Source organism: Miscanthus floridulus, chromosome 8 (assembly GCF_019320115.1).
Source record: "Miscanthus floridulus cultivar M001 chromosome 8, ASM1932011v1, whole genome shotgun sequence".
Lineage (NCBI taxonomy): Eukaryota > Viridiplantae > Streptophyta > Magnoliopsida > Poales > Poaceae > Miscanthus > Miscanthus floridulus.
This window is the reverse complement of record NC_089587.1, coordinates 118,098,100-118,153,273: the sequence shown is the minus strand read 5'-3', so window position 1 is coordinate 118,153,273 and position 55,174 is coordinate 118,098,100. Positions and strand designations below refer to the sequence as shown.

The window sequence follows — 55,174 nt, the reverse complement described above, 5'->3', positions numbered from 1 at the left end:
CTAGCTGTATCGTATTTTGTACGGCTTTCTTACAACATAAAATGACTTATAAGAGAACAAAGGGAGTATTATCTTAGAATACGAACAAACTAAAGAGAGCAAATATAAGTAATTTTGATTAGCTACGGACCGGTTTATCCAAAAATTTCTAACCTAAAATACCCTCCAACCTTCATCTAAATTACTCACCTATGCTAGTATGAACAATAATAGTAACTCCCTAATCTTGAGCTAAGCTTCAACACCTATGGCTTAAATTTGCATCTAAATTAGTCATCCCTAGCATTGTTAACAAGATCCAAAAGTAACTACACCACATTCACTACTACAAAATCGAATTTCCTTGGCGGCCAAAAACCGCCGAGGAAATAGTCATTGGCGGTCAACCGTCAAGCATGAATCACTAAGGTTAGATGGCAAGAAAAATAGAATTTCCTTGGCGGCTAGCCCTCAAGGAAGTTTTCCTTGGCTGCCAACCTCTAAGAAAAATATGGACATACACTAGATTGCCAAGACGACAAGAAAATGAGTCGGCAGTCAAGGAAATTCATTTTCTTGGGGGTGACTAACCTCCAAGGAAATATGTTAACCAACAAGAAAGTATGTCAAAAAAAGGTTCAAAAATCTCAAAACTCTGTGGCTAAATCTCAAAACTCTAACTGAGCAGCGAACTCGCAACATCAACCTTCGCATGGTTACGTCCTTACCATTGCACCTCGAAATCATCTGTGATTGAATAGCTAATGCATTGCTTTTGTATTTAGTCTGGTGAATTTTGTAATGCATATTTCACGCAATAAATGAATTCAAATGAAAAAAATTTGAACAGGATTTTTAGATCTTTTCGAGTACTACACCTTTTATTTAGGTCATTTCTCCATCCGAGATCATTTGAAAAATTCATAAAAATATTAATTTTTTAAAAAATGTTTTCCTTGATGGTTTGCAACAACACTCATGGAAATGGTCTTTTCCTTGGCGGTTCACAACAGCACTCAAGAAAAGTTGCATATTTTCTTGGAGGCCGAGTGGAACCGCCAAGGATACACATTTCCTTGCTTTACTACAACCCCCAAGGAAATGATAAATTCCTTGGCGGTTGGATTTTGGCAGTGAAGGAAATCCTGGACCCCCAAGGAATTTCCATTTTGTGTAGTGATTGTTTGTATAACCTAACGTCTACATTATTCACACCTATATTATTTTTAAAGATAATCTAGAATACTTCCTTCTAAAAACTATCCACTTATGCATGTAATTGTTGATATAGGAAAACCTATCTTGATGTATCCAGGGACGATCATATATAACTATTCCATTGTCAAACACACAACTCAAAGTAAAATTTCAATTAAACAAGCCAAACAGAAATTGAGGCGCGATGCAAAGAGAAAAGTATACTGAGCACTTGTTAACTGAAGTTCCTATGTGTGACATATCTATTGGTTAATCAGTGCGCAAAATATGCAATGACAGTTTCGTATTTCACACGTCTTTTTATAAAAAGTTATAATATATTGCAAGCGTATGGCGTATGTTTAAAGGAATAGAAGGAGTACTGATCGAGTTAGAATATGAGCAAACTAGGGTAGTATCACATGCATAAAAACAATTTTGATATTCTATGGGGCCTAACTTCATCCAAGAATTTGTAACGCTTGTGTTAAAATTAAGAGTGCATGCAATGGGCTAGTTATTATTTTATTACAAAATAATATAAGCGTGGATAAACCCATGATCGAACCCTGACCCTGCAGTTCTTGGCAACATGTCACGGTTCCTGCGCCCCAGCCGTGTTCTGCTCCTGCTTTGGACCGTCGGAGCAGCCCTCTGCTTCGTCAACAATCGTCAGTCATCGTCCATCCTCCAGAAACATTGCGGTCCTGCGCCCACTGGCCACGACACGCCGGGGGACATCCCAGACTAAGCTCATGGTCATCTCGTTGTGATGAGGACCGGAGTGCACGACGACGGCGTTGCTGACGATGTCCGGGAGCTTCCCACAGAGCTCGTAGGCGATGAAGTCATCCGGGAGCTTCGCGGCGACGCCCAGGGCCTCGGCATGTGCGATCTGCTCCAGGAGTTTGTCCTTGGAGCCTTGCTCGAACACGAACGCGTCGAACCTGTCCCGCCAGACGCGGGGCGTGTCCAAGTGGTAGGTGCGCGCCAGCGCACGCCACAGCTCTGCGGCCGTGGCGAAGCGCAGGTGGCACTATCGGATTCAGGCACTCGGCAAAGACCGATATACATTCAGCAAAGCCTTTGCCGAGTATTACACTTGGTAAAGGACGCTCGGTAAACAGTTTATCGGTAAAAATCTCTTTGCCGAGTGCACTTTATCGGGTGCCAATCCGACACTCGGCAAAGAAAAGTGGCCGTGACGGCGAGCGCCACCATGACGGCGGCTTTGCCAAGTGTCAAGGTCAAACACTCGGCAAAGGTGCCCGCTTTGCCGAGCGTCGTTGACTTAGACACTCGGCAAACATACCATCTTTGCCGAGTGCCTGGCCCGTGGCACTCGGCAAATCTGTGATGTTTGTCGAGTGCAATGGCCATTGCACTCGGCAAAGCATGTTCCCAGGTAGGTAGTCACTTTACCGAGTGTCATGACCATTGCACTCGGCAAAGTGACTGAAAACAGTCTTTTTTATTTGTTTTTTTACATCCCATCCAAACAAACATAAGATATATATATAACAAACATTACCAACATCACATATATATCATCAACATCACATATATATCACCAACACCACATATATATCACAAACGTCACATATATATCACAAACGTCACATGTCTCACAATATATCACAAATAAGTTCACAAGCAATCCAAGTGCTCCATCATCGTCAGCCTAATTGCAAATAGAAGTCCCATTAACAACCACAAGTATCATCACTGATTTGGTGAATGATTCGCTGAAGCATGATGATCGTTCGATGCCGCTGATTGATTCTGCACAAAGAAGAAGAGATTGCATGTGTGAGACAAGATAAATATATAGCATACATAAATAAAACTTTCGTACTCCACTAGATTTGACCGTAAGCATGAACATACAAACTAAAACATTTATACTCACACGAGTAGATAGTGAGGAGTTGGAGGTGGAGGTGGAGCAAATAGTGAAGGTGGTGGAACTACACCCATAGCGGCGCCAAGACTTTGCATGTACTGAAGAATCTCCGCCATGCTCCGCTGCTCGGCCTCCACCCTCTCTATCTTCACCTGCATCTATCCTCCTCTCTTGTTCCAGCTGGACCTATAATATATTCACCCCAATGTTACAATAATGCAAAGGAAATGTATGAAAAAAATCAATGAACGACGAATAAACTAGGAATAACCTCGAGTGCCTCCACCCGGTGGTGTGAAGTGTCCTGCCGAGGTTGTATGGCCGGGCTCTTGCTCGTGCTGCTTGCTCGAATCTGGAAGAGACTGAGAGTAGCGGCCGAGTCGATTGCGCCGTCATCAATCTAGTACCGCCCATGCTTCTTGCCTCCTCCCACTCTCATGACGGCTTCTCCATCAAGGCCCTCGGTGCTCGGATCGTACTGTGGCCCATGGACCTCCCTTGCCATCGATGTGTACTCACTGAGGCGGTTGTGGACGGTCGCATTGTTGTACGCCTCGGGCCTGTCCTCCGGGTTGTAGTCGATGTCGGACGTCGCCTTGCCCTTATGGGCCATAGCAAATGCCTTGAAGATGAAGCAAGGCTGGCCACCATGTGACGCCGACTGCGAGAAAAACAGCAAGATGATTAGAAATCATATAGAATTGAGCCTTAGAATAAATAAATGAATTTACGTACCCATGTTTCTGCGTATCCGCTAAGGCTGCGGCTGCCTTGATGGTGTGCTACACCTAGCATCATCAAACGCCGCTCCCGGCACAAGTTGTGCGTCTCCTCCCACTCATGTGAGCACTACTTGTCCACCATCTGTTCCCAGCACTGGGGATGCATGACGCACCAATAAGGAATCATCTACAGGCCATCAAGTACATAACATATCAGAAGATGAAATTAAGCCTACTTAATCTTAAAAGGAATCAGTATTAATGTTATGTATTTACCTATAGGTACTGGTCCCGGGTCAGCGTCATGCTCCTTGCGTCCCTTTTGGTGACCTTCGTTCCAAGGACGGTCCCATGGTAAGTTATGACGGCCTAGATGCGCGCCTCGAAATGCATGTCCACGATGATTTTTATAGCATTTGGTAGCCACCGCATCTGTAACAGAACCGACCAAACCATAAGAACGTAAGTACAAAAACAATCACCGAAGCGATCAAATTCCTGTACTTAAGCTCCCATAATCCTGGTAGTCCGGAAATCACAAAGGATTTCAACCAACTCTCGACATACAAACCAAGATCGTAGTGATTCAACACAGCACATCATTCATTACAACATTTCACAAGTAGCATTCGAATTACATCCATCAGAGTTCAAATAACATATTACAAACCAAGTTTGAGTGTGCGGAAGCAACATAGTTTAGTACAAAACATCATAGTTTTCAAATACATTGCCAAGTCTGAGTCATGTCCCACAAAAGCATTATCAGGTACGAGAGCTAGTAGAGACCGCGCCCAATGGTCTAGTCTTCATCCCCAGCTGGGAGAAGGCAGTACTTGCAGCAACCAAAGTAGAACTGGTCATCTGCAACAGGTGGGAGATAAACCCTGAGTACGAGAAGGTACTCAGCTAGACTTACCCGTTAAAACCAGAAATAAAAGACACCAAGGGTCATGCAAGGCTTTTCAGGTGGGATAGCTTGACACAGTTGCATAAAAGAGCTTATGATTATAGTAACCAATTTAAACTTAGTATCAAGCTTATCATCATTTACCTGTCCACTAGATTAGCACTTGTACTAGAGCACTCACTTATTAGGAGCAAACAATATTAACCATAGCAGGTATAATAAGGCTGTCATTATCATATCATCATTTCCGAACCATTATGTTATTTAGTGTATCTACTTTGGAGATAAGCCCGTCAAGTTCTCACTAACCGGGAGAGACGGCGACTCGAATCGAATTACAACTCAGCTGAGGGGGTATTCCTAACTCTCACCCTAGCATACTTAGCAAGGGTAGCCGTGGGTCACCTTTGGGACAACTCAGGAACTAAATTCATGGGTTTGATCAGCGCCAGCGCTCTCAGGGATTACCCTTCTGCCAGGACGATCAGGACTTTTAAATCACATGCTCTTGGACTCACGCCTACGGCTCCCTTCCGAGGCATACTTTATACTTATCGACTCCCGGCCTGAGTTGAGCTACTCAGCTTTGTGATCGGTCTTCAGACACGACCAACTAAGAGAGAGGCATGCGTTCAACATGAACAGGAAAGGCTCCAAGATTCAGTCCTTAATCGACACAGATGGAGTCACTGCAAACCGGCAAGCCTCCGTCCGGTCTTCATTTCAAATTAAGACTGGTTCTTTTCCACGATAACAAATATAGCCAACCGTGCCATATGTATCTTCCTATATCTCGCAGGTGATAGAAAATCACCTGACTTCTACCGTGTTAAAGCAGGGCTAAGCACTACACGAGCCTGAGCTACATAGGATTCAGGGTAACAATATCTGGACAAGGATTGGGTAACCAATGCAGCAAGTGTTTGCATCCAACACCTAAACTTAATGCAACAATATATATATATATATATGTAACAATAATACTGTAACTGCATTTTAGGAATTAGGAGGCTTAATATGCTTCGGGGCTTGCCTTTCACAAAGTTGCACGGACGGTGATCCGGGCACTCAACGGCGACCTCGTCTGGCACTTCTCCTGAAGGCTGCACCTCCTGAACCTCTGGTGTCGGCTGCTGCTGCTCGCTCGGTTCCTCAAATTCCAGCAGTGTTACTCCCTCCGGTACACCTATTGCATGCCGATGCATAAGATAAATATCATGGATGCATAAGGAATGACATGATGCTCATGATGAATGAATCACAGTAAATGTTTAACGAAAATATCACTGGACACCCGTTTACCGAGTAAAATGGCTCTATTCAAATCACTTTAAGCATGTATCTAACTTAACTTAAAGAACAAGATCAACTTACCTAACTTGCATAACCTAAGATAAAGATACTCATCTTCAGTTAAAGGCCTAACACCTTAGAACATTACCACAAACTTAGAAATAGTAAAGGCATACATAAATTAACATTTAAAGTTTCATATGCACATAAGTAGTCTCTTAATTCAATCACAACCAGAGTTCTACAATTCCAAATGACTTGCATGAGGACATTCTGGAAAGCTTATGAAATTCTCTACAAATCAATTGTAAACATCACAGCATGATTCTTACATTAACCAAATTGAATTCCAGTAAATCTAGAATCTGTCCAGAAATGACAGGGTTACTAACTTAATTATTTAATGATGATGCAAAAGCAAAATTGTACCAAACCAAGTTTACCAACTTGTTGCACATACCAGAGGAACACTAGAAAGTATAGTGCCAACTTCTAAATAAATTATTTAATATCCTTTTTAAATTTATTTAGTTAATTAGGTGATTAAAGCAATATATAGTCAAACTGTTCATAAAAATCTACAAAAATTACAGTTGCTATCTCATGCTTCACATAGACTACCATAAAAATTTCAAAGCCATTGAGCAAGCAAAACTTGTTGTACCCAAAATAACAGGTGGCATGTCTATTTTTAGCATAATTAGGAAACCCTATTGAAAAGTATCAAGCAACAGATTTCTTATTTTTTCTAGTATCATTCTAGCATAAGAATAGCACCCACCAATTTTTACCCTAACTGGATCTATAGAAAAATTATGAAAATTCACTCAAGATCTACTCATGCAAACAAGATAATTTTCTATCTCCTACATACAGTGTCCAAAATTTATGAAAATTTAACTACAAGCTATTCAGGATATGAGAAGTACACCATAAAAATTTCATGCCATTTTGAGCTACCTAGAAAAAGATATAATTACCCCTATTTCTTGCATGATTAAAAGAGATAAACAGAAACTCCTATTTTCATAACAGAACATGGCATGGATTATATTTTTAATAGAAACTATACATTATCATGAACTTAACAAAATTAGAACCACATCATTTGGATCTACCATCTAAGAGCTACATATTTTTGAATATGTACACAAATCTGTGAAATAATAAAAGAAAACAAAATAAGAAAACCAATTCAACTACTGGTGGGCCGGCCCAAAGAAACGGCGGCCCACGAAGCAGGCGTAGGCGCGACCTAGAAACGGCGCAGCCCAGCCAGGCTCCCGCTTGCGTGTGTCAGCGACTGACATGCGGGTCCCATGCGACAGAGAGACAGGCAGGGGAGGAGAACAGGGCGGCGGCGAAGCTCATTACCGGTGACTCTTCTGGCGAACCCGACGGTGCTACGACGTTCACCACATCAGTGCGCATCTAGCAGTGCCCTCAATCGAAGCTATTGTCGCAGCTAGAGGGGGTGGCGACGGCCACGGCAGCGCGTGGCCATGGCATGGCCGGCTTCGGCGAGACGACGGTGTCGCAGACCTAAAGGATGACCCTACGAGCATCAGTGGTAATCACTGGACCTAGCGCAAGGAAGAGAAGAGGATGGGAGGGTCACGGTGGCGGTTGTTCGCGTGGAGCAACAACACCGGCGAGGTCAACCATGGCGGCGGTGGATGGAAACTACAATTTCGCCCTTACCAAGGCCAAATTGGCACGACAGTGAGGTGGAGGTGGTAGAGAAGATCACGGCGAGGCTACTGACGGACTGGGCAACTCGTTTTCATGGTGGCAAGCACGCACGACGACGGTGACGCTCGGTCGAAAACGGAGGAGTTGCTATGGCTTGGCGCGGCACACGGTGGAGGCGAGAGAGAGGCAATGGAGCGACGAGTGCGTTCGGGCAGGCGCTGGCCTTCTTCTGGAGCTCGGACGCGCGACGTGGAGACCTCGACAGCACATGCATGCCACGTGGTGATCATCTCCTGAGCCGGTCGGCCATGGTGACACTGACCGTTTTCTAAAAATGGCGATTCAGTGTTCGATGACTATGACTGACAGCGAGTATTCATCGTGTCAACACGGCTAAACCAATGATCCTTTGCAAAAACTGTGTACATGAAAAATATAGGTCAACCATCCATCTACAACTTCTTTTCAAGGACCATGATCTAATTCGCCATGGATCAGCAGTTACATCAAGCCAAAGTGGGCTTGATCCAACTGAAAATGTAGTTATGACTTAGAATATTTTCTAAGTGTGAAATCAGCATGGAATTCTGATTTGTGGGCCATGTTTGAGGCTGTTCCACACATTTTCATGAGTTGATCATAAAACAACTTTTGTTCCTTGATAAATTAGCTACAACTTTGGTAAGGAGTGCACAACCATGCAAAGTCTCTAAGTTGGTCTTTTGAATTAGTCAAACTGTGGCACTCTAGGGTCAATTCCAGTCAAACCTCCACTTGAGGGCATTTTTGTCATTTTGATCTACATGAACAATGTCCAACAATTACCCTAAGTGTAGTTAAGGTGTATTAGACCATGATCAACCACCTTACACAATTGTTATACCATTTCAAATGATCACATGTGATGAAACAACAAAACAAGCAATTCACCCAATTGTTGCAATGTAATGTTTCACCTGTTTCATAACTTTGTTGTTACTTTACACTTGTCACATTACTACCATGTTGTCATGTTTTAAGGTATGAGAAACTCATGTTGCATTCATATGTTGCACTACTACCATTCATAAGCAATCAAGTACGAAACAAACAGAATATGTGAATGTTGCATATGTATGTTTCAGTGACAATGGCATGATGACATAGATGATGCATATGTTTATGAAATGACATGCAATTTAGTGGAAACCAAACACCTAGGGTGTTATAGCATCCGCCCTGGCCTCATGTCTGTCCTAGCATCTAAAGAAATCCTGCATACAAACACGATGTATCCATTCATTATTTCAAGAATGTCCGATGAATGCGATGTATTGAGCAATGTAGTGCGAGGAGGACTTACCCACAGCTCTTGCTTCACCCACTCCACCTTGTTGTTGAATACCCTGCGGGCCCAATCTATAGCATCGGGGTGACGACATAGTGGTCAAACGAGTAGGCCGGCTCTGTCACTCAGGCGTACTCAACCAGGCCAAGGAAGTGCTCCTTGCATAGAAGACCGAGGATGCCATTGACTTGGTGTGTGTGAGTACCTCCACTCGCCATAATCGTCCAGTTCCTGCCCAAGTGATTAAGAAAAATTATTAGTTTCTATTTTGATTTTCAACATATCATATAAAGTAGTGATAACATCTAAAGTTACTTACTTTTCCCCCTCAGGTCGAATCAACGGGCGTCTCTCATGAGGTATCAGTCGCTGAGGGAGGCTCGTGGGACCTCGCAAGTAGACGCTCGATGAACTAGTGGAAGTGGAACCCCCCACTGTCGCCTCCTCCTCCTCGTCCTCCTACGTGTCCTCCTACGCCTCCTCGGTGTCCTCTTGGGGCACCTGCTCCTCCTCCTCCTCACGCGATGGGGCGGCAGGCGACGGCTCCCTCCTATGGCTGCTCCTCCTACTCTCCCCCGGTGCAGCGATGCTTGTCCTTCAGTACAAGGATGTTAGCTTCCTCATCCCACCACCCACCATCTTTGTTCAATCACCTACAATGAAAAAGAGTAAACCAATAAGCATAGATAAACAAGAAGTACTTAGAAAGAGATGCAAAATAAACAAAACATAATTACAAAATAAAATAGTATTACATGTATTAGAAATAATCTTCATGATCAGGATTAGCTGGATCATAAGTCTCATCATCGCTATCAATCATGTTGAAATAATCAACACTATCCGAATGAGCAATGCTGCCATTCTCATTGTCTAAATGTAATCACTCAAGCATTTGTAAGTCCTTCACATTTTGCACCTTATCTCTAGCATCCTCTTCAATAACCATTTCATTGTCTACTTCCATTCTGATCGCTTTGGTTAAGTCTATCTCAAACCTCCCTTCTAGTCCCTCTTCTTGAAAGAACTCTCCGTCATATATGTTTGGGTCTAAGTTGTAATCTTCATCATTTGGGATAGGTACTTTACCATGTGGCGATACCCTGTGCACAATATCCTAACCCTTAAGATGCCTTTTGGTTTGACATACATATGGGAGATAATAAACTTGCATGGCTTATTGGGCCACAATATAGACATCGTCTCCTAGTAAGATGGAATCTTGTCGAATTTTGACTAGCCCAAGATTAGAATATGTCCGTCTTGTTGCTTCAGGATCAAACCAATGACATTTGAATATGACAGGATTAAAAGGTTTGGAACACAGGTGCCATTCTTTCCAAGTCAGCAATCATGGTCCGAGATAACTCCTTGGCACAAAGCTGGCGAAAGAAATAGCTCAACACTGCTAGCACTAGCCAGACATGCTTAGGGACATAGCCTCAAACCATCGCTGGAAGAAGCCGCTCAATCCATATGTGGTAGTCATGACTCTTCATCCCTAAGACTCACATAGTAGATAAGTTCACTCCCCTCCTCAAATTAGTGCCACACCAAATGCCCGTTCCAAGAAAGCATCAGTCTTATCGATCCATTCATTGGTGACATGACCCTGACTTGCGCGGCCCGTGTACATCCATTCACGGTCCTCCATCCTCTAACATATATAGCGACAAGTAATATAAACATCAATTGCATCTACATGACGTTCCTACTATCTAATAGGTGAGGATAGGTCCTAATCCCACGTGAGGATCCGTAGATGATGTTAGTTTTCATGCTCTACTCCTATCCGAGACAGAATTTCAATAGCACCTCCCCGCTGTTCTCTAAATACATGTCCTGCTAGGGAGAGTGTGTATCCGGAGAACAAAAGGGAGATAATGCCAAAACTCTGTCTCGGATTAGAGCAGACCATGGAAACTAACCCCACCTATGCAACCACGGGCTATCCAAAAAACGTAGATAATTCAAAACCGATATAGTTTTAGATATGGAAATATCTGCATATTTTCAACCGTATCTCTTTCGAACGGGAGACACCTAACTGGGTTACATGATCTACGACCATGATATGGAAAGAGGGATTATACCTTGGGTGGCGGTGGAGTTAGGCTAGCGGGGCCATGGCGGGTCGGTGCAGTAGCGAGGAGATACGGTGCAGGCAGACCCGCAACGGCGAGGAAAGCGATCGTTGCTTCGGTGGCCTCCTTCTCTTCCTCCTTCCTCCTCTCCTCCTCTCCTCCTCATCCTCCGGTGGCGCGGCACGGGGGGCAGCACTGGCATGGGCGCGGGGGGCAGCGCTGGCGCGGGCACGGGCACGCGGCGGCGGAGCTAGCGCGTGCGTGTGTGCGGTGTGTGTGGGCCGGCCCAGCCGGCTTGGTTAAATTCCCCCTTTGCTAAGTGCCCCCGATCTGGCACTTGGCAAAGGTTTTTTTTCATTTTTTAAATTCTTTGTCGAGTGCCCCCGATCTGGCACTCGGCAAAGGTTTTTTAATTTTTTAATTCTTTGTCGAGTGCCACCTGGCCTGATACTCGACAAAGTATTTTTAAAATTTTTAAAATTCTTTGCCGTAAAAAAATCTTTGCCGAGTGCCAGACATCCTCACAGTCGGCAAAGAGGCTCCTTTGCCGAGTGTCATTTTTTGACACTCGACAAACCATATTTTGTTTTTTACTTTTGACCTCCAAACTTTTTCTGCAGTCCTCATATAATACCTGGTACTCCATGTTTCAATGTGGCATATTTCTCGGACTTTTTCTATATTTCTTTAATTTATTTCATTTAATTGAATTTTCTTGGATAATTCAAATTATAACTACTAGTCATTCGAATAATGAAAAAATGAATGGAAAAATGATATTCATGTTATTTAGTATAATGTGAGGCCGTATCCAGGAACATACCACTAATTTCGAACATTTTGTTCACGAAACATGACCACGAACTTGCGGTCGAGTTGTTTTTAAATTCTATAAAAAGCAAACGAAGTCCGAAAATCATGAAACTTGTCAAGATGTCAAGATATCATATGTGGAGACTGTGATAAAAAATTGAGGAGGTTTCGCGCAAGTTTGTCATGTACGATGCTTACCACCTCGTCGCCCTCTTCACAAAATCATGAAACTTCTCCGGAGATTCTTCGGTTTGCAAGCATCGTACGTGACAACTTGCGCGAAACATTCATAATTTTTTATCATAGCCTCCACGTATGATATCATACCTTCTTGATAAGTTTCATGATTTTTTGGCTTCATTTGCTTTTTATAGAATTTAAAAACAACTCGACCGTAAGTTCGTGGTCATGTTTCGTGAACAAGATATTCGAAATTGGTGGTCTGTTCCTAGATACGGCCTCACATTATACTAAGAGTGAAATACACTGACAAACCTTTAAGTTGTCGACCTGTGCCAATCTGGTCCACGAACTTGCAAACGCGAAAAATAGACCCCTGAACTTGTCAAGTTGTTCACCGCAGGTCCATTTCCCATCCGCCACGGCCTCCAGATGATGTGGCAGTGCCAGCGTGGTAGACGAAGCACGTGAGCTGCATGTTTCAAGGGGCCTGCCACGCTCGCTGCACTGGTCATCGACATCGAAGTGCGCCATGAGTAGCCACACCACGGTGAGCAGCTCACCGCCCTGGCTGAGCTACCGGGCATGGGCGCCCCCGCCACACTTGCCCGCGGCATAGCAGAGCATCTCCACCCACACGCTGGCGATGAGCCGCCAGCGCTTGGCCTCCGTGGTGCCCTCTAGCTCCAACAGCTGCCTCGTGAGCTTGCACGCCTAGAACAACACCGACTTGCTCCAGTCCCCCTTCATGTCCCTAGAGCCTGTCTATGCACCCCACCTCATCGCCGGCCTCGTCGGCTCGCCAGAAGAAGCTCTTGGCCTCTGCGCAGGTGTCCCCGAACTGGATCTACCCAATGCTCGCCATCATCATGAACGGGCGCATCACTAGGAGGAACAACATGTAGCTAGATATCTCCCTGCTCAACACCGGTAGAGCATCCTGGTGGCGTTCCGGACCACCGCTGATGTTCTCAAGGTTAGCGTAGAAGCAGAGGTCGGTGGCGATGTGCCAGAGGAGGATGCTCTCATCGAACTCGCAGTCAACGCTCCACCCCAGCTGCTGGTACAGGCCCTTACGCTGGAGCACCCACTGGCCGTGGTGCTCGCTGAGTTTTCGGTAGCTCTTAGGGTCCATGGTGCTGCTGGCCTTGCTCTTGAGCTGCTCGAAGACGAGGCGCTTCAGCTGCTCCGACACAGCGATCTTCTTCGTGTACCTCCAGCTGTCCCACATGGTCTTCACGTGGATGTTCCACCTCCACTCTAGCCACTCCATGAGTGCCTTGTACCAACGACGCTCATCCCTGAGGCAGTAGCTGATGAGGTTGTACTATGACATCTGGTCCGACCACCTTGGCCTCGTCTCCGGCTAGAAGAACTCGATGAGGCAGAACACCACCTTCACCGCTCGCTAGCCCGTAGGTCGGCGTACATCTAGGGGGAGATGACCATCAGGAGGATGGCATAGGACTCCAAGAAGACGGCATCACCTAGGAGCATGTAGGATATGTCGACGTCGACGCTCACGTAGCCATAGCCTCACGTCTCGCCGGTGGCACGATGGGCACCGCTAGGGTGAAGACGTGTAGGCCCCGACCCAGCCAACCATGGATCACGGGGGCCTTGGAGTGGAGGGACTTGTACATGAGCACCAGCTTGATCTCCACGACATTGAACACCTGCTCCATCTCCAGCTTCTGGAAGAAGGCGAGGCTGTTGATGCGGTGGAAGGTGTGGAAGAGCCGGTGTGCGCTGTACACCAGGTCGCCGTATGCCACCCGCTTCACCTCGACGCGGGCATCGTCGTCGGGAGGCCTCTCCAGCACAATGACGATCTTGGCCACCAGCCCAGCGTCCCTCCTCGACTGGCACTCCTCCACGAACTTGGCATAGTTGGGGCCCAGGTCTGGCAGCGTCAGCATGGAGCTACGTAGGCTGCCCATGCTCGCCGCCTGCTGGCTCCATGTGCTTGGCTCCAGCAAGCACACGTGGCAGCAAGCACGCGAGTGCATGGAGCCAGTGCCCAGTGGGCGAGCGCCATGCCATGGAGGAGCGCACAAGGTGCTGGCGTGGGAACAGTCTTCATCACCCATGGCAAGAAGAGGGCACACGACGCCAAATCCTCGGTAAACATGACAAGATTGATTTTTGTTGTTTACCTTTCTGCGGCGGCGCACATTACGGCGCAGCCCATCTCGGCCTCGGCGACATCTGGCTGCGCATTCTTGCGGCGCTTGTCGACTCATTGGCAACGGCGATACCAGACTACCAGTGACTACGACCACGGCCGGTGGACTCATCCTCATGGCTACCGCCTCGCGCACGGCCTCGCGCCCACACCGGCAGCTAGGTGCCAGTGGCCTCGCACCACGACTGACTTTCCTCCAGGTGGCCAGTGGCCCCGCACGGTCTCGTGCCCATGCCCGGCGGCCTGGCACCCATGGCTAGCTCGCTTGCCCGTACGGTCCCTGTGCCCATGCCACGCCGCACAACCTCTTAGGCTTGTGGCTAGACTACAGCGCCTGTGGCTGGAGGCCCCGCACGGACCCTTTGCGCCCGCGGCCGGCCTGTGTAACACCTCGGTGTTAAGCATGCATTAACATTTTGCAAATCATGAGCATAATCAATATTATGCATCCATAAGCATGACATGAAATATAGAATTGAAACATACTAATGAAACAGGTATGTTGCATAGTTTTGTTTTAATAGATTGGATGCTATGTTTGTTTTGCCATGTGTGTACCTTGGTTGATCACTTAGACCACTTAGAAGTAATTAGGATGCAATTTGGAGCAAAGTTTATATTCAAAGTTTTGCCAAATTATGCTTTTAAAAATAATTCTTCAAAATTAGGGTTTTGAATTAATATTGATTTTAATTTTGTAATTCACAATCTATTTGGAATTTGACTTTGGTCATAAAAGCAAAGTTGTAGATCTTGAAAAATGGAACAACTTTCATTTTTACACCAACTTGTGAAAATGCTTTTAAATGGCTCAAAATGGAATTTTAGTTCTGTTTATTTAAGAAATAAAAAGAAAATCATTTTTTCCTTAACGGGCCGCCGCATCCCTTTCGGCCCAGTTCACAGAGCCGGCCCGGCCTGCCCCGCACCTCGCTCGCTCGCTCGCGCCCCGACCGGCATTAGGCCACGACCGCCGTGTGGCGGCCAGGCGCCTATGAACTCGCCGCGCGGCACCGCCGGCCTGCCCTGCCCCGACCAGCCCTGCCTGCCTTAGCTGCAGCCGAGCCGCGCTCCTCCCCACTCCACCATTTTGCTTTGCCACCCCCTGCCTCTCGCTCGGACAGCAGCAGCGCACGCGCCCGCCACCACCCGCACCAGCTCCCTCGTCGGAGTTGGCTCGCCTGGCCACCATAGCTCGCCGTCGACCACTCCATCTCGCCAGCAGCTCCGCCTCTACCTCGCGCACCCATGCTCGTGTCGCTTCGCCGTGGTAAGCTCCCCTTCCCTAGGAATTCCTCATCGGAGCTTGGCTCCACGCGGACATCCCCTCTCCGCTCCATCTCTCGCCCTCCCTTCACGCGCACAAGCACCGCCCGAGCTCGGTGGAGCTCCCACGCCACTTCTCGTGCCACCTCTCGGCTGGAGATGGCCGGCCTACGATGAGCCGTGCCACCGCACCGCCATGGCCACTAGCTAGCTCGCTCTCAAGCTCCTCTAGCCCTGCCGCTTGCACTGCCGTGTCCGCCTTGGCATGGTGGTCACGTTGATGGTGACCTCGTCGCCGGCCACCTCGCCGACGGCGAGCTCACGCCGATCAGCGCCACCTCCTCTGCCGTAGTGGCTGGCAGGTGGGACCGGCTGAACCACGGGGGCCCGCGCGTCAGCTCCTCGGCGCGAACCTGGGTGCACAGCACCAGGTGCACCCAGCGTTTTAAGGCCTGCTGGTTTTTCAGAAATAAAAGAAATGATTTATAGATTTTTGTTTAAATGCTTTTGAAATTCATAACTTGCTCAAAATAGCTCCAAATTTGTTGAAATAAGTTTTGCTAGGTTTCTTGTGACTAGATCTATCTGTTAAAAATATTGCATGTCAAAATTGTAATACTTTTCTGTGTAGCTTTATTTAAATTGAATAAATGCTGATTTCTTAGAAAATGTCTAATAAATATAATATACATCAGAAAAATATGGTTCCAATTTTGTTAATCTCCTTTAGTGATGTACTTTGTAGAAAAAATATATGTCATGCATGTTCTGTAGAGAAATATTGATGTGTAGTTCAAGTGCCTTTAATTGATGATTTTTGTTATTTTAATAGAGAGCAAAAATTGTATAAAACATGTGTATGATAATTTTTGTGCAGTGATTGTTTATTGTGTAGAACATAGGAAAAATACCAAATCTATTGTTTGACACTTTTTATAGTACAAAGTATTTTCATGCTCATATTTAGGCCATAGCTTGTCATTTTTATGTAAGCTATTTTACTTATCCAAATGCCATAAAAATTTTATGGTAGTCTACTTAGAGTAGTACTATGCTACTGTAATTTTTTAGATTTTTATGAGCACCAAAAATATATGTTGCTATTGTAGCCCTAGTTTAAAATGAAATAAAATAATCTTCTTTAATGCATGTTTAGTTAATAATGTTTGCTTTGGTGTATCTTTGAAGCATCCTAGATTGCTGTGGTGACTTGGCATGTTAGTACAGTGATTGTAGTAGTAGTATAGTAGTACATGTTCTTGAATGATGTTGGCTACCTTATAGAAGAGCTTTACTTCTACTATGTCCAATAAAGTTAAACATGTTCATCTACATTCCATGCCTCATCATCATTACATGTCATCTCTCTGATGCACCTATGCATGAGCACTTATGCATCAGCATCATACAGGATCGTAGGAGGAGTTGCTAGTAGCAGTTTAGGAAGAACAGACCGGGACAGATCCATAAGAAATCTAGGCATAGGAGGTGCCAGAGGAAGAGGAGCAAGGAGAGGACTTGCCTGAGTGCGTGGATCATCACCCTAGTTCGTTCGAATGAGGCAAGCCCCGGAGCATTATAAGTCTCCTACTTTATAAAAGCAAATTCTTTCTATATATGAGTTTATATATTGTTGCATTAAGTTGTAGGAATTGATTGAAACCGTTGATGCATTTATTACTATCCTTGCCTACCTTATTACCTTTTTACCCTGTTAGGTCAGGATCGAATAACTGCTTAGCCTTGGTTAGACCGGTAGCGATCGGTGATTTCCGGTCATCGACATTATAGGTGGTTACTGGAAGAGTTTAGCTATGGAAAGAATGATATTCTAGAATTAACCATGTGAGATTGATAATTGGAGACCAGACGGAAAAAGTTGGAGGCAACCAGACAGGGTTCTAGGGTGCTGTTAGTTTCCATCTTTGTCGATTAAGGACCGATCGTTGCTCGTCCCTCTTGTCATGTTGAACGCATGCCTCACATTTAGCTGGCCGAATAAAGTACCTTTCGACCGCGAAGCTAGTGACACTATTCGAGCCGGGATAAACTCGGATTGGCAGACTGGTGCTGAAGAGGGTATGACGGGGATGCGAAGAGTGAGCCCAAGGTGCGTCCTGGCAGTTGGGCGGTCCCTGGGTAGTGCGGTCCCTAACTGTTATCCCACGGCTACTTGGAAAGTGTCATTGGTGATCTGTAGCTCACTTGATCGGTGAGTGTGGTTTGTGTGAGGAATAAATCATCAGCTGGTTAGGAATCGATTCGAATCACCATCGCTCCTGGATAGTGAGCACTTGACTCGAGCTATAGCATCGTAGTAATTATGATGGAACACTGATGGTTATCTGGATGGTATGGGATATGCTTAATCTAAGTTGGTAACTAGATGTTATTGGTTAATCAAGTGATTGCTATAGTATAGGTGCTTACCTAGATGGATAGGTTATAATAAAGATGATGCAAAGTACTTAAGATGGTTTCTTCATGATAGCTTATGCTTTTTGCAAACAAGTCAGCTAGCCCACTAAAGAAAGCCTTGTATAATCCTTGGTGTCGCTTTATTTTGGGTTAAGACAGATAAGTCTAGCTGAGTACCTTCTCGTACTCAGGGCGTTGTTCCCATTGTTGTTGCAGATGGTCAAATATACTACGCTTATTGCATTAACTGCCTGTACCCGGCGATGGGTGACAACTAGGACCAAGGGCAAATGGTCACTCCGTATCTCTCATCTGATGCTTTTGTTGGAGATGACTACCTACTGGCACTGTATCTGAACTAAAAGTGTGTGTGTGGCTTTAAAACTTTTTGTTTCCGCTATTTCAGTTTGAACTTGGGTTGTAATAACTTTATATTCTAAACTCTGATGTATCCAACTGTCATTGCGAACTTTATGTAATATGTGACGGTATTTGCTAAACTTGTATGATCTTGGTTTGTATGTCGATTGGTTTGAAATCCTTCGTGGTTTCACGGACTACCGGGTTATACGGGCGTAAGTTTGCTAAATTATCTGCTTCATCGGAAGATTTCCTTACTTAATCTCGTATAATTGGTCGGTTTTGTTACAGCCTGCCTCCCGACGACTAGGCCTACGGCCAACGCTCGCAGCGGCCCTGCAGCGGGCGCTCTCACGCGGCCTATCGGTGGTGGGCCCTCCGCTACACCTAGGCAGCGGCCGCGGCCGGCGGACGGCGGCCAAGCCCTTGGTCGGCTGCCCCGTGCTGGCGGCCACGGCCTACTATGACCCGCGGCCGGCTCCCGCGCCTGCGGTGGTGGGCTAGCCCATTGAAACGTGTGGCTCACGTGCTTCGTCTGCCACGCTGGCACTGTCACGTCGTCTGGAGGTCGCGCCGGATGGGAAATGGAACTGCGGTGAACAACTTGACAGGTTCAGAGGTCTATTTTTCACGTTTGCAAGTTCGTGGACCGGATTGGCTCAGGCCGACAAGTTAAAGGGCCGCCAATGTATTTCACTCTTATACTAAATAACATGAATATCATTTTTCTATTCATTTTTTTTCATTATTCGAATGACTAGCATTTGTAATTTGAATTATCCAAGAAAATTCAATTAAATGAAATAAATTAAAGAAATATAGAAAAAGTCCGAGAAATGTGCCACATTAGAACATGGAGTACTAGGTATTGTATGAGGACTGCAGAAAAAGTTTGGTTTGCCGAGTGTAAAAAAATTACACTCGGCAAAGAGGGCAAATGAGCCTCTTTGCCGAGTGTTAGGATAAGACACTCGGCAAAGAATTAACGGCGCCATCCTTTGCCGAGTGTCTTATCCTGACACTCGGCAAACCATCTCTTTGCCGAGTGTTATTGTTTGTCGAGTACACGGTACTCGGCAAAACACATCTTTGCCGAGTGCCAGTTGTTTGCCGAGTGTTTTCTCTCTAGCACTCGACAAACAGCCTCTTTGTCGAGTGCCCGATAAAACACACTCGGCAAAGTTTGGGACACTCGGCAAAGAAGCCGTTTCCGGTAGTGTAGTCCGGGAGCAGGCCGATCGGAGAGCGTGGCGAGGATGTGGCCACGGCACACCGCGTCATCTCGCGCCCACTTCTTGGCCGCGGCCTCATCGTTGTCGCCGCCGGCACCGGCACCGGCAGGACGGGCCTTGAAGAGCACGTGGGTGACGCCAAGGGTGCGGATGCGGAGGAGCAGAGATTCCTTCCACCTCAGGTAGCCGCCGGCGCCGTCCAGGGGCTTGATGGGGTGAGTCGTCGCCATCGATCTATCGGAGCACCTGTCAGACATGACACCAATCGGCGCATCAGATCATCAGCAAGCCACTACATGCAATGCTGCAAGATGGGCGAGGATTCTTGCTATTCCGGGGGCGCAGATTTTGACGCAGATTAGGGGACGATTTTGATGGTGATTAGAAGGTCTAGGGCCGGATGGCGGCGACGATAGATACCTTAGGGTTTTTTGATCGGGGGAGGAAGCGATATTCTTGTTGATACGAAAGATTCTCCTTCATTTTTATAGGCGGAGGAGCCAGCGAGATTCTTGGGACAAGCGTCTCTAACAAATACTCCTCTTACCTATTTTTTTTAATTACTAGCAAATACGCCCATGCGTTGCAACGGAAAAAAAAGTATTAAACATTTGGCAAACAACGATAAAAAATGTTATATACTTGTTTAGTTATTATGTTTTATCAACTTTTTAATAAAATTTTAAAACTAATTTATATGATGACCATGGCATTCATAATATAAGTTAATATTTACACTAATTGTATTTTTTGTGAGCATTCTTTATTTATTGTAGCCATTATTGGATTGAAGCCTAGTACCTTTGCAAGATTGTCTGTTTCATTTGCCTTGTTGACAAAGATATCCGATGCAGTTTAAATGCCATCTATTACCATGTAATAGCGCTTGTTCCTGATACACTCCAGTATTTCTTGCCCTTCAATATATTTCTTTTAAAGAATCGCACAACGTGCCCTTAGCTTTTTTTCAATAAATATCCAATTGTAATCAAGCACGTATCATGGGCGTGCTAAAGTAGTAGTATAGCGTCACGTGCTACGGCTTCACATGCGTCATCTTGGCGATAATCTACAAAGCAATTTGGACCATAACTTCAGCTTGATTTTTAGATGGTATTTTGAAAGAAACATCTTACTCAACGGGCGATGGTTACCAAGCTAAGATCATTCTCATAAGCTTGCTTAGACCCTCCTTTCTCTCTGACGACCTTGCTCAAAATCTTGGTTGCCGTAACATAAACGTGATTAGATAACGTGTTACCGATCTTTATTGAGAATCATATTTTTTATGAGTAAAAAATATTAATATTTATAGCGTATTACAATGCAATGAATTTTAAAGAGTTCTTTTAGAATTCTCTTACCACTTTTGATGTAGCTGTTCCGGCCATTGTTTTAGCAGTTCCTTGCTCCAAGATGATGCTTCTGCTGATGATTTGTTTTTTTGTCGAATTATCTATTTTGGAGTAGACGAATCTATCTAGTCTTATCGTCGAAGAGGTGCGTGAGTTTGTCTTGGGTCTCTAGGGAGCCTCTTTCCGCTTGGTTTTACTTGTGCCGTCAGAAGCTAGGTCAGAATAGGAGTAGTATTGGAAAATAGATTAGATTTTTATTTTTGGAAAAGAAATCGGCCAGAAAAAATAGAATTTGTTTCATTCTGATACTGAATCGGTTAAAAAAATAGAAAATTCTATCGGATAGGCTCGGTTGTTTCCAGATTCTTCTTTCTTCCTGCTGCATCATCCTTCCCCTGCCGTCCCCGTTTTCTTGCCAGCTCCTCCGGTTTCCCCAATTCCGATCTCATCACGCGCTAAGCGGAGGCCGCTCGGACGTCGCTAGCTTGCACCTCCGGGGCTGCACCTCCGCCGCCGTAGGAGAACTGCGCCCGTGCCAGCACCTCCGCGAGCAATGCGGCACCATTCTCTCCCAATCTTATAAAGATGATGAATCAATGATGGAGATGAGTGGGAGAGCTTTGGCTAAGCTCACAAGGTTGCTATATCAATGCAAATGGCCAAGAGAGTGAGCTTGAGCCAGCCAAACGATATTTATATACACCCCCAAACAATAGAGCCGTTGGCACAATTATTGGGCTGACTGCGGGACGACCGGACGCGCAGGTCGTGTGCACCAGATGTGTCCGGTCGCAGCATTTGGTCACTGCTTGACCGCCATGTGTCCCATTCAAACAAAGTAACTGTTGCCACCCAACAGCCTTCTCTGACACGCTCTGACGCGATGCATCGGACGCACTGTAGTGCCCGACTGAACGCAGGAGAGGTAGCGTCTGGTCGAATCCAGAGAGCTCCCAGAGCCGCTGAACTATGACCCGACACATCCGGTGTGGCCGATCGAACACAGGAGGGGCAGCGTCCGGTCGAGTCCAGAGAGCTCCCAGAGCTGCTCAGCTATGATCGGACACGTCCGGTGTGGCCGACTGGACGCAGGAGGGGCATCGCCCGATCGAGTCCAGAGAGCTCCTAGAGCTACTCAACTATGTTAGGACGCGTCCGGTGTGGCTGACTGGACATAGAAGGAGCAGCGTCCGGTCAAGTCCAAAGAGCTCCTAGAGCCGCTCAACTTCGACCGAACACATCCAGTGTGGCCGACCGAACGCGCCCCTACGTCCGGTCCTCTTTGGACCAACACCCGCGCCCCACGTCACCACGACCTGACGCTACCACAATTCTAGTTTATATAGTCTCTATCCACACAATGGCTATGTCACTATACTAAGTTAGTGTGCTCTCAAAGGCTAACTAAAGAGCCACACTAACCAAACTAACAAGCTCTCACGACTAGCTACACTAAAGAGCTTGACAACTAATTTGCGATAAAGTAAAGAGAGAGAGAGCAAGATGGTTATACCGCCGAGTCGAGGAATCAACCAATCAATCACAAGAATGAATATCAATGAAGACCAATCACCTCGGAATCAAATGATGACACAATGACTTTTTACCGAGGTTCACTTACTTGCCGGCAAGCTAGTCCTCGTTGTGGTGATTCACTCACTTGGAGGTTCACGCGCTAATTGGCATCACACGCCAAACCCTCGATAGGGTGCCGCACAACCAACACAAGATGAGAATCACACAAGCCATGAGCAATTTACTAGAGTACCTTTTGGCTCTCCACCAGGGAAAGGTCAAGAACCCCTCACAATCACTATGATCAGAGCCGGAGACAATCACCAACCTCCGCTCGATGATCCTCGCTACTCCAAGCCGTCTAGGTAGCGGCAATCACCAAGAGTAACAAGAGAACCCCGCAGCGAAACACAGACACCAAGTGCCTCTAGATGCAAACACTCAAGCAATGCATTTGGATTCACTCCTAATCTCACAAAGATGATGAATCAATGATGGAGATGAGTGGAAGGGCTTTGGCTAAGATCACAAGGTTGCTATATCAATGCAAATGACCAAGAGGGTGAGCTTGAGCCGGCCATAGGGCTTAAATAGAGAGCCTCCATGAATAGAACCATTGGCTCTCTGTTGATTGAAAATTCGGGGTGACCAGACGCACCTATCAGATCGACCGGACGCACCCTTCCTGGCTGCCATGTCATTCCTTGCTTCAAATGATGAGCGCCCGATCTCAACGGTTAAGTGATGACCGGACGCAGCATAGTGCCACGACCAAACGCACCTCTGCCGAGTCCGGTTGTTTCTAGAGAGGTTACATTCACGACTGGGCGTGTTAGTTTGATCATGACCGAACACAGGACCCCAGTGTCCGGTCACTTTCATAGAGCTCCTAGAGCTGTTCAACTGCGACCAAACAAGTCCGGTCGGTCACGATCGGACGCAGCATCAGCGTCCGGTCCTTCACCTCTTCTCTGCGCGCCGCCACATCAGCATGACCGGATGCTGAATAGTGTTCAGCCAGAGTCTGGTCGTCTGTGTCTGATCATAGGCTGAGAGTACCATCTTCTTTTATAATTGACCAGACATTGCTCCCCAGAGTCCGGTCACCACGTGACCAGAGTCCGGTCACCACGTGACCAGAGTCCGGTGCACTATGTAAAACCCTGTCTTTTCTGTACAGGGCGCCGGTGGCACCGTCGGACTGTCTGCACTCTGCCGATGAAGTTTCAAACCCTTGCTCCCAAGTGCTAAACACAATGTGTATCACCTTTGTACATGTGTGTTAGCATATTTTCACAAATATTTTTAAGGTTGTTAGCACTCCACTAGATCCTAAATACATATGCAATGAGTTAGAGCATCTAGTGGCACTTTGATAACCGTATTTCGATACGAGTTTCATCCCTCTTAATAGTATGGCCATCGAACCTAAATATGATCACACTCGCTAAGTGTCTTGATCACCGAAACAAAATGACTCCTACCACTTATATCTTTGTCTTGAGTCTTTTATTTTTCTCTTTCTTCTTTTCAAGTCCAAGCACTTGATCATCACCATGGCATCACCATCATCATATCATAATCTTCATTTTCTTCACCACTTGGACTGTGCTACCTATCTCATGATCACTTTGATAAACTAGGTTAACACTTAGGGTTTCATCAATTCACCAAAACCAAATTAGAGCTTTCATCCGAGCCAAAAATGCGGGCTTCGTGTCGGGCCGCCGTGCCTCGGGCTGCATGGACATTTATACCTGTGTTGAAGCCAAGTGCTTTTGATGGGCAATTTTCTGATGCTGGTACCAAGCTGTACATCATACAATATGGTTGATAACCATTAAGTAGTGGAGCAGGCTCATGAGATACACACACTAGCTAAGGAACTCGAGCAATTTCCATGTGTGTTGCCTGACAAGTTTGTGGTCGGTAGTATCATGTGAACAAATTCTAATAAGATAAGTTTTACTTTTAATCAAAATGTATCAACAATTTGATAGTAATAATCTTTATTTTAAGATAGAGGAAATTAAGGATCAAGAGTTCAAACACCCATTATGATTGCTTTTATTCTTTTTTTTAATATCTATGGAAACAAACCTAAAATCATGAAGTTGGAATACCGGTCTGACGAAAAAAAAATAGAAAACACTCGGAAGGAACCGAACGCTGGGATGAACCAAAACAAATCTTCCTGCTGACGCTAGGACGGACAGAAAAAAGAGTGCTAAAAACGCTCATGTCCATGTGTTATAATGGAAGAAAAAACTATCAAATATTCATGAGAAACGATGATGAGAGTGGTACCTAACATCCGTGTTTCTATTTTTTTTCCTGTTCGTGTGCCCATTTGTAAATATAGCATTATGGGCCTTTTAACTATTGGCTCTTTTCTAAGAAAAAATTCACCACCAAATTATTCGTGTAGTTTTGAATTTGATTGGTAATAAATTTGTCGTTGTTGGTTGACCTGTGGGCTTCTTTTTTTAACATAAATAAAAGAGCTCTAGTTATTGAAACGTCAATATATACATGATAATTGTTCATTTAGACAATGGAAACCACTTTAATCTACGGACACGAAAAAGAGGAAAACAATTTGAATTAGGATTCATATTCAGGGAACTCTGAAACCTTGCATGTAAGTATGTTTCATAATATTAAACAGGATTATAGGAGTCTATTTGAATTCAAATTAGGATTTCTAGCTATTCAGGCTACCTCAAGAAGCCCTTCAAATAGGAGAGTTGTAGACACACAAAGAGAGGCAATTTCATGAGAGTTATACACAAACATAAAAAGAGACAATTTCCACATTCACGAAGTTAGTTAGGGGAAGACGACTAAAAAATTGGAAAAAATTTAGCTCTTAATATTAGATATGGATAATTGAAATTAATAATCAGCGCAAAAGACTTTTTTGAAATCAAATCCTTAATCATCTTATAGAAGGAAATGGAGGGATAGGAGTACCTGAGTTACAGTATGATGAGCAAATTACCATATCAAATAAAACAATTTTGATCTTCTATGGGCCTAGAATTTGTAATATAATATTTATATTTCTCTAAATTAATTATTGGCTCTTTTCTAAGAAAAAATTTTCACCACCAAATTATTCATGTAGTTTTGAATTTTGATTGGTAAATAAAATTTGTTGCTGGTTGACCTGTGGGTTTCTTTTTTTTAACATAAATAAATAAAAGAGCTCTAGTTATTGAAACGTCCATATATGCAGGATAATTGTTCACTTGGACAATGGAAACCACTTTAATCTACAGACACGAAAAAGAGGAAAACTATTTGAATTAGGATTCCTATTCAGGGAACTCAGCATGTTTCATATGATTACTTGAGTCTATTTGAATTAGAATTAGGATTTCTGGCTATTCAGGTTACCTCAAAAAGCCCTTCATATATGTTAAATAGGAGAGTTGTAGACAAACACCAAGAGAGACAATTCTAGGAGAGTTGTAGACAAACATAAAAAGAGATAATTTCCACGAAGTTAGTCAGGGAAGATGACCAAAAAAATAGGGGGGAAATTTTAGCTGTTAATTAGGTATAGATAAGTGAAATTAACGCAAAAGACTTTTTTGAAATAAAATCTTTAAACATCTTATAGAAGGAAATGTAGGGATCGGAGTACTGAGCTTGAATATAAGCAAATTACCATATCAAATAAAACAATTTTGATCTTCTATGGGCCTAGAATTTGTAATATAATATTTATATTTCTCGAATTAACAGTGCATGCAATGGACTATTGTTGTACTTACTTCAGAATATATAAGCGTGGAAAAAGACAAACCCATGATCAAACCCTTCGCCTGGATTTCTTGGCAACATGTCCAGGCTCGCCACGGTTCCTGCGCCCCGTGCTCTGCTCCGGCTTTGGACCGTCGGAGCAGCAGCCCTCCGCTTCGTCAGCCATTGCCGTCGTCGTCCTCCAGAGACGTTCCGGTCCTGCACCACTGGCCACGACACGGCGGGCGACGTCCCAGACCAAGCTCATGGTCATCTCGTTGTCAGGACCAGAACGCATGACGACGGCGTCGCTGACGACCTCCGGGAGCCTCCCGCAGAGCTCGTAGGCGACGAAGCCATCCGGGAGCCGCGCGGCGACGCCCAGGGCCTCCGCGTGCGCGATCTGCTCCAGGAGCACGCCCCCGGCGCCTTCCTCGAACTCGAACGCGTCGAACTTGTCCCGCCAGACGCGGGGCGTGTCCACGTGGTAGGTGCGCGCCAGGGCGCGCCACAGGTTCGCCGCGGTGGCGAAGCGCTGGTAGTCCGGGAGCAGGCGGTCGGAGAGGGTGGCGAGGATGTGGCCGCGGCACACCGCGTCGTCGCGCGCCCACTTCTTGGCCGCGCCTGCGCCGCGGCGTCGCCGTCGCCGGTGGTGCGGTCGTCGAAGAGCACACGGGCGACGCCGAGGGTGTGGACGCGGAGGAGCACCGATTCCTTCCACCGTAGGTAGCCGCAGGGGCCGTCCAACTGCTTGATGGGGACCAATGCCATCGATCGGAGAGCCAGAGAATTGATTTCTTGGTCTCGCGGTGATGTTTCTGTTGATTCGTACTGTAATGTTTGTGCATTTATTCCATGGCAGCGGAGCAGGCCGGCCCCGAAGACGGAAGACGAGGTGATGGCCAACGACTCCTGGTTTCTAGCCTCAGCGTGCGCAGTACCCAGTGAATGCTTCAGCAGGCAATTCATCTTTCGTCGCCAAAACTTGCGGGCATGCAGTATCACCTTCGTCAGTACGACAAGCGGCAAACATGCAGGGCATTTGCCGTTCGTGCCTTCTTCAAAACTCTCCGGCTCCACTTTTTTCGCTGAAAAATAGCTCCTACTAAACCGTCTGGTAGAAATTAAACACACACAACAAGTGACCAACTAATCTTTTCTCAATCCCTTGATGCCCGATCGACTCACTAATCTTGTTGCCGCCACCACCGTTGGATCCTGCAATGCCTGGACAAAGATATCTCTTGCGCACCACCCACTGACCCACCCATGAATTAATAAGAGAGAATTACACTAGCGGTCCCTGAACTATTCCTACGCTCTCATCTAGGTCCCAAGACTCCAAATTTGCACATCGGGCTCCCTGACCTTTTAAAGTTATCTCATCCCGGTCCAAATCTTCCATGGGACACCACTCCATCCTTCGTGGTGTGCCATGGTGCCAGCAGCCGCACGACCCACGCCTCATTTTTGCAAAGAAGACCCTGGGATACTTCCAATCCTCATTTTGTCATCCTTCTCTTCTCCCCACTCGATCTCGTCCCCGACCGCCGACAGTGAGAACGGTGAAACCCTAGGCTAGCACACATCCTTCTCACCCCTGTCTGGAGGGATGGTGGATGAATCGGGCTCGGCGACGGCAAGTACACGCAGGGCATCGGGCAACCCACCATTGATCACCTGTCCAGACTAAAACTGCCGACATGTATTGGAGTTGAAATCGAATCAGCCGTGATCTAAAGGTCAGACCTTCTATACCTGCCCGAATCATGAGTCAATGTTTGTTGATGTGATGTTGGCTTGAGCAATATGTAGAAGAATGGAACTAGTTGCCCATTTTTTCAATGGTAGGAAAGTTATATTCAGTATATGAAGACTTATGCTGAAAAGACAGTTGCAAAGGAGGATGCTTGGGAATGGAAATGAATAACACATGGTGGACAGTGATGGCATTGTTGAGAGGAGTGTGATTGGCAATGAAGCTAATGGACACATTGACAACAATGAGAAGCTGAAGAAGCAGGCAAATGTAGAAGCGATAGCTGTGTAGGATAACCTTAGAACTTTGATCAGTATAGCATATGATATAGCAGGGTGTTGAGATGCATTATTTGTGTGTGTTTGATAGGTGTAGGTGTGCTTCTATTGATGGTGTCTATTGAGATCAACAAGTGAACTATGGTGCTGATCTGTACATTAAATGGTCCATGTAAAATCTAGCGATTGAATTGAAATGATGTGTTTGCAGCAATGTCAATGTTATTGTCATGTTTACCATTGCTACACATGCTTATTCATTCTGGATTGAGCTTTGTGAATACATGAATGCCAAATTCATCCAAGATTGAGCCAATACATGTAAGATGGGAATTTGAAACTTCTGGAATGCCAATTCATGTTGATGCATATCACCAACATAGTTTGCTTCTGATCCTAGACAGTTTGCTTCTGCATGGAGTAATGTTCCAATCCTTCTGCACTAGTTTTCTAAAACTGCTAACTGTCATCTTGGTATCCGCTCTGAATACCACCCTGTATTTGCCTGCCAGCCAAGTTGATGTGCATCTCTCCAAATATTCCACTCCCTCTGGCAATTGTGTTGCCCAACATAGGTCTTCACAAGGAAACACTTTACTCTATTGTCAAAAGATGCATATAAGTTGCATGGGCAGCCCTGTGAATAATGACTGCTCAATCTTCTCTTGTCATTCCTTGGCATCTTTATATCAACGCTGTGTTTAAGACTATACTCAGTAACTGCCTTCCTTAGAAGCTCAACTATTGCAAATGTCTAGCCTATTCTGAATGATGGATTGCCCAAATCCTCTTCCCTAAGGCCTTGAACCTCTTGTTGTTTGGCTCTTCACCATCTGAATCTGGCAACTGAAGCCCTTCATCATATGTTGACAGGTCTTCATCATCGGCCATTTCTTCATGCTGAAACTTTTGTCCCTTTAGCCTATTGCCTGTTGCTTTCTTGCACTTGTACATTCTCATGGCCCTACTAGCTCCGTCGTCCAATACATCCACATCAACATTGTCAACAAATAGGTCATCATCCACATCATCTATCTCATAATTAGTATCAATAAAGTCCGAATCTTCTTCATCACTACCCTCAATGACAACACTGGCCTTCTGACACCATGCTTCCTCTCCATAGGTCTGTCGTCACCTTTCTTTGAAATTGCTTGCTTACTTTCGTGCGTCGCCGGTGCGCTGACCATGCATGGCCGTCGTCCTGACTATATATATCGCCATGCCATCTGTCAGGCACTGCGTGCACCCTCGGGTACCACAGATGGCAGTGGTCTGCTATGCGGAGAGTGCGGCGAGCATATACCCCTACGAGATGATGGCCAAGTGGGTGGCGCACCAGCTCGACGGCGACGTGCGCCTGCCCAGCGTCGTGGCCATGGAGGAGAGTGTGGCGGAGTGGGAGTGGGAGCGGGAGTGGTGGGGGCGGTGGGCCAAGCGCCGCAGCGGCGCTTTCTTCGTCAAGTCATGCCTTGCCGCTGTCACGACGTGGTACAGCGATCAGCTGTGCCGGGACATGGGGCGCAATCGCAGGAGGAAGCGGAGAGGGGTCCTCGCCGAATGGCTGCAGCTATACGGGCCCACGGACTATGCTGGCATCCAGTGATCCAGTGAACTGAGGTGAGCCGGCATCAGTACCGTCCATGATTCTTCGTCCAGCGTGCATAATAGCGAAGTTGCCATCCAAACTTATAATTCAAGTATTACTAGGAAATCTATTTGTGCTTTGCATCCTGACGTACAAATTGTTGTGCAGTTATTTCTATCAATTTGATCTAATAATAATGAGCTAGCTATCTTTGTTGGATTTATTTAATTGAGTTTAGTTTAATCTTATTTACTTAAATCAAATAAATTCTAAGGTATGTAATAAATGTAAGGTACAATGAAGGACTAATCTCATATGGAAAATTAATTGGAGATTGATTCAGCTTAAATGAGTCGCTATTGTATGTACCTGTTGCGAGGTCAAAAAATAGAAAGCGAGCCACAAGTCCATATGCCGTGGCATAGACCGGAAAGCGAGCGAGCCACAAAGTCCACGTGTGGTGGCATGGGCTTGGGCGTAGGCAAACCAAGTGTACATGCAGGTTTTGTAGCTCCAAACTGACTAACGATGTGTGTTGGAGGAGTATCTACAATATATCGGACCTTGGATTATTGTCATGTGTATACGTTTGGCACTCGTGAAAGTGAGAAGAGTAGGAATAAGGGACACACGGATAGCCATAGATCTACGTTTGCGGTTTGTCAATTGTCAAAGTGAGAAGAGTAGGAATGAGAGACACACAAATGGGATGGAGAGTGATGGACTAAGAAGGGTGATAGCGAGGGGACAAATGAAAAAAAAAATACTGCTTTTTAATTTAATATTTATTTATATATTTATAGTTTAATCGATTGAATTCTTGCATTCTCCTATATGACTAAATTTATTAATTCATGGTTGGGGCAACACTTATTTGACTACTAGGTGTGACTGGGCCCCTTTGGACCTCCTTAAGATAAGGAAAATGAGATCCAAACAGGCAAATTATAAGTAGGGATACCTGTGATCCAACCACATATTATGAGAATCCAAGTATCCACCTTGACCCTACTATACGAAGATAATTGGTGTAAAATGCACTCAACCACCTATACTATCTTGCTATAAATAATTTAGGGATCCAAACAACCCAGATTTTTTAGTTAGGAATTTAGATTTTACAATCACTATCTATAATCTAAATTCTCATAATCTACTAGGTCCAAACAAACCCTAGAATGGGAAAGGAAAAAGAGAGAGGTGGCTTTGTAAGATCCAGAAGGATTCTACTTCCAAAATGTTTTGGTCTAGTAGGCCCAACTAACTCGCTTGACTCACCTTGCCAAGCAAGGCCAGCCTTGCCATGCAAGGTAAAACCATATCTAAACAGTCACCCAAGGCAATTTGTCCTAGGATCCGAACAACTACTCCACTCCAACTTCTGCTCAGCAGGTGTCACAAGCCTCAACAATGAAATCAAACAGCCCCTTTGTTCCTTAGAGACCGATGAATCTTGGGTGTCTATCGGGTCAGGCTTGCAGTTTCTCCTCCTATGCATGAGGGATGGAGGTTCAAGTGAGGTCACGGATCTAATGTTGGAGAGGTGTTGGTGCTTCAATTAGTTCTAGACGGTTCCTGTCCAACATAGAAGACCTCTTCAGCATTCCTGTTCAACACTAGCAAACAATAAAAAAGGTGTTCGTCTAGGAGGAGGGAGCAAGGGGTTCTCGACCTAGAGATAGAGAGATTTCTAGTGAAGAGTTTCGAGATTTGACATTTTGATCCAACTATTCGTCATCTTATGAAGTTTTATTCTCTTTTACTGATTCTAGTAGGGGTGGATCTCGGCCCTGGCCCTGGTCTAACCCCAAGAACATTGAATACATCCTTGTAAAAGCCTTGTACAGTCCAAGGTTATGAGAACTAGAAGGCCCAACTCCACCCCGGTAGCCCACCATATGTTAAGTTCAAATTCTAGTACTTATTGTATCTTTTATCTAAACTTTTTTCTTTTGTATTTATTAAGAAACACATTCAAGGTCCTAGGCTATACTATAATGAGTTAATTTGTTTGATGTAATCATCGGGGGAGGAGTGTCTCTGCTTTGTTGATATATTAACCGACGATCCTGGTCCAGCTCATAGTGGAAAGGTACAAGTGCCCAGTGCTAGGGTTACATATTGAATTTGATACGCCACATATATTAGCGAGGTGCTTGTCTTCCATCCGGAGATGGTAGGATACTCTTAGTTACTTAGATGGGATAAACAATCACCTATATCATGGCACTCAAGATGTGCGAAGAGTTACAATGTAGTAGTATTGATTTATAAACACGTAAAGTTTTAAGTTAATAAAATATATAAACTTATCTAAAGTAACAACTTACAAAGCTTATCAAAGCACACCTCCTATATACCTTAATCACCTAAACTATACTTAGCATAAACAGTCTCTAAGAAGTAACAGCTTCCATCGAAACATAAGATCATCCTTGAAGCACCGACAACATACAAACATGGACATGAACATGATATCCTTGGAGAACTCAGAAGTACCGACAACATATATACAAAGCAAAAGCAAGGATAGAACTGAATTAAGCCTAAGAACTAGTAACAGCTAATAATTAATTAGACACGATACAAACATTCGGATCACACCCCGTTCCTTTGAACATCAAGCGCAGTTGCTGCCATTACCGTGGCATGATCTAGTCATGCGGTTCTTGGTCATGTTCCGGTGCTTTTCGGCAGTTCCACAGGTAGACCTGACCCTCTTGATCCTCTTGCACGGTTGCACCGTTGCCGCCTTCGCTGGAGGTCCTTGAGAATGCGAGACTCCTCCTTAGCCCGAGCGACAGCCCAGACGGCGTCCATGGTTTCTCGACCAGGGACGGAGCCCACCATGGCGCGGAACCCCACGTCCTCCGGAAGCTTCTGGCACAGCATGCGAACCACGGCGCTGCCTGAGACCAGGGGGTGGTCCGCGGTGGCGGCCAGAGCCTCCGCGTGGGCGATCTGCTCCAGGAGCGACGCGTCCTCGTCGTCGTCGAAGCGGAAGTTCAGGAACCTCTGCCACGAGACCGAGGGCGTGGCAACGCCCAGGTCGTAGGTGCGCGCCACGGCCTGCCACACCGCCCTGCCGGTGCCGTGCCGGGCGTAGTCGGGGAGGAGGCGGTCCAACAGCGCCGCGAGGATGTGGCCCCGGCACACCGCGTCGTCGCGCGCCCACTTCTTGGCCGCCGCCGCCCGAGAGGCGACGACGTCGCCGGCGGGCAGAGCCGGAGGGTCGTCGGAGAGGACGTGCGCGACGCCGAGGGAGTGGAGGCGCAGGAGCACCGACTCCTTCCACCGCAGGTAGCCGTCGGGGCCGTCGAGAGGCTCGATGAACATCGCCATTGATCGAAGTGCCTCAGGTGTTGCCGATCGACGGTTCATGTTCTTGGTGCTCTGAAGTCTGAACTGCACTTCGTATTGGCGACAGGGAAGGCAGTTATGGGGCTTTCTAGGCGGGATTGCTCTGTTCTGAAAAAAGGAACCGTTTGAAGGCGCGTCTGGCCTCAGTTGTTGTACCACACAAACTGCACAGTAAGGAGCAGAAGGATGTAAGAAAGAAAAAATAATAAGCGCCTTCAACTTCCTGAACAACTGTAATGTAAAACCCTTAGCTCTCTTGTGCTGAGCAACTGCAAAGTTTCTCTGATGTGATTTTCTGGTAACTTGCTCTCCATCAACCTGGATGATTATGTGGCAAACTGTTTCTTTTTTTTTTTCTGAAGATGTGGGGAAAATTTACATCGGGTTGTTACTCAGGTGTGGAACATGCCGACCGGTTAAAGAGCAATCTGATCAGTTGGAAAACAAAATTACAGGAGACATACAACCCATACGTAACAACTGTATACAAAATTACAGGAGACGCGTATTAAATCTCTAATCTCTAATCTAATATATATAATTCCGCAAGCATCCTCTGTGCATAGGAGAGGGATTCAGACTGGTTAGATGAGACAGCAAAGAAAGGCAACGGGCACTTGGGCAGGGAAGATGTAGCATTACTCTGTTACAAATTCACCAAAGGCAATGCAATGGTACTCGTCTGATGATTGAGCCCATCTTCTAGCATAGTATCAGTTACAAACAGCAAAAAAGCACAGCTGCCAGAAGCAGCACTAATCTGCAGCGTGCAAAAGGTTGGCAACTAACCACGGAGGCATAGACGACAGTTTCCATGATATAGTACGTACAACTCCCATCTCCATCTTCCACAGCAGAATGTCATTGGTAATTCCACCAAGACTCCGTGAAGATGCATGGCAAGTAGTAAAGAACCTAATCGTTTACATTAACGGCGACGATGGCGATGCCCAGTCGTCTTCCTATCGAGCTCCTGCTGCTCCTCCCCGCAAGCCGCCCCAGCCAGACCCAGGCGTTCCTTTTCCTCCTCCAACTGAATACGCGTCTCCTCCCTGAGCAGAGCAGATTTCCAGATCCTGCCCATGCTCATCTCGCCATACCTGATCAGTGTGGCCATGTCCGCCGGGAGCTTGCCGCAGATCCTGCTAGCCATTGCATAGTCGGAGGGCGGAGGGTCCATTGTGGCGACCAGAGCCTCCGCGTGCGCGAGCTGCTCCAGGAACGAGGGCGAGGCGGCGCCCTCCTTCTCCTCGAACCGGAAGCGGTGGAGGAACCTCTCGTACTGCCTCGGGTACAGGACAAACGACGCGTCCAGGTCGTAGGTGCGCGCCACGGCCTGCCACACCGCCCTGCCGTGCTCTACGTAGTCCGGGAAGATACGATCAGAGAGCGCGTAGAGGATGTGGCCACGGCACACCGCGTCGTCGTGCGCCCACTTCTTGTTCTTGGCCGCCGCCGCCGCGCCAGCAGCCTCGGCCGGTGCCGGAGCCGGCGGCGGCTCGTCGGAGAGCACGTGGGCGACGCCGACGCTGTGGAGGCGCAGGAGCACCGACTCCTTCCACCGCAGGTAGCCGTCGGCGCCGTCCAGCGGCTTGATGGGGAGCATCGCCATCGACGATCAAAGCACCTGACGGAAGAAAAGATCAACACAGCACACGATTAATCGAAAATGCATTGAACACAGACGATGTTTGGGACCCAGGGAGAAAAAGAAGATGTCACAAATCAGTGGCAGCGAACCTCAGAGTCTGTTGGACGATTCGAGGGTGATGTTCGTCTTCTTCTCTGGAACGTGGCCGCGCCCGCGCGTTCTTCTTTTTGGGTGTGCTGCGTTCTTGGCAGGCAGCAGGGAGGCTGGGGAGGAAGGATATGCAGGGGGTAGCGAGGCAGCAACGGCTCGCTAGCTCTGTCCCGACTCCCGATTCCTAACGGTTGGATTTCGAAAAAGAGATTTCTGAAGGCCCATCAAGGAGGACTACGGTTGGGCTGGGCCTATATGATAGGGAAAATTAGTTTCATAGCATTGAAAGATCACCGTATCCGGAAAATTCCATCAAAACTTTGCTGCTCCATAAAATACCATCCAAAGACTGCAACGTCACCTCGATATAGCATTCCGTCACGTTTGGTGCAAACGTCGCCGCCTCCGTCAAGCTCCTCTCCTTCTCCTTCCTAAGCTGAGTGCAGCCGCTGCCTCTCCTCAGGTGGGACCGACTCCAATGGCTGCCGCTCCAGAGGGATAGAGCAGACCGGTGACGACGGCAACGGCAACGGCAAGGCTCTGCGGAGGGTGTCGTCGAGGATGCAGCACCTCGTTGACTTCGCCGGGAGGAAGTTGGCGCACAACCTCATCCTCCGCGACATGCTCATGCTCGAGAACCAAGTCCCGCTCTTCCTCCTCCGTAGGATCCTCGAGCCCCAGGCCGGCGAGCTGCTCCCGGGGATGGTCACCGGGCTCATGAAGGAGCTCTGCCCGTTCAAGATGGTGGACATGTTCCCCGCGATTGAAGTCAGCAAGAACGCACACCTGCTCGAGATGCTCTACTATCTGCTTGTGCCCAAGCCATGACGGCGCGGCGGAGGCCGTCGCCCACGGCAGTAGCCACCAAGACGGCTACGACAACGAGGAGCAGCCGGTGGACGGCGCTGGCGATGAAGAGCAAAAACATGCCACCGGCTACGAGTATGTGAAGCAGCTGCTGCTCACCGTGTCCAGCATGGCGTCGGGGCTCAACAGCGGCCTGATGCGCTACGTGACGAGGCCAATCGCGTTTGCTGTCAAGGCACCGTGGAAGATGCTCACCGTCGTGCCGGGGTTCTCGGCGATGAAGCAGCCCGTCGAGGCCTTCTTCATGTCCAGCACCGACGCGAGCAAGCACGCCCCACGACCCAAACGGCGCGGAGTCTTAGGGGGCTCGGAGCTCAAGCCTGGCGCCTGTGCTTGCCTCGCATGCTGCCGCCGAGCACTCCAGCGCCGCCACGCTCGCCCTGGCTCGCCAAAGATGCATCCGCCGGAGCTGCGCCGCACCAGCCCGCGATTCCACCCGCAGCAGTCAGATGCTGAAGCTCGCCGCCACGGGCACCAGGGCCTGCCCGCCGCCACTCTGCTGCCCAGAGCTCCCCACACCGGATCCGAGTGCGGCCAGCACGGAGGACCACTCGGCTCTCTTCCTCTAGAGCGGCAGCAGTTGGAGCGGGTCCCACCTAGAGGAGAGGCAACGACCACACTCACCTCATGAAGAACGGGAGGAGCTTGACGGACGCGACGGCATTTGCTTTGAAGGTGACGGAATGCTATATCTAGGTGACGTCGCATTCTTTCAATGGTATTTTGCGGAGCGATAAAATTTTGATGGTATTTTCCGGATGCGGTGATCTTTCGAGGCTATGAAACCAATTTTCCCTATATGATATGGGCATCCAGAGGCCTACTACCATTGCTTGTAAGACCAAAGGCTCCCATTGATTTCATCATTCCTCGCTCAAAATTTCAAATGGCCTCGGCATTTACGTGTTGAGCGATATGTAAGTACAAATACAATAGCCATAATCTAGAAAAAAAGCTGTGATAAACTGAAATTTAATTTTCAGGGTCGTGGAAATAATTATTTTTTTCTCCAACTAACCCAAGCAAGATTCAAAAGTTAGCATGGTTAAGGTACCGTCTTGTTTGGATACGCGGCCTGCAACGACATGGTGCCATAGCGGAGCTACGAACGAGAAGTCAGGGAACGAGATCCTCTGCAGTCGGTTAAATCGACTCTCCTCTGCAGTCGAGCATCTCAACCGTCCGATGAAATATGACGGCAAGAAGTTGCATAGACTCCTCTACGAGCTGGGCTCGGCCCAATAAAGAACGCTGCCTGCCCACGACCTCCCTATGAGCGGCGTCGGCGGCGTTGATGAGATCAACGAGGAGGAGGCCGCAATGGCTGTGGCCGTGTGTAAGTGCAATCAAGCCGTAATATGGGTTTTGGCGTTGATGACCACCTAATTAGAGGACTAATGAGCTTTACTAAGATGACAAGCAGGGAATTCATATTTGAGGATGTTACATGGAAAGGAGGAGCCCCCAATTACTTTCGTGGATGACACCTTGCTCAAATGAGGTTTAATTTCATTTTATATTTCGAATTTGAGTATAGGAAAAGCCGTACTATTAAGGGAGACACACCTCCTGGTTCAAAAAGTGTGACCAAGTGCTCAAATCTTCCCAAAAGCATCCTCATCCATCCACCAAACAGCTAGTAAAGCAGTTCCTGATTCGTTGCTGTGTGGTGAGTGCGGCAGTGCCGCACTAGGAGGGCGGCAGTGCCGCCCTTTAGTGATTGTTTGAGAACAGGGGGTATTTATACCCATTCCTGTCCTCCCCAACGGTAACTGCTTCTTCTCCAACGTTCATTTTGTGAGCAGAACAGACCAAAGCTCTCTCTCACTTCCTCCATTGGCACACCTTAAGCTCCCAAGATTCTAAATTGATTTTCCCATCAATCCTTGAGAGAAAAAGGTGTCAAAACTCAATTAGAGAGCAGATCCACTGATTCCCCAACTCCAAAGAGCATTTGGTTCACGTTTTGGCCGGCGGTTGTGTTTGTTACTCTTGGAGCTTTGCTCCTAGCTGGCTAGAGCGTCGCCCGATGAGCTTGCCAAGCTTGTGGCAGCCCTGGGAGGTTTGTAACCACCTCTTGCAGCTAGTGAAATCACCCATCATCTCAAGAGTTCATTCTCTTGACTTGAGAACGAGGTAGGGTTGATATAGACCCTTTGCCTTAGTGGCAAAACCCTCAACAATGTGGATTTAGGCAAGCTTTAGTGGCGAGCTGAACCACGGGATAAATCATTGTGTCACTTGTGCTTGTTGTGCTTCACTTGTCTTGTGGTGATTTCTAGGATTTGAACCCGATCTACTTGTGTGTGGTGTTCGAGCCACTTCTAGTTGTGGATCTGTGAACCTCTACCATGTAGGAAGCTAAGAAATTTACTCGATCTAAATTTCATTGGACATATTTTGAACTGTGGGCTAACCTATTCTGCAGGTGCGGCAGTACCGCCCTCTGAGTGTGGCAGTGCCGCCCTTTGAGTGCGGCAGTGCCGCGGTTAGGACTGACATTTGTTTGAGATAAATTTTTACAGGTCTATTCACCCCCCTCTAAGCTCTCCAGTGATCCTACAAGTGGTATCGGAGTTGGTTTACTTCAGATCACTTCACCGCGAGAAGTATGGAGACCGGGGGAGGAGCCGCTAGCACTAAGCCCGTGGAGGTTGCTCCAGAGCATGTTGATCTGCACGACACCAACACTGACAGTAGCTAGCTGAGCGTGTCAATAGCGAGCAACATGACACTTCCACATCTTGAGCCTACCGACACTGAAGAAAAGAGAAAGAAGAAGGAGGCACGGAAGCTCAAGAGGGCAGCAAGAGAAAAGAAGAAAGTGCAGTAGTGACTAGATGAGAAGAAAACAAGAAAAGAAGCTAGAAGGCTCAAGGGAGAAGAAAGAAGGAAGAGAAGAGGAGAAAGGAAGAAGAAAGAGGAAGAAGCCAAAGCTCCCAACACATCATCTAGTGAGGTCTCTAGCAGCTCCGAAGATGGTGACGATGATGAGTCCTATCAAGTTCATAGCAAGAGGGACAAGAAAGGAAAGGGCAAGAAGGACAACGACAACAAATATGCAGCCGTATCCTTTAATTATTCCTCTATGTCTAACCATGATCGCAAGTCTTTTATCAATGCGCCCGCGGGGAAGTTACCTTATTTCGATGGGACTAACTTTGCCAAGTGGAAGCACTTGATGAGGGCTTATCTTATAGGTCTTCATCCCGACATTTGGGAGGTGGTGTGCAACGGATTTGAGCCTCTGGTTGACCCCAAGAATCCAACCATGGAAGAAATGAGGATCATCCACCTCAACGGTCCAGCGACCATTGTGTTACTTAGTGCCTTGGATGGTGATGAGTACAATAGAGTGATTGGTGTGGATGTTGCCAAGCAAATTTGGTACACTTTGCACCTTGCACATGAAGGGGTTGACAAAGTGAGAAATACAAGAATTGATTTGACGATGGCCAAGCTCAACCGGTTTGTTATCTTGGATGAAGAAGGGCCACAAGAGATGTTTGATAGATTGATGGCCATGGTGGGCAAGATTAGAGGATATGGTTGTGAGGAGCTAGATGATCACAAGGTTGTCAAGATTATGTTGGAAGCTTACTCACCTAGAAATAAGACCGTAGTGACTCTAATTAGAGACAAGAAGTTTGAGTACTTCACTCCAAATGATGTACTTGGAAGGATCATGACATTTGACATGCAAAGAAAAGAAGCAAATGAAAGAAGAAAGCTTGGTGAGTTGCAAGCATAGCTAGATGGCATCAAGATCACCAAAGATGTAGCTCTCAAGGCCAACAAATCAAGCAAGCAAGGCTCTACTAGCAAATCCAAGAATAACAAGCAAGCTTCAACTAGCAAGCCCAAGGCACCCAAGCAAGAACAAGAAGTAGTAGAGACCACATCATCATCAAGTGAAAGTGAAAATTGTGATGAATCATATGAGAAAGTGGATGATGTTGCTCTCTTTATGAGGAGGTACCATAAAGGGTTGAAGAAGCAAGGGTACAAGGTAGTGAAGAGGAAGTTCCCCAACAAGAAGAAGAGAACATGCTACAATTGTGGGAGCACCGAGCACTTCATTGCTAAGTGCCCATATGAGATCAAGGACCACAAACACAAGAAAGAGAGGAGGAAGACAAGGCCAACCATAAGAAGGGCAAGAAAAATTTGGGAGAGGCACACATTGGGCATGAATGGGATTCAACCATTGGTAGCTCAAGTGAAGAAGATGAGAACGTTGCAACCATTGCCGTCAACAAGCCATCTTCTCCACCACGGCTCTTCACCAACATGCTCGATGATGACTACTACTCCCCTCACATTTGTCTTATGGCAAAGGGTAAGAAGGTAAAATCAAAATCCAAAACCAAAGCTCCTCCTCCACCTCCTAGTGACATCTCTAGTAGTGATCTTAGTGATAGCTCTAGTGATGATGATTCTAGTGATGAAGAAATTGATGAAATAACTAAAAACTTGGATCCTACGATCAAATTATTCATCACTAAATTAATGGAGGATTTAGAGAGTGTCTAAGCTGAGCTAGAATCCAGAGAGGAAACTCTTATTCAACAAGAGGATCTCTATATTGCTAACAAGGAAGCTCTTACATTAGAGAGAAGTGAGGTGGAATCTTTGCACAAGGCCTTGGCCAAAGAGCAAGGAGACCATGCTATAACTAAGAAGGATAATATTGCAATCAAGAAAAAGTATTGTGACTTAGATGAAAAGCACAAAGAGCTTGAGTTGCAATATAACCTTCTTTGGGATAGCAACTCATATCCCTCTAAGCAAAGGATGCCTCTACTCCCTCCACTAGTCAAGGTTGTGGAAAATATTATAATCTTGATTTGAATGCTTATTCCACTAACCTTGCAAATATGGAGGCAATGAGAAAAGAGATTGCTAGGCTCAATGAGATCATTGCTAAGGGCTGCTTGAGTGGTAAGGCTCAAGTAGGTCACAAGAAGGTTGATGAACCAAAGAAGCCTCAATTCAAAGAAGGAAGGCATCCCTCGATCAAGCATGGGCTGGGACACATTATAGGGGCCAAGACAAATGGAAGAAAGATCATTAATGGCTATGAGTGTGTCTAGTTTGAGAGAAAGGACAAGATTGGTACAGATAGGTCTGCATAGACAGCGGCAGTGCCGCGCCCCAGAGCGGCAGTGCTGCTCCCTGCCAAAAAGGGAAGACCACCAATCTTGTTCCTGATCAGACTAAGCCCAAGAAAAAGGTGTTCTAGAAGAAATAGGTTCAGCAGAAACCTAAAGATTTAGTGTGGGGCACCAAGAACAAGTATGCATATCAACAAAAGGCTCAACCACCTTAACAAAGTTTGACTTCATGCTTTGTTTTGAGAAGCAACAGCAGTGGAAAAGGGTTGCCAAATATGTTGGACAGGAAACTAATGTTTACAAGCATACTTCTATTTGGGTTCCTAAATTTCTTGTGACTAACATGCAAGGCCCCAAGTTTAGTTGGGGACCTAAATCTAGCAACTAAATTTGTTTTGCAGGCATACTCTTCCGGTGGATCAAGTTGGGTGCTTGATAGTGGATGTACAAATTATATGACCGGAGAAAGGAATATGTTCCAATCATATTCCCCGAAGTTGGACTCAAATGAGAATAATGTCTTTGGAGACAATTCTAGGGGGGATGTTCTTGGTCTTGGTAAAGTTGCTATAACCCTTGAGCATTCAATTACAAATATTTTGCATGTTGATTCGCTGAGTTACAATTTATTGTCTATTTCACAATTATATGAGATGGGTTACAATTGTCTCTTTACAGATAAGGGTGTGGAGGTCTTTAGAAGAGAGGATTCCTCTATTGTCTTTATGGGTCGATTAAAGAATAAACTTTACCTAGTTGATTTCAACAAGGACAGAGCTAATCTTGAGACTTGTTTAGTGGCAAAATCTAGCATGGGTTGGCTATGGCACCGCCGTCTAGCTCATGTTGGGATGAGGAACTTGGCCAAACTTCAAAAAGATGAACACATCCTTGGACTAACAAATGTTCACTTTGAGAAAGATAGGATATGTGGTGCTTGTCAAGCCGGAAAGCAAGTCAGCGTACCTCACTCACCAAAGAGCATCATGACCACCACTCAACCATTGGAGCTCATTCATATGGATCTCTTTGGACCGGTCACCTACCTAAGCCTCGGGGGTAACAAATATATTATTGTTATTGTTGATGATTATTCCTATTTCACTTAGGTATTTTTCTTGTATGATAAGTGCCAAGTTAGGGACAAAGTGAAGACATTTGTTAGAAGAACTCAAAAGGAGTTCGGTCTCCCCATCAAGAAGATGAGAAGTGATAATGGGACCGAATTCAAGAACACTCAAGTTGAGGAGTTTCTTGATGATGAGGGCATTAAACATGAGTTTTCAACTCCATACACCCCTCAACAAAATGGCATAGTAGAGAGGAAGAACCGAACACTCATTAATATGGCAAGGACAATGCTAGATGAGTACAAGACTTTAGATTTATTTTGGTGTGACGCCGTTGAAGGGTCGAGATGGCGACTAGAGGGGGGTGAATAGTCTTTTCTAAAACTTAATCGTGTCGGCTAACCGATACAAATGCGGAATTAAAACTATCGGTCTAGCCAAGACTATACCCCACTATATATGTTCACTAGCACCTTGCAAAGATAACAATTATACAACAAAGGTGCCAGGCTAGCTAGAGCTCTCCTAAACAATTCTAGGAGCACGGTTACACAAACCAATGCCACTAGTACTTTAAGCAACAAGGGAGCTCCTACACATGCTAGTAAGCAAAAGCACAAAGCTAACGATACTCACTAGCAATGCTCAATAACAAGGCAACCAATGCCTAATTAGAGAGCGCAAATACTTAGCTACACAAACTAAGCAATGTGACTAACAAGGTTACTAAAACCAAATTAGCCACGCAAGGGAGCTACTTCTATGCTACACAAGCAAGAAGGTAATTAGCAAGCTACACAAGCTATCTAATTACAAGAGCAACTACACAAGCTTAATATGTATAAAAGTAATTGCAAGCTTGTGTAATGGGGATGCAAACCAATGGGAAGAATAAGGTTGACACGATGATTTTTCTCCCGAGGTTCATGTGTTTGCCAACACGCTAGTCCCCATTGTGTCGACCGCTCACTTGGTGGTTCGGCGGCTAATTAGCATCACCCGCTAAGCCCGCACGTCGGGTGCCGCAAGAACCAACCCCTTGAGTGAGGGTAGCTCAATGACACGCTTTACTAGAGTTGCTCTTCGCGACTCCCGTAGGGCGAGCACAATGCCCCTCACAAGCACTTTTCCAGAGCGCCGCACAAGCTTCTTGCGCGCTTCGACAGAGACCACCACCAAGCCGTCTAGGAGGTGGCAACCTCCAAGAGTAACAAGCACCACTGGCTTGCAACTCGATCACCTAGTGCCACTCGATGCAACCTCACGATGCAATCGCACTAGTATCGCTCACTCACACAATCGGATGATCACTATCAAGTATATGTGTGATGGAGGGCTCCTAAGCACTCTCAAGCATGGACACAAAGTCCCCCAAGGTGCTCCACACCAGCCATGGCCGAAGGCCACTTCTATTTATAGCCCCAGGGGCTAAACTAGCCGTTACCCCTTCACTGGGCAACGGTCGGGCCGACCGGACGCTGGACCTCAGCGTTCGGTCGCTCGTAGACGACCACGTGTCCTGATTCCAACGGTCATTTGACTTGACCGGACGCAGCAGCACTCAACTGACCGGACGCTGGACCCTTAGCGTCCGGTCGTTTCCAGTTAGCTCCCGAGCATGACCGGACGTGTCCGGTCGAATGCGATCGGACGCAGCCAGCGTCCGGTCACACTCCAGCTACTGCGTCACCGCACGTCAGCCTGACCGGACGCAGCCTTCCAGCGTCTGGTGCATTCAGATCCAGCGTCCGGTCAGTTGACCAACGCCGGCATCTTCGCGACCAACTCGTTTTCACTTCTAACTTCTTCACCCTTGCACCAATGTGCTAACCACCAGAATTTGCATCCGGCGCAATAGAAAATAGACATTCTATTTTCCCGAAAGCGCCGAATTACCACCAAGTGTACACCACCATGTGTATGTGTGTTAGCATTTTCACAATCATTTCCCAAAGGATGTTAGCCACTCAACTTGCCACGCCACTCGATCCTAGCGACAATGCAAAGTTAGATCACTCGAGTGGCACTAGATGACCGATATGCAAACAAGTTTGCCCCTCTTGATAGTACGGCCATCTATCCTAAACCCGGTCATAAACTTCTCTACACACCTATGACCGGTGAAATGAAATGCCCTAGGTTATACCTTTGCCTTGCGCATTCCATTCCATCTCCTCCAATGTTGATGCAACACATGCACCAACATGATCAACAATGATATGATCCACTTCATATCATCATGTGATCATATTGGTTCATCGATCTTGACTCTACTTGCTCTTCACCGTTGCCATCGTCCATCGGCGCCAAGTCTTGCTCAAGCTTCACCTCCATGCGGTCCATCACTCCAAAGCCTTCGACTTGCCCTTCACGCTTGCAACCGGTCCATCAAGCCAAGTCTTGTCTTGATCTTCTCCACCTTGATCACATGACTCAATGTCATGTCTCATGTGCATTTAAGCTCCTTTATCATCACATGTGTGAGCTTTGCAACATCTCCAAGCCATTTTCACCTTCATGGCATATGTTGCTCACACACATGTACCTGTGGACTAATCACCTATGTATCTCACATAAACACAATTAGTCCACCTAGGTTGTCACTCAATTACCAAAATCAAACAAGGACCTTTCAGCCGTCAACACCGCTTGTCATGCCATCAACTGCTTCTACCTACACAAGAAGTTCAAGAAAACTTCATATGAGCTTCTAACTAGTAACAAATCCAAGGTGCCATACTTTAGAGTGTTTGGGTGTAAGTGTTTCATACTTAATAAGAAACCCAAAACCTCTAAGTTTCAACCTAAAGTTGATGAAGGTTTTCTTCTTGGCTATGGATCAAATGAGCTTGCCTACCGTGTTTTTAACAAAACCTCCGGTAGAGTTGAAATAGCGTTAGATGTGACATTTGATGAATCTAATGGCTCTTAAGTAGAGCAAGTTGATACATGTGTTGTTGGAAAGGAGGATCCATCATGTGAAGCAATAAAGCAAATGTCTATTGGTGATATAAGGCCATAAGAAGATGAAGCCAATGACCTGGTGGTTCCCCTTGCTGCTGATGAAGAAGTTTTTGCTGACATACCTGAGATTTAGGGGGAGCAGACCCCTACTGTCATCCAACAGGGTGGTAGTGTCACACCCCCTATAGAGGCAGCAGCAAGTCCAACTCTGATTCAAGGATGGAACTTGCAACCAATCTTTGAAGAAGAAGTTGAAGATCTAGAAGATGATCAAGCCATTGAACACCCAAGACTCAAGTAAACTATTCAAAGAGATCATCCCGCCAACAACATCCTTGGAAGTCTTCAAAAGGGGATATTGACATGATCTCATTTAGCAAATTTTTGTTAGTACTTCTCGTTTGTTTCCTCTGTGGAACTAGCAAAGGTGGAGAAGGCACTTGAGGATGAAGATTGGGTGATGGCTATGCAAGAAGAGTTGAACAACTTCGAGAGAAATCAAGTGTGGACCTTGGTGGAGAGACCCAACACCAATGTCATTGGCACCATGTGGGTTTTCCAAAACAAGCAAGATGAGAGTGGCATGGTGACAAGGAACAAGGCAAGATTGGTAGCTCAAGGCTTCACTCAAGTTGAGGGCTTGGACTTTGAAGAAACATATGCACCCGTGGCAAGACTTGAAGCAATTCGAATGCTTCTAACCTTTGCTGCCCATCATGACTTCAAGCTATATCAAATGGATGTCAAAAGTGCATTCCTCAATGGCCCTATTCAAGAGCTTGTCTATGTTGAGCAACCATAGGGTTTTGAAGATCCCAAGTTCTCCAACCATGTCTACAAACTCTGAAAGACACTCTTTGGGCTTAAGCAAGCACCAAGAGCATGGTATGAATGCCTTAAGGAATTCTTGCTCAAACAAGGCTTTGAAATAGGCAAAGTCGATCCTACCCTTTTACTCGCAAAGTCAATAAAGATATATTTGTATGCCAAATATGTGTCGATGACATAATATTTGGTAGTACTAACCATGACTTTTGTGAGGAGTTTAGTAGGATCATAACCAAGAGATTTAAGATGTCCATGATGGGTGAATTGAAGTTCTTCCTCGGATTTCAAATCAAGCAATTGAAGGAAGGGACTTTTATTAGCCAAATGAAGTACACCCATGATATGCTCAAGAAGTTTGACATGGCAAATACAAATCCTATCAATACTCCCATGCCAACCAATGGACTTCTTGATCTCAATGAGAAAGGAAAAGCCATTGATTCCAAGGCATATCGCTCCATGATCGGCTCTCTACTTTATTTGTGCGCATCTAGGCCCGATATTATACTTAGTGTGTGCATGTGTGCTAGATTTCAAGCTAACCCAAAAGAGTGTCACTTGGTGGCCGTTAAGAGAATCTTGAGATATTTAGTACACACTCTTAACCTTGGCTTGTGGTATCCTAAGGGCTCTTAGTTCGATCTACTTGGGTATTCGGATTCCGATTACACCGGTTGCAAAGTAGATCGAAAAAGCACTTTGGGGACATGTTAATTCCTTGGACGGTCCCTAGTGTCTTAGAGTTCTAAAAAGAAAAATTGTGTAGCCCTTTCCACCACCAAGGCTGAGTATGTTGCAGCTGATGCATGTTGTGCTCAACTACTTTGGATGAGGCAAATCCTTTGTGATTTTGGATGTCGCTTTACCAAAATCCCATTATTATGTGACAATGAAAGTGTCATAAAGCTTGCAAACAATCCCATAAGCCATTCAAGAACTAAGCACATAGACATCTTATATCACTTCTTGAGAGACCATGAAGCAAAAGGAGATATCGAAATTCGCCATGTGAGCACCGAAAAACAACTAGCCGATATCTTCACTAAGCCCCTCGATGAGTCAAGGTTTTATGCTTTGTGTAGTGAGCTAAATATACTTGATTCTCGTAACATGGTTTGAAATTTAGCATGCCTCTGTTTGATCAACTAGTATCTAGGCAAAAGAATTGAAAATATCATATTGTGCTTCAAAATCAATTTCATAAAAGCAACCTATGAGTCATGATCATGGTCTGTATTGATTATTTGTTTCTAGTCATGATTTATAGGTGATATGTGTCCATATCCTATATATAGAGAGTTTTATGAGTTGTAGCTTAACCTGGGCTGTTTGGGGGGTGCGGCGGTGCCGCACTCCGGATCCACTGGTGGGTCTAGCCCAATAGAAACTTCACCGTGGGCCCATTTAACTCTTACCTTATGTCTTCACCTGGGCCGCAGTAACTCTCTCTATCTCTCCCATTCACCCCAACACCCAATGCTAGCACCTTCTCCTCATGTTCGCGTGCTGTCGCTGTCGTTGTGCTCGTGCCCTGCTGAAGCCCAGTAGTGACGCACCTTCTGGTACCTCACCTCACGTCACCAGCAGCTACAGTAGCCCCTAGGAAGGTTGCATTCTTCCCTCACCTCTCCAATCAGTGAGTTTGAATCAAGGTGAAACCCTAACCTCTCTGATCTATGCAATGGAGTTCGATCTGTGTTGGGAATAGATCTCTAGCGATTGTATGATGAGATTAGAAGCAAGTTTGATGGTCAAATCGAGTTGGTATATGGATTCATAGTTGGAGCTCCACAGTTGACCGCGGCAATGCCGCATACCGGGTGTGGTAGTGCCACCCTCGGCAGCCTGTTCTGGCAAATACAAGTCTTGTTCCAAGTATGAATCCCTATGTTGATTGGATTTGCTCACCAGATTTGGTTCACTCTTAGACATACAATGGCTTTGCTTATTTTTGTTGACTCCATGGCTTGTTAGGTCTATGTATCCTCTGAGATTATATAGTGGTGTAGAAGAGTGTATGGGATGTGGTGTGAGTGGATGAGAAGAAACAGATAGTGAGAGAGGTGAAACACTGGGTGCGATAGTGCCGCACTACCTGACTAGCAATGTCTCAAGGTGTTTTCCTCACTCAAGATTTGATTCATCTCATGCATTCAGATTACTTTCCATATGTTTTCCTACTCCCCATTCGTACAATTTCTTATTTGGACCTACCTTTTGCATAGATGGATCCCAGAGACCATGGGAAGAGGAAGGTGGCAGAGAAGGACATGTCTCATCGTGGGCATGGTAGGACTGTTGCAGCAGGCAGCAGCAGGGTAGTGCCACATGGTCATGGTGCAAGAGAAGCTTGTGAACAGTACATTGAGGATGAGGAGCATCAGGAGTTGGAGGGACACACTACTGATCAAGTTCCTAACACACCTCAACATATCACCGAGTTTGACAACAGTTACATCAAAGATTATGTTGGTGACATGACTATGACTCCTCCAAATAATAGCCGCCAACATCAAGTCATTGATTATTCTAAGAGTTGGAAGGCTGTTGAGGAAGCTAGAGCTGATAATCCCTATGCTGTGTGGAAGGATTTGGGGGTTGATTACAGGTTCTAGAATGCGTTCCAGTCCAACTACTATGCTACTGCTATCTTGAGGTCAAGGAAGAGCAAGATAGTGAAGATGCAATACATAGATTGGGATGAGATTCAACAGATGGAAGAGCGAGATTTCAACAAGGTGGTGACCACTTGTGACCATTTTGAGCTGTTAGATATTATGTTGTTCCATTACAACTAGAATGAGGAGGTCCTGGCATAGTTTCATGCCACCTACTTCTATGATCAGTAGGAGGATGAGATCCATTGGATGATAGATGGTCGCCATTACTATGTTGACTTTGTCACTTTCAGCAGGATTCTTGGATATGTCAGTGCAGAAAGTGACCAACAAGTTGTAGTTTTGCCGTACGTTGTGATCAGAGGTGGCCTAGCACTCAATGACATAGGGTTTATATAGGTTTAGGCAACATGCCCTATGTCCAGTTTGAGTCGGTCGGTGACTTTATTCCTGATCCTAGGTGCTCAAAGTTTGCAGTGGGGTTACAAACGAGAAAGAGAAAGATGGGGGGTATAAGAGGTCCGGTTGGCTCCGGTCGGAAGGGTCGAGAGCGACAGGAGCTCTGCTATGAGCTAAGTGTTCAACCGTGTGCTTGAGGTCCGAATCTGATAGTTCTATGGTTGTGAGCTAATGAACTTGATCGATCTAATGAATCTAGAATCACTTGAATCGACCTATGTGTTGGGAGGGAGCGCATCCCCTTTTATAGATGAAGGGGTGGCCTTACAAGTGAGAGGGAAGGAGTACATTTGCTTCTAAGCCTTGTTGCCCATGCTGACGGGTACAGGATGATGGTAGGCTCCCACAACACTGTTGGATGTCAAATGCACGTGGGAGGTTATGTCGTCTTGTTTGGGTATGGCAGATGTCAGTACCTGCTGTTACTATTGATGCCTAGAGGCATGTGAGGAGTTTCACCATGTTCACTTGGTATGGTAAATATCGGTGCCCACAACACTATCGATGCCCAGAGGCATATGGGGGAGCCTTACTGTATGGGAGTTAATGGCGCCCATAATACTATAGGGGAAAATATTGGCACCTACAACATTGTTTGGGCTCTGTTGTGCTAGGGAGGTTGCAGAGTACTGTTTCTTTAGGTGTACAGAATATGGTCCCTGGTATTAAGGTTTGACTTGTGCACCCTACCTTACTTTCTCCATCCATTTCCTAGTCCTTACCGAGCGGGCGTCCCCGGTCGGTTGGTCCCAGTCGGCTCTGATTGCGCCAGTTGGAGAAGAGCAATGAGCAAGGTTTTTGCGTACCCCGATCGGAAACATGGGGTTGGAGTAGGAAGTAGTGCTTTGGCTAGGCCTTCTGGTCAGAGAGGCCATCCGAAAGTGGGCTAGAGACTGAAGCGAGCACTCTGGTCGAAGAGGTGGGATGGAGTCGGAAGGTGGGTGTCGTTCCTCCTCGACCAGACCTTCCAGTCGATGATTGGATTGCCCTTCTGGCCTATTGTTCTAATACTTGGGCTGGCCCATGAGTTGCGTTGTCTGCTTGTGCCGAGCCTTTGTTGGGAAGCCGGTCTGCGAGGGATCCTGGGTTTATGAACCCGACAGGTGCCCTCGAGCGATTTGGGTAGAATCGTCTGGGGGATTTTTTGTCTTGACGGCGGGTGGGCGTGAGCGTACCCGCGGGTGTAGCCCCCGAGTCCCTGGGTGATTCGGGCAGGATCGTCTGGGGGGTTTTTTGTGTTGCTAGTGGGGGAGGTTTTTTGTTTTGTCAGTGGGTGCACGTGAGCGCACCCACGGGTGTAGCCCCCAAGCCCTCGATCAATTCGGGCAGAATCGTTTGGGGGGTTTTATTAGCGGGCATGCGTGTGTGTTTTTTAGTCGAGATAGAATTATTAACCAAGGCGTCGTTGCATAGCCGAGGCGTTTTTTGTTTTGGGATTGAGCGAGGTAGAGCTCGCGGATCCTAGTGTCGGTGCGCTCCGTGGGATCGGGTGAGGCAGTTAGTTTAGGGATCAGATGAGATGGAGCTCGTAGGTCCTAGCATCGGTGCACGCCGTGGGATCGGGCGAGTTAGAGTCATGGATCCTGATGGGGTGAGTTTGGTGTTGTAGACCCAGGTAGTTTTTGGAGCGCAGTCGAAGCATAGCCGGATGGGGCGAGTTCGGGGTCGCAGACCCAAGTAGTTTTTGGAGCATAGTTGAAGCATAGCCGGATGGGGGGAGTTCGGGGTCGCAGACCCAGGTAGTTTTTGGAGCACAGTTGAAGCGTAGCCGGATGGGGCGAGTTCAGGGTCGCAAACCTAGGCGTTTGGTGTCTTGAGCCCCTAAGCCCCATTGGGCCTTAGTAGGGGTCGGTTTGAGTTGTGTGTTACCCCGTCCTTGGTTTCTCACAACCAGAGGGGCTGAGTTTTGTTCGTTGTCCCAATCGCTCGGGCTCAAGTGACGCACTGGGTGAGTTCACTAATGGGTATGATCGAGTGGAATTTGGGTCCGTCGTTCATGACGGTGTTGGCATAGCCCTCTTGTGACATTCCAATGCTCCTTTACCTACAACCTGGTAGATGCTTGGGTCATTCTGGAGACCGACCTAGGTGGCCTAATGGCCTCCCCTTGATGAAGATTCTGTGGGATTGGCAGAGGTTTAGGATTGAATGAGAAGGTTGAGATGACCTTGTCTACCAGATAGGGCAAGGGCCGCATGGGGCTCATCTATGTTTTTCTCCCCTGGCTCTGTTGTTGCTCATGTTGAATGAGGCAACTGCCACTTTGTGACGCAACATGGTGCATTGTGATGCATTTTGCTGCATGTGTAATGCTTAGTTCCCGAGCCCCCAGGGCAGTTCAGGGCCTGAATTGTCTGAGGGGCACGGGCATATGGAACAAATACATGTATGGATGTATGAAATGATTATAAAGAAATAGAGGGGGTCGGTAGTGTTACCTTAATGACTCAAGTGATGGGGTTTGAAGAGCTCTAGTCGGAAATGTCTGACCGGGACCTATGCTTGTCATTCATGACGAAGTCGGCATGGCCTACATGGGGAGTCCCTTTGCTCCTTACCTATCCCTCGATGTGTTTTTCTGAGCCCTTCGATTGACTTTAGGAAGCCCGATGGTCTCTCCTGGTGGAGATCCCATTTTTGGGTTTTTTCTAAGTCCCGCCTAGGGAAGCGGAGGGCCAGCTGCAAAGGTGGTGCTTTGGTTCTTGTGCCCATCATGCGGTAGTGGTTGGCGTGCGGTAGTGGTGGGCCATGCCTAGGCCATGTCCCATCTGATCAGGCACCATTTCGTCAGGCAGGGCATGTCTCATCAGTCAGGGCGCGTCCCATCTACATTAAATGGGAAAGAGAGAGGGTTTTTTGCTCCACCGTTCGTCACCCTCGATCGGCGTGCCTTCCCCAACCGCAACACCCTTTTCCTTAAGTAGGAGGAGGGAGAAGGTTTTTGCCCTATTCTTTCACCTTTCCTCGTCTGCCGCCTCCTTTCCTTTTCCTCCTTGCCGAGAGCATTCTTGAGAGCCACGGTGGTTTCTGCACTTTTTTGTCAGTGGCTGGGCGATGACAGGGTTGAACATCGCCCCAACTCCTATGTAGGAGACTTGGAGGCCCACCCTGCAATGTGTCACGGCGAGCAGTGGGGGGAACAGGGTGGTGGTGGTGAGCCCTTTGCTTCCGAGGGTGGTGCCCCCTGGGTCAGTTGCTGGTACGGTGGTAGCGGCGATGTCAGCATTAGCGGTGATCCCGGTGCTGGTGGCGGAGGTCACGTCGGAGGTAACTCTCATGGCCCCTCCTCCACCAGCTGCGGTAGAAGAGGAGAGGGAGACCAAGCTCCCTGTCTTGCTGGGTGGAGGGCTACATGGCTCTCCCTCGTGGTTGAAGCCGAAGGCGCCAGGGGGAGACGTGGCCGGGACAGTGTCGGAATGCCCAACGGCAACCCACGCAACCGAGGTGGTGGATATCCCATCCGATGATGAGGCTGATGATGTGGTGGAGCTGCCGGTGTCATCGCGGGAGCTGGTGGTGGTTTAGTCAGAGGCTGGGCCCTCTGGTGGGCTACCGGAGGGTGACCTAGAGTGGCCCTCCCCCGAGGACCCGGCAAAGGTGCGGTTCATCCTTCGGGATTCCTAGGAGTGTCAACTCTAGGACATCCTTGGGGGAAAGGACTTGCCATGGTGTCCGAACTTGCCAAACTATCCTTGAGGCTTGAGGACGCCTAGGAGCGGGTTAAGTTCGCCCAATAATTAGTCTAGGTTGACCTATAGCTCGCCGTGGAGGTGAGTTTCCCGTATTTGTCCTTGACCTCTGAATATGTTGTTGGTTGCCTCAGCATGCTTGCTTTTTGTAGGGTCTAAAGGAGGTGTCATCCCATAAGTCCCGCTTCCTCTGGATGGAGCATGCCTAGGTGGCAGAGCTTGAGCATCAGCTAGAGTTCGCCTGCCATGAGTCCCAGGACCAGGTGGCCGAGGCGACCATGGCACGGGCGGAGGGACAACATGCAGTAGAGTGGGCGACTGCCATCGAGCGGGGGCTTGAGGCGGCGAAGGCCTGCCAGGCAGAGACCGAGGTGGGGTTGTAGACATCCCAAGCGAACACCAAGATAGTGCTCCAAAAATCCCTAGAGACACTTGAGTTGGAGCGGAGCGCCTTGGTGTCAGAGTGGAACGCCCTATAGTCGGAGCGGAAGGCCCTGGAGTCAGAGCGGAAGGCCCGATCGGGGGCAGACCAGGAAGTGCTCGTGCTTCGGGGCTGAGTAATGGGGACAGAGGAGGCGAGCGCCCGGCTGCGCGAGCAGGTGGCCCAGTAGGCGGAGGAACTCTCCACCCTTGAGAACTTCCATGTCGGTATGTACCTTTTCTATTTTTTATCATGTTGGTTTCTCCCTTCAGCCTGTTTCTAATCTTGTCGCCCTTCTTTTAGAGCTAGGCGGAAAGGTGAAGTCGTTGGAGCAGAACCTGGAGATGGTCAAGGTGACTTTTAGCCGAAATGCAGAGGAGCTGGCCAAGTCCCATGAAGAGCGACGTGCTCTTGAGGGGGAACTTGATCAAATCCGCAACGTTGCCTAGCATGTTGTCTTGGAGGTCTTTGGGTCGGCGCCGAGTACTAGCGCGCCTGTTGTCCAGCTGGCGAAGGTCTCAGATGCGGTCTGGGATCTTATCACAAGTGGGCTATTCTATGGAGCATCAGGGGTGTTGACCTTGGTGGCGACATACCACCTGAGCCTAGACTTCACCACTATCGGTAGCAGATATGCTGATGGCTTGAGCACAGAGGACATCCAAACGCTCGGGGAGAGCTTGCTGCCGCACGCAAGGTTGGTGGCAGAGCAAGTCTCTGCATAGTGGGTGATGGATGTCCACCGTGAAGACATGGCCAGAAGCATGTGTTGGGAGGACATCGCCCAGCCTACAGATGGTATAGAGCCTGTGTTGGAGGTGGACATCACCCCGGTTTTGACTAAGCTGAATGTTGTCCTGCCAGAGAGTGAGCAGCCCGCGCCTTCGCCGGTCGTACCGACAGCAAATGCCATCGAGCCGCCCTAATAGTTTGTGAAGTATAAGAAGTTTAGTAGATGTAAAAAGATTAAGTTTGTGGGGGAGCCCCCATGTAAACGTTCTTGTGTACTTAATGACTACAGTCGGTTTTGTTTTTTGTGATGGAGTCACTCTATTCTGGGAAGCTTGTGCCTTTCATTTCTTAGTTTTTCCCTTAGCAAAATTTTGTTTTTTTATTCTTTCTTTCTCGTACTTGCCTGTTCATCACATAGGCTGCAACCCTGGGAGCCCAGGGCATGGCCTGCGAGGCTCAGTTGCTCGTAACCGTAGGGAAAGGTGAGGTGCGATCAGTCGGAATATTTTAAAGCAAAGCTACGTAAGGGCAAATTAAAGGAACGAACTACCCTTTTGTTTGGGTAAGAAGGAGTTTCACCATATGACAGTAAACAAAAAAGAGAGGTAGTAGTGTATCCTCGTGGAGCCCTTGAGCGACCTGAGCCAAAAAGTGTTCGGGTCAGGGTGCTCTTTATAGGAGCAAACACTAAGTAAACAATGGTAAGACTGAAATTTAGGGGAAGAAAAAACGACATAGTTGTTCCAAGTGTTTGGTGAGAATGTCGACATTGTTGTCCTTCAGTCGGTAGACATCCGGTCAGATCACTTCAACCTTCAATCATCCGACTCCTTGTCTGCTACACCCCCTTTCTTGGCCGCTGCTTCTGCGCCTTTTTCTTCCTTTGGCCTGCCAGCCTATCGCAGAAGGCGCTTAAGGAGCTTCCAGTCCTTGTAGTGGTGTCTGACAGGGTAGTTGTGGTTGGTGCACGGGCTCCCCATGAGCTCATGGAAGTGGCCCAAAGGGTCCTGCAGGGGCTGCTTGCCCGTGTGATCAGCCATGGCGACCAACGCGGAGTTGGCCGGTCGGCGATGATCTTTTCTATTCTTTTTCCCCTTCTGCGTGGAGGGGACCTCGTCTTGATCCTAGCGCTTGGCCTTGCCTTTGCCTTGGCCTTTGTTGGAGCACGGTGGGAGTGGCGTTCGTTGGAGGTGTTGGACAAAGGTCCATGGTCCCTGTCCATTAGGGCTAGGGCTCTGGTCGCTACTGCGTGTGTCTTGGTTTGGCCTGAGCCATGCGTATACAGGTGGTCGATGCAGAGCGATCGTCAAGTCAAGATGAGGTGCCAATGTGGCCTCTTGTGCCATGCCCGGTGGTTGTAGCGGTGAGTGGGTGGAGCATCTCGTCTGCTGCATCGCCATTCCCCTAGTGGGGAGTGAGGCCACGAGTCGGTGTCGTGATACGGAGCTCTCCGCTTGTTGAACGACGGTGGTCTCCACTAGTGCCTGGAGGTTGTGGTGGATCGCCTG

At 46.9% G+C, this 55,174-nt stretch overlaps 2 protein-coding genes and 2 pseudogenes across 2 annotated transcripts; all 4 read right to left on the bottom strand.

Moving 5' to 3' along the window:
* Positions 1 to 1,852: 1,852 nt before the first annotated feature.
* On the bottom strand, positions 1,853 to 14,109 carry LOC136469798 (uncharacterized; annotated as a pseudogene).
* Positions 14,110 to 19,704: 5,595 nt separating this feature from the next.
* Positions 19,705 to 27,117, bottom strand: LOC136473388 (uncharacterized; annotated as a pseudogene).
* Positions 27,118 to 32,178: 5,061 nt separating this feature from the next.
* On the bottom strand, positions 32,179 to 33,182 carry LOC136473387 (uncharacterized). Its single transcript, XM_066471038.1, has one exon. The coding sequence runs from the start codon at positions 33,143 to 33,145 to the stop codon at positions 32,477 to 32,479; it is 669 nt and encodes a 222-aa protein (XP_066327135.1). The 5' UTR covers positions 33,146 to 33,182; the 3' UTR covers positions 32,179 to 32,476.
* Positions 33,183 to 33,864: 682 nt separating this feature from the next.
* On the bottom strand, positions 33,865 to 34,996 carry LOC136473386 (uncharacterized). Its single transcript, XM_066471037.1, has 2 exons — positions 34,904 to 34,996; positions 33,865 to 34,790 (listed from the first exon to the last, which is right to left on the bottom strand). Exon 2 carries the CDS (start codon positions 34,773 to 34,775, stop codon positions 34,092 to 34,094), a length of 684 nt encoding a protein of 227 aa, XP_066327134.1. The 5' UTR covers positions 34,776 to 34,790; positions 34,904 to 34,996; the 3' UTR covers positions 33,865 to 34,091.
* Between the last annotated feature and the right edge of the window lie 20,178 nt (positions 34,997 to 55,174).

Excerpts from the sequence above, each read along its gene's own strand:
- LOC136473387 (XM_066471038.1), bottom strand. The coding sequence starts at position 33,145 with ATGGCGATGTTCATCGAGCCTCTCGACGGCCCCGACGGCTACCTGCGG.
- LOC136473386 (XM_066471037.1), bottom strand. The coding sequence starts at position 34,775 with ATGGCGATGCTCCCCATCAAGCCGCTGGACGGCGCCGACGGCTACCTG.